The 71,050-nt window shown below is 49.4% G+C and overlaps 1 protein-coding gene and 3 long non-coding RNA genes across 5 annotated transcripts in view; 2 read left to right on the top strand and 2 right to left on the bottom strand.

Moving 5' to 3' along the window:
• Slc2a10 (solute carrier family 2 (facilitated glucose transporter), member 10) overlaps positions 1-4,021 on the top strand; it is a 13,963-nt gene extending 9,942 nt beyond the window's left edge. The window contains exon 5 of the mRNA XM_005392370.2: positions 2,409-4,021. Within this exon, the coding sequence (XP_005392427.1) occupies positions 2,409-2,487 (79 nt within the window). The 3' untranslated portion in view covers positions 2,488-4,021. The remainder of the gene's footprint in view (positions 1-2,408) is intronic.
• A 3,796-nt stretch (positions 4,022-7,817) lies between these two features.
• Positions 7,818-13,421, bottom strand: LOC106149438. The gene is made up of 3 exons (XR_001235633.1): positions 11,348-13,421; positions 10,804-10,990; positions 7,818-8,376 (listed from the first exon to the last, which is right to left on the bottom strand). It is a non-coding gene; the product is annotated as an uncharacterized LOC106149438 (long non-coding RNA).
• Positions 13,422-15,192: 1,771 nt separating this feature from the next.
• LOC106149437 lies at positions 15,193-21,683 on the top strand. Its single transcript, XR_001235632.1, has 4 exons — positions 15,193-15,278; positions 18,335-18,466; positions 19,746-19,840; positions 21,603-21,683. It is a non-coding gene; the product is annotated as an uncharacterized LOC106149437 (long non-coding RNA).
• A 25,716-nt stretch (positions 21,684-47,399) lies between these two features.
• Positions 47,400-50,921, bottom strand: LOC102016113. Of its 2 annotated transcripts, none has more exons than XR_001235558.1 (5): positions 50,590-50,921; positions 49,489-50,135; positions 48,664-48,790; positions 48,194-48,590; positions 47,400-47,589 (listed from the first exon to the last, which is right to left on the bottom strand). It is a non-coding gene; the product is annotated as an uncharacterized LOC102016113 (long non-coding RNA). The 2 variants fall into 2 exon arrangements; XR_001235557.1 differs by having other exon boundaries at positions 48,194-48,291.
• Positions 50,922-71,050: the final 20,129 nt, after the last annotated feature.

Genomic DNA, 71,050 nt, shown 5'->3' with positions numbered 1-71,050 from the left:
GGAGCAAGGGAGCCATTGTGGCTGCAACAGAGAGACGGAGGAAGGACCCATAGAAAACCAGATCAGCCAGGTAGGTAGGAGCTAGGAAGTTCTTTAGGTCGAAGAGGAGAATTCAGAATCACAGCATCACAGGACCTTACACCATCGAGTAAGAGAAGAGCAGAATGGGGTTTTTTGAAGGGACCTCAGTATGCTACAGTCCCTTTGTATAGTAAGACTCCCCATTCTATTACTGGGAGGCCCTGAGAGAGTCTTAAATGTCATGCTGATACTGAGCTCCCCAGCCTCACCCACTTCTGGCTCCTGAAGCCAGGCAGGCCTGGCATGGTGTAACACCTCTACCCTGGTCCGCCCTGGCCCAGAGTGTCTCTGCCAGCTGGACATCCCAGGTTGTGGGGTGACACACGCCTGTAGCTGCATTAGTTAGGAAACAGCTTTGGTGACTTAGAGCAGCCCCAGTGAGGCATCCAGGGCCGGGGTGACAGCTGTGCTCACTGAGGCCACCCAGGGCCCGGAGTCCTCCTGTCTGGCTCCACCGTCCCCTCAGCACTGCCGTTTCCACAGGGTCCGAGATGTCCCGCCGCCACATTCCTGCAGGAGGAAGGGGCGGGAAGAGGAGGGGGCCATCAAGGTCACAGCCAGCCAGGTCCCTTTGGACAAAACTTGACTACAGCTACATGCAGAGGAGGCAGAGAAACGTGGTCTTTAACCTGGGCGGCCAAGTGCGCAGCTAAAAATTGAGGGTTCCGTTCCTAGACAGCTGCCCGGAATCTCCGCTATGCTGGTTTTCTTGTGAGAAGATTCCAGACCCAGCCTCTCGCACAAAGAGTAAAAGAGGCAGAAAGGCACAGAGCCCACAGCCTGCGGAAGCAAGCTCCGGGGTAAGGCAGGGTGGAGGGAAGTGTCGGACTGAATCTGGGGCACTCAGGTGTGAGGACAGCAAGTCTGGGGTGTTGGAAGAGTTCCCAGGCAGGCCTGTGCCCCGCCACTCAGTCTGGATGGTTGAGGGATCTCCTGATATCAGAGCCACAAAGGGAGAGTGAAAGAAACTTGATCTTGTCCACCAAGCTGCCAGGATTTTGACACAGGAAGTAATGGGAAGGTCTTTTCAGCACCAACTGTTCAGTCCTGTATTGCTCCACACCAGAGTCTCAATCCAGGAGAAAGCCTGACTGGCCAAGCCTGGTTTATGCACCCGACCCTGTATCCCCGTCTCAGCCAGGATAGGGCAGGGCTTCTTGACAGACAACCTACAAGACGATGCTGCGCAGGGGACAGCTCTCCAGGCTGAGGAGCCAATGCTGGCGGAGCCAACACACACAGCCAGGGGGCCACTTCTGTTCCCTGTGCCACAGGCGGAGACCTACAGCGGAGCCCATCCTCTGGAGTGATACAGGCTGAAAAATATTCCCCCCATCCTTGTTGTATGCCGGTTTCTCTGAAGTCCATTCACTTAGCTTTCACCAAATATTTTTAAGGGCCAGTTAGGAGCTGGGCAATGGAGTAGCCTCTGGGCATAGATCATGATCAGGCGAGACCCTGTCTCTGGTCTTAGAGAGAAGTTACATTTCCAGGGAGGGAGGGGGAGGGGCAGGGCAGGGGGAGGGAGAGAGGACAAAACGTGTGAATGCATGCACAAGGTCGTTTCAGAGCAGCGTTGCACCATGAAGAAAACAAGCTGGGTTAGTGCACCGGAGAGAGAACAGTGGGTTGGGGGCAGTGCCACCCCCATAGCTAGGGTGCGAGTGGACTGTGCGGGGCACTCACAGACGCTCCACAAGCACATGGTATCCACTGCTGGATTCCCAGGGCCTAGGGCAGCACCAGGCCCATCTCAGGCACATACTAAATGCAGCTCCATTGAAAGAAGGGAAGGAGGCCTCTGAGGGGAGAGATAGCCATCCATTTCGAGGACTGGAGGCGAATGTTCTAGGCGGAGTGAAGAGCAAGAGCAAAGGCCCTGAGGTCAGGTGTTCTGAGAGACAGACTGGAGGCCAATGTGGCGAGGGTGTGATGGGTACCTGGGACAGGAGGGCGATGATGTTGGAGAGGGCACTGGTGAGGGGCTGGGGTACTAAGTGAGTCTCCTAAGCAGGTGGCTAGATTTGGCTTTTGTGTTTAGAAAATTGGTTCTCCTGTGATGGGAAGGGGTGGGCACAGGTAGGAGCTGCCGGTGGTCCTGGCGAGGGGAGAGGGCAGTGCGTGTAAGGAAGGCAACAGAAGGGAAGGGAAGGGAGGGGAAGGGAAGGGGAGGGGAGGGGAGGGGAAGGGAGGGGAGGGGAGGGGAGGGGAAGGAAGGGAAGGCTGAAGGGGCCAGGTAGGAGTGCGAATGGGCATGGTTCCTGCTGGCCCCAGGGAAGGCGCCCAGTCCTGGCACCCTCTGATCCCTGTCCCTCTCCCCCTGACAGGTTCACCCTAAGCTTTGGCCACAGGCAGAGCTCAGCCGGCATCCAGTACAGCCGCATCAAGGTCTCCTCGGCCTCCTGAGGAGTCCCTGCACCCAGAAGATGCCGACTGTCGGTGTCTGCAGACCATCTCCAGCTTCCTGCTTGCTGGGCCCTGCAGCACAAGGTCCAGGAGGCCCTTTGGGAGTGACTCTTGCCCCACAGGAGGTTTTTGTGGTTTTCTGGGGTTTTTTTTTTTTTTTTTTTTTTTTTGCTGGGGTCAGAGATGAAAGTCTGAGTAGCCCAAACTCACTTTGAGTGTGACACCCTGAGGATCTGTCTTCATGCCTCAGTTTCCCCACTGACTTTGCATATATCTGCAGCATTTTTAGTGAGAACATCTATGGAGTTCTCCTCACACCAGGGACTTTCTCAAGCAATCTTTGGGGTACCAGTCCTGGCAGGAAGTGTCTCCTAGAATTGCCCCTAAATCCACCAAGGGTACCATAGTCTCTGCTGTCTTTTTCCATCCGGCAGGGAGTCTTTAGGGAGAATCCTGCCTTTGGAATCTTACCTCGCAGTCTTGATCATCCCCTTGAATTCTCTTGCCAAAGACATTTATCATTTACTTGAAACTCTGCTTGGCCGGGCCTGAATTCTAGTCCTGGTTCTGCCGGTGTTATTCCTCTATGAGCCTGGGCCTCAGTTTTCCCCCTACGTGCAATGGGAGTCTTGGGCTGGGCTGTCCTTGAGACCTCTTCTGACCCCATTGGGCTGGAATTCTAAAGGCGGGTGACTCAACAGATACTCAGCACAGTGCTGCCACCCTCCTGTTGCTGGCGTCACTTTGGCGGATTCAAGTTTTAGTTTGGTGGGAAGGAGAGTGGGATTTGGGGGCTGCGCACACATAGATCCAAAAACTGTCATGTGCGTGTGACAGATGCGAAGGTCCACTTCCCGGACAGGGCAGAATGCTCGGCCGGATGGGGGCAGTTCGAGGACCACACACCCGATGTCATTGTGGCCGCCGCTAACAGCTCCCTCAGTGTCTGTGTCCTCATCTGCACAGTAGGGACAGTTGTGGCCCTGCTGCTGTGTCTAACCCCCTGCGTCCCTTGGCCCATAACGGTCCCTCCGTTTCTAGATACTTCCTCATCCAGGGATGGGCTACAGCCGGCTTGTGAGAGCTGATTATTAAATTAAACCAGTTGTTAAACACGACCGTTATCAAAAATGTAACTTATTTTACATTATTGAACTTACAATTAAATGCATTGTATAAAAGACAAAGGTGGGTTGGGGATTTAGCTCAGTAGCACAGTGCCTGCCTGGCAAGCACAAGGTTGTGAGTTCGATTCCCGGTACTGGAAAAAAAAAAAAAGACAAAGGTAATTAATACCCAACACTCATTGATGCCTAATTATCTTAACGCACTTTACTGTTATCTGTGTTCCGCTGGCCCCAGAACTGTGTCTGCTTCACACAGGTTACGGAGCACCAATCGGGACTGGATCATTGTGTTGCTGACTTCCCAGAGTTACCATCTGCTGGGTCACATGTTACTAATGCAAACTGAACTCAAAAGTGTGCCATGTTTTAGCTGATACATTGTAAGTAAATAAAAATACCTAAAAGAATATTTTTCCACTATTCCTAAACTATTGTCCAATTTGACAGATGCAGTGCTTATGTCATCAGTGAAGGAATCCTGAAATACTGTATATGCTAATCGCTTTTTTAAATGTTCAAATCTCTTTTCAGTGCTTGGGGCTGAGCCTAGTGAGTGCTGAACTACATCCCCAGCCCTTTTTTAATTTTTATTTTCAGTCAGGGTCTCACCAAGTGACCCAGGGCAGCCTTGAACTTGAGATCCTCCTGCTTCATCCTCCTACACAGCTGTGATTACAGGTGTGTGCGACCATCCAGCTGAACAACTTTACTTTTCTTGTCTCATTCATTAATGTAAACAAAGATTTCAACCAGCTTTCATGACGTGTAATTGTCAGGCATTTTCATTTGTCGTTTAATTTCATCAAATCATGACTGAATTGCAGGGAGAGTTGGCTTGGGATATAAGCGATTAGTTAAAAAGAAAAGTCAGCAAAAAGATTCTGTAAGAATTAGCTGTATGAAATTTGCATACGAGGAGTTACAGTAAAGAGTATTTACAGTGTAGAGATTATTATTATTTGTCAGTTGTGTGCCGCGAGCTCATCCTTTATCTCAGTAAAGGTCACACCCCTGCGCATGCGTGCTTTTCTTTGGCGTGCACGTAAGCAACGCCCAGCACCGCTCCTGTCTGTGCTAACGGCCCCCTCCGCCCTCACCCGTGGAACCAAACTTCTCTCCATTCGCCCTTCCCCTCTGTCGGCTGGGAGGCCCACCCTTCTCTTCTTAGGGCGGCTCCTTCCCTTTCTCAATCAGCACCTTCCTCCCCGAAATGGGAGAGGCACGCAGGAAGCCAGGCATGGCAGACAGTGAGGCGCAGGGGTCTGCAGATGCTGGTGAGCCCGGCTGTCTCGAGAAGGGTCGGTGACACTCAGTTCCAGCCGGTGGCTGCCATGTGAGAACATCGGCCCGATGCGGCCTGACCAGCTGAATTCTCAAGGAAAGCAGGCATTCACATTTTCCTAATTATGAGCACTTAATCCCAATCTTGAAGCTAAGTTACAAGCTGTGCTCAATACATTGTGGCTAGATCGTGGCCTTTAGTCTGCGCCTCCAGGCCTGATGGTTCTCCCTTTGAGACATTTCTCTCTGCCGCATTTCTAAGAAAGAGCCACGGCCTTGGGGATCAAAGCCACGCCAACTGCATCGCTGGGTGTTTGGGTAATGTGGGTGGGAGCGGTGCTATTGAACCCGGAGGAATCCAGAGGAGAAGTCATCGAAGAGAACGTCCCGTAACCCAAACTTATTACAGTCAGGCGTGTGGCTTGAGTGACTGCTCCTCCGTATCATCGGGACAATACTACTGATTCTTCAGAGGTGACACCTGTCAACCACTTGGTCCAGGAGGAGCTCAAAGTGGGCGCTGTGTCCCAACAGCATCCTGGACAGCTAGCCCTGGGGGAGGAGGACGGTGAGGACAAGGATCACGTGGGAGATGGCAGTGGGGGCAGGCAGCAGAGGAAACTAAGAGGCTGAGACGCCAGTCTGGCACTCAGGGATCTGGAGAACCAATCCGAAGAGAGAAGTGCTCTGTTCGCTGATGCTCAGGGTGCATGCTGGGAGCCTCCGCAGTCTCGGTTCCCAGGCCCTGTCTCGTGCATGACACTGCTGTCGTGCGTGGCCACCACTTAGCATCTTCTGGCTCTTTGCCAAATTACGCTGTATCGACTACTCACAGATTGCCTTCCTTCTGATGGGTTTGCTTTTCCACTTCAACAAATAAATGTGTTTTGAAAGGAAACTCTATTAATTCACGTTCCCCCTCAAACAGGCATTTATTATTATGTGCTGGACACTGCTCCACATCCTGGGTGCTTAGCAGTGAACAAGATGAGCGCCCTGTCCTCCAGGAGCTGACATTCTCGGGGGAGAGATACATTAGAGCCAAGGAGAGACGGGGAGGAGAAGTGGGAGAGAAAAAGAAGGACGGGGGAAGGGAAGGAGGAAAGAAAGATAAAAAGGAGGGAGGGAGGGAAAGAAAGGGAGGGAGGATGAGGAGGGGGAGGGAGACAGAGAGACAGAGAGAGAGAGAGAGAGAGAGCGGCAGTTAGTGAAGAGCGATAGGAAAAAGGCCAAAGGGAGCTGGGGTGGTTGAGGCAGCTGTTGGCAGATGTGGCGTGCACGGTGCCCACAGTGGCCAGGGAGAGCTCCTTCGAGGCGTTGGTGTCTGAGCAGGGACCTGCATGAGGGCTGGAAGGAGCCAAGGCAAAATGCGGGCAAGAGCATCCCAGGCAGGGGCCACAGCAAGTGCACAGCCCGACGTAACAGCTTGGCAGGTTGGAGGCCCACCCGGGAGGCTGGGGGAGCGCTGTCCTGATGGAGGAAGAGGAGAGAGAGGTCAGCAGGGTCTGACTGAAAGGTTCTTGCAGACCTCAGGACAGGTTTAGGCTCTATTCTAAACGCTCTGAGAAGCCGCGGGAGGAGGCAAACAGTGGCTGACATGATTGCCCCAAGATGTCAGGTACTCACTGGATGCTGGTGAATGCAGAGCGACAGGCAGTTATACAAATGGGAAGAAACCAGCACAATGCTGTGAAAGCAACACCTTGTCACTCCCTCCTCTCTGAGCACCGCTGTCCACGGGGGCTTCTGAGCCTGCAGAGATGCCACACCCTGGCCTGAAGCTGCAGAGAACAGGATGGGACTTGACATGTTTATACAGTGCTTGTGGCCCCTACCACATTCCCCACGCTTCTGACATGCACCCCCTACTTCAGGCAAATACAGATCATGGGGCACTCACAAACACCAGTGAGGACCGAGGTGTCCTTTGTCACTCTCACATGTCAGACCCCCCTAGGGACAAGACATGAAGCTACTTCCCACCCTGAGATCGGCCAACCTGGGGCAGGCGGCGCTTCCCTGCCTGCGCTGCAGATGGGGCTGACTTCCCGCCCTCTCCTCTCCATCCTGGCAGCCTCTGCCCCATCTCTCCTCCGCCGCCCTGAACACGTTCAAACCCAAACACTACTGCTTTCCAGGTTTATCTCCAACACCCACCTCCTGGTCACCACTGTCTAATGTTCCTCCTGCTGTGCTAATGCTCGCGGATGGACGTTGTCTGACTTCACCGAGACATTTGACCTCTGAGCTCCACCCCTTGACTGCACCTTCCCAGGTGAACCTCTTCTGGCCTTCAGCCTCCTCCTGGTCCATCTGAGCGCCCATGTCCCAACCGTATCATCTGCTCCTTGTAGACAGCTCACGTACCCCTGGCAATATTGACCCTGGATTAATTCACACACCCGTCTTCTCTTGGCTTGCATGCGGGATGGCAGTGTCATAGAAGTGGCATAGGAAGAAAGTTGTACAACCTCGTAAACAGGTTTCACTTAAAATCGGTGAAAAAACCTCAGACCCACCACCCAGATCCTCCCAGGGCACTGGTCCCTGTACTCCAACCCTGTAATTTAACATCATGTCTTTGGCTGCACTTTTTCTCTCTCCTACTCTCGGCAGCTGACCTTGCCTCATATTTCCCTGGATGAGAAGAAGTCCTTGGGACAGAGACAGGACAGAGACAGAGACAGAGGCTCCCATAATTATGTTAATCTCTTTTGTGCATAGCAATGGCCCCTGTATTTAGCTGCTAACATGCCTGCCCAGAAAAGGTACTACATTTCCCAGACTCCCTTGCAGCACGTGAGCAAGTTAAGGTCAGTATGAGTGAGGAGAAGACAACAGCTAGGCAAGGCTTGTGGCAGAGAAGCCTATGCCCCAAATCTCCTTCCCCTTGCTTCCTTTAGGAGCTAAAATCCCTTTGTTTTAGCTGTCTTCCAGCTAACGATGACAGTTCCCAGCTTCCCTTGCAGCACAGGTGCCGTGTGACTAAGTTATGTTCGTTGGCACGGAAGTGATAGCCATGTGTGCATTTCTGCGTCATTTCCAAAGGGAAGTTGTTTGCATTAAATAAACTTGCTCTTTGCCTTACTGCAGGCCAGAATGAGTGTGGGGTGATCACCTTCCACCCGCAGACAAGGGGATAGTGAAGTGATAAGATGGGGGGTGTCCACACCCATGGAAAACTTTGTGGACTAAGGCACCTGTTGACCCTGTTTCAATACCCGCTGCTGGACTATTACGTGAGAAACGTAGCCTTGTTCCAGCTACCTTTTGTTACAGCCCAATGAATACACACCTGCAGAAGGGACAGATATGGCCGAAGACTTTCCTCCTCTATTCTTGTTGACTGAACTTAGGGTTAGGGAACACCCTGGACCACGTCGACAGGAGCAACATCCTGAGCATAGTGAGGCACCAAGCTAGTAGCATCCTGGAGCTCTGCTGATGCCCAGGAGAGCTGCCCCACCAGCCTGCGTGTTACCTGAAAGAGAAACAACTTCTGTCTTGGTTAAGCTATGGTTATGGTTAATTCACATGTCTGTTACTTGAAACCAAATTAATCTGACCAGTTCAGAGGGCTGTTACCCAAATTCCCCCTTATCCCTTATCTCTCCCCAGTCCTCCACCCCCTCTTTACTTGCTGTTGCAGCCCTGTTGGGAGGTGGGTATTTGTGAGGTCTTTAAGAGGGACTAAGACTGCTCTCTCAAGACTGGGTTGATTCTCATGGGAGTGAGTGAGCTCTTACTTCCATGGGCCTAGACTAGTTACTCCAAGACTGGGCTGTAATAAACCGAGGTCAGTCTTTGAGCTTTATCTTTTCCCTTACACTCCCACCTGCCCTTCTGCTTTCCCATCATGTTCAGATGTGACTTGAGATCCTCCGAGGATGGGGCCACCCGACCTTGGACTTCCAGTCCCCAGAACCATGAGCTAAGTAACCTTATTTGCTTTATAAATTATTCAATCTGTGGTATTTTGTTATAGCAACAGAAAATGAGACATACCCTCAACAGAAGAGGGACTAGGTGCCAGTTCACCCAGCACAGTCACCCTGCAGCATCCCAGCCACATGTGTGTCTGGCTCTGCTTGCCCATGCTCAGGATGCTGTTGATTATAGCTCAGTCACCCTGCTGTGTGCTCCGCAGTGGGCCACCTGCCTGTTATTCACACAGATTTTAGTTGCTGTCTTGGTCGTGATGTGGTAGAGGGTCACAGGATTCCTGGCACATGGGAGAGCTGTAGGGGTGGGGTACAGATGGGGTACACAGAGAGGAGGTGACCTGCCCGGAAGTACACCGTGCAGTCAAGAGACCCCGTCTGAGTTTTGTCTCAGCTGCTTTGCAAGCTTTGTGAATGTGGGCAAGTGGCTGCACCTCTCTGCACCTCAATTTCTCACCTGTAAAGCTCCCATCTGAGAGGGAAGACCCACTAAGATGCTAGATAAAAAACCACATTCTGGCAGTAAAGGGCAGGGCACCGACACACAGTGGGGATCCAGCTAAACTGCCCCCGGGACTGGGCAGGGCATCCCATCCCACCCGAGTGCTGTCCCAGCAATGACTCTGAGCCAGGGCCAGACTCAGTTTCCACATTTGTCCATTTTCCTTTCCAGCTCAAATATTTTCTCATCTGTGGCAGAAGAGGAGATGGAATTTTGATGTGAGATGCAGAATTTGCACAGAGCTACCCTCTGAAAGTATTTCCAGACCCTCACATGTTGGGTCCTGTCCAGAATAGAGAATAATTTATTGTGGATGGTTTGGCACATGGCTTTGGAGTTTTTTCTCCTCATGAAATTTTGAAGTGGAAAAGCTGACAGTCTGCTTTTAATTGATCCTTGCAAGATGAGAAAAATTCCCAAGTAGGCTGTCGAAAGTCTAAATGAAATTAAAGTCTAAAATTATAGTTGTCTGTTTTGCTTTGTACTAAAATCGTATTAAAAATAAAACATTCATTGATAAATTTACACCTTCTGAAATTATATAATTAACGTGCTCTCAATCGTTATCTGGATTCTTTTTTCTTGTTAAAATATTTGAGTGTTTCCGATCGTTTTTTACACATTACATCAATAGTTCTCACAATCTGTGGGGAGAGGGGGTGGATGGAGGTGTCTTTCCACTGGTTTTGGCACTGTGACATTGCTAAACCCTTCCAGATTTGGGGTCTGATGCCATTCCACTCTCCTGGTTTGACAGGCTACTTCAGTGGTGACTATGAGATGATTTCCAAAACTCCCCCTATAGCATGCTATTCCAGCAATAATAAATGTGTTTTTATTGAATCTGATCAATACCATTTCAACATCTAAGGCAAGAAAGTGCTTTTTTTAAACCTCAAACTTACAACTAGAAGGTGAATGATGTGCTTATCTGTTCTGTAAATTAGATTGATGGACACCGACCTGGTTATTAAATCCCCCAGACACAGTTTTAGGGATGCCAGAAACAACCTAAGTGGGCATTTGTCTCTTTGACTTGCCGAAACCCACAACTAGACCTAATACGAAACTGCCATCATTGCCTGAGTACTACGGCCAACTCCAGTCTTCGATACACATGGATTTTCTATTTTGAATGAAGTCATCAAAATGTGAACAGGGTTTATCTTGAGGTAGTGGAATGAACACTAATTGGGCTGATTGTGCTTTTCTGCATTGCCAAAGACAATGGAGTTTAAATATATTACATGTCATACAGGACACCTCCAGGAAAACAAACAGTAACATAACTAATAATGAGGAAGTGAAACATGTATGCTGACAAGTCCTCATCTTTCTTATCTTAGACATTACTACTCTCTGTTTATTCGTTGAAGTAGAGGCTTTGACACGTTGGGCACCGATCCTTCAACGTATTTAATTTGCCTGAGAAGTTTCCTTTAAACTTGTGGAGTTAGTTGCCCACCTTTGAAATTTGTGACGTTTCACATAGAACCTTGTATTTCTGGCCTCTCTTGGAAGAGCTCTGGCTGTCAGTGGCCGGTATTCTGCAACTCAGCCAGCAGATGGCGCAGAGTCGCAGCTCCTCCCTCTGGCTGGGCTGGAAGCTCCGTCTTGGTAGAGCCCCACTCAAATGTTTTAATGGTTACAACCTTAAAAATAGAAACGAAAACTTCTAACAGTAGTAATCTTAGGCAGTGGGTTGGTCATGTTGGAGGTTAGCTCCCCATTTAGAACCTTCTCTTTGTATCTTGTTTCCATAATTAAGGGACTAGCTAAGTAAAATGCCATTTAAATGTTTTTTGTTGTTTTGTTTACTTTTGAAAATTCTAAAGATTAGAGATGACAGCTGCCCACATCCTACTTACTACCGACAACATTTTAGAGTGTATACATGTACTTTTTGTCTATGGTGATAAGCCAAGCTGGTTAGACATGAAGATGTGTATCAGGATGGATACTACACGTCATTGAGAAAATACAGTACATAAGAATGTTGTGGCACTAACCTCTTTAGATTCACAGATATAGCGTCCTTTTTCACAAATACATTGTCCTTGCCAAGGTTAAGAACAGTATCAGCAATTTCTCCCAGCCTCTGGCTTTTTCTTTACTTCTGGGTGTGCAGAAAATTGAATTATGTGCGTACCAAGTCAACATTCCAGTCTTCCTGGCAGAGCCCGATTCTGCCAGTGGAAACAGAATGTTTTCATTTGCTTTATTTTTTTCTCCCCGTCATTCTATGCTTTTCTGGTTTCTCTGTGTGCGTATTTTCCCCCTGCATTTGGCACCATGAAATTGCTAAGTTCTTCCAGATTTGGGCTTCCATGCCACCCTAAATCTCCGGGTTTGACAGGCTGGGTTGGTGGTTACTGAGATACAATCCAAAAAGCTTTCTCCGGGACCATCTGTCAGTCAGATGTCAACTCTTGAGGAGGGGGAGTTTGGCAGGCACACCTGCCTTGGACACCAGAGTCCGTTGCCTGCTGTTGAGATTGTATCTGGACAGTGCTGGACACAAAATAAGTTCTGGCTACGCCCCGGATGGCTAAGGCTCAGTCAGGTAGCTCTTGGCGGGAGATGTAAAGTTTCTGCCTTCTACCAACTCTCAGTGGCTATTTATCTTCGCCATCATCTTCAGATCAGGACGGGATGTAATGCTTCCTCACGCTGTGGCACCACTGGCCACACTAACTTTTCGGACGCCTTGGTAAGTTCATTTTTGAAGACACTTACAGTCTGACCATCTGTTAGACCCTGGGATTTCCAGCCTCCCCAGGTCACCCCTTCGATACCCTCATGGGAGACCTCATCCCATGTACCGTGGAAAAAAGCAACCGGCATGCACCGCCGCTGTGGTTTTGGAAGTCGGGGTTCGTGTTCTGTACAGTGGAAGAGCTGAAGTCAGAAGGACCCAGTGGTCAGGGCTATCTTCCCTCCCACCACCCGCTCAGACCCACTGGGTGAGGTAGTTCTTTACTGGGTGATCTGCGGGGAGATGGAAGAAATATCAACATGGTGAGGAGAATAGTACAACACCTTTTAGGTCACTCCCAAATGTAACAACAGCCTAGCCCAGGTCATTAAAATGCGGAGGCACGTCAAAACTCCAGACTTCGCTCCTGTCCTGCCTCTCTGTCCGCTGCCCTTCCTGCTGCAAGGCGTCCCCGGCTGCCATTGTCACGCTGTGGCACCATACTCTCTGGGCTCCGGGGGCCGGTTCCTTCTCAGGTTGTGTGTTGTGAAGCAGGGAAAGGGGGTCCTGGCAGTCCCCCGGGGGACCCCTGAGTGTCCTTCCGGAGTGTGGATGGTGCGTGTCCTCTGGCTGGCCACTCTTGGGTTTGCTAGCAAGTCCTGGGCAGCCAGGGTCCGGCGCTCAATTCGGGTCCCTCTTTCCAGAATCCCAGAGGGCCACAGCCAACTGCTTCTGGAGGTTCTGCCCAGTCTCCACAGAGACCCTGTCTGGAGCCACCCTCACTGAGCTGGTGATTCAGCCTCAGTCCCTAACTTCGAGGCTCTTCCAGGCATAGGTCTGGCACCCGTCAGCCCAGTGGACCCAGGACAAGCGCTCCAGTGGCTTCAGGGCAGAGCTGGTGTCTTTCACTCTACGATCATCCAGGAAGTGCACCGCACCCCAAGCAGCTTCTCCGAAGAAGCATCTCCCCCAAACCAGCCCTCTCAGCCTCTCAACCTCCCAGGGAGGCACTGACCTCAACTCCCAAAACCAACTTTTCAGCAGGGCCTTGGCAGTGCCTGAGTAGGTGGGGAGGGCACTTGCTACCCATCCGATGGCCCTGGCCTCTGCAGCTTCAGCCAAGCAGGCGGCAGAGAGCACCTTGCTCTCCTCCCTCCAAGCACGCGGGCAGCAGGGGAGCAGGGCATGAGCCATCTCTCCGCCCTGCCTTGTGGCCTCATCTCCAGCCTGTGGCCACTCAAATACGGGAAGCAGCTCTATTTCCCCTTCATCCTCCTGCTCCTTAACAGCTTCACTCATGCAGTACGTGTCTGGTCGATCTTTTTGTGAAGTGGAGTAAGCGAAGCTGTTTCTGTCTTTGGACGTGACCACCTCTGTCCGCCTCAGGGGGAGCCGTTGAGGGGAACGCCCCTGGGGCCCCACCCACTTCCTATTGGCCAATGAGACCCTTCCAGTCTGCCTTTCCGGCTACAGCGATTGGTTCAGGCATGGGGGCGTGGTGAAAGCTAAGCCAAATGGAGTTAACGACGCTGAATCTTGGGAATGGTTTTCAAATCCCCTATGAGAAACCTATTCTTTTTCCTCAGAATTGCTGAGAGAATAGGATGTAAGCCTAGCGCTCGTCTGCATCATCCCACTACCAGCAAAGTCAGCCTGGCTGAGGATGAAACCAAGTACTCTGCACCTCATAGACGCTCGATAGTTGTTTTTTGAGTGAAGGAAATAAGGCAACTAGTGCCAGTGGTTGATTCAGGTACCACCTGCCCCCTGGGGAAGGGCTGCATACGAATGCAATTCCACAGGTGCAATACGAATGCATTCCACGAATGCAATACGAATTTATCCCACAGGTGCATTTACACGTGGGCAGGTTTATATCACGGGGGCCGGAAGGGGGGTAGATAACTTTTTGACACATACTTTATGTGCTGTTGATTTTTTGCTAGTGGTTATATATAACTTCCTACAAAGAAAATTTTTACTTCAAAATAGACTATTTGCTTTAATTCCTTTACACATTGTTTGGCGCTTCAGGGCTCGGTATATTCGCAGCCATTGCTGTCCTTGTTATTTTGCAGGTTCTGTTTTGAAAACCCCGGCTGTGTAATTACAGCGTATAGACACACGGGGGCGCACCAGGCACCTGTTGAAGAAGGGTCTGGTTCTGCAAACCCGACATTGGAGCCGTTTGTGGGGGTCAAGGAGAGCCCACAGCTGCCTTTTTATAATAAAGTGAAGAGTTTTGCAAAGCGGAAGATGAGGCAGTGTCCTCAATGGAGACGCACTCCGCTCCCAGTGCAGGGGCTCAGCTGTGATTGGTCTGAGACACTCTTTTTGTGCCAGCCAGGAGTTTATAGATGGGCCTGTGCCAGGATTCTGGTCAATAAACATAAAAGCATGTCTCCTGGGAACTTCTGAAAAAGGTTTCCCTGTATGATGAAAAAGAGAGACACTTGAGAAACTTCTTTTCTGTCTGTCCTGTCTTTAGACATTGTGAGAATGTCTGGAGCTGCAGCAGCCGCTTTGTGACCACCAGGAAAGAACAAGAGCACAGCAGAGCCCACCATCCTCATGTTGGAACTACCTGAGCGGCTCAGCTTGCATTAGATGGTTCCCAGCCCTGTGACAAACACAGCCCTGTTGAATTTTACCCCTGGTGTCACATCTGTCAGCCCTGTCTTTCTTTTTATGGCTGATTTTCCAGCTTGTTTACTCCTTCTCCAGGTCAGGGATGCCTGGGTGGCTTCCAGTTTGGGTGATTATGACCCTTCATGTCTGGGTTTCTGCATGGATGGAGGCTGTCTGTCATTTCTTGGGGTCACACACCCAGGGCTGGGATCAGGAGGTCACGAGATGACTTTCTGTTGAACTCCATCAGAAACCGCCCCGCTGTTCCGAGTGCAGCGCCATGTGCCACACCCACCGACCATGCAGGGCCACAATCACTCTCCGTCTCCACCCGTTTCTCACCAGCCAATCCCCACTGCCAAGTGCAGAACCTGGCACATGGCTGGTGCTCAAAATTATTTGCCAAATGAGAGGACAATGGGAGGCCGTCGCCCAGGGGGGCTTGTGAGGGCGTCGTAGGGTTCCCACGCCCAGTGCTGGCCAGAGCTTTGCCGCAGAGGCCCCTCCCTGGGAAGGGGGCAGGATCCTGTCCTTCGAGCACCCCTTTCTCCTCATCCCGCCTCCAGAGCCCTAGGCTCTGGGACTAGAAAGATCTTTTCCCCGCAGGAAGCAAGAAGGTAGGAAGCCCCCTACTCTAGCAGGCCTGCAGCCCCGCCAGCGCCCCGGAGTATTCCTGGGGGCCCGCTCTGCTCCCTGGGAGATGTGGCCTCTGCAGTATTCTCCCGACCCCACCAGCAGAGGAACGGAGGCGTCTTTGTTTCGCTCCTGGCCCTGCCCCTTGGGGCGACACCCGTGCCGCGTGCCGCTGACCTCTCTCCCTTGCCCCCGCCCACGAGGGTCTGTTTGCACGGTCCTTCCACCGCCTTGCTTTTCCACAAGTGCTCTGACCCCAGCTGCTAGTTTTTCTAGGTTAATTGAATTTCCCCCCTGCTGGCCGGGGAAGCTGCAGCCAGCGCCAAGCACAGCTGGCCTGCGGGAAGGGCCAGGCGCGCCCACCGCTGCGGCTGCAGCAGGCACGGCGCTGGAAAGGTGCTGGGCGCTGGGCAGGTCCGGGGAGGGCCTTGGGCTCCTTCCCCTTTTGGTGCGGAGCGGGTCACCGGCCGACGTCTCAGCATCTCCTTAGGCGCAAGGTGGATGTCATGGAACTCAGGAGTACGAGGTTCCCAGCCAGGGGTGGGCTTGTCCCCAGGGAGCTGGAGAGCCAGCTCTGATCTCCCTCGTCACCTACGTCGGGTCCTGGGAAGACCCGCTGCCCTGTCTTGCCTGGTCACCTCCCCGCACTCCCAGACCCCGCAAGGCCCGGCGGGGGACAGAGCCTGACAACTGCGCTGCAGTACCAGGGCTCGAGCAGCAGAGGGCGGAAGTGTTCCTTCGCCGTCTTTTCATTTACAGCTTCTTGATAGAAAGGGAATAGGTAGGTGTGCCCGAAAGAAAAGGCGAGACCACGAAAAAGCAGAACAAAGAAATACGCACCCTCCATAGTCCCAACTCCAGGGAGTATTAACCATCGAAACAGCGCTTTCCCCCTGCCGTGTTTCGCAGGGGCAGTTGTGCACGTTGTTTTGGTCCGTGTTCCATCACAGGTGTGACCACTCCTTGCTCTTGCGTTTGGAGCCTAGATTTGCGCACCTCCTGCGTCCGATGCTTTTCGAGGCATCGGACAAGCTGTCTATATCGTCCTTGCTCGCCGGTGACGGCCGGGCGGGGTGTGCAGCAGGGGTGCGGGGGGCCCCCACAGTTGTTTGCAATCCACAGAGGGGACGGGGTGCAAGGGAAGGGAAAAGTGAGGGGTGGTAGCAGGAGGGCTTCTCGGAGGGGACCCGGAGCCTGGAGGGACGACACAGGAGTGTCCTGGTGACACAGCAGCCACGCGAGCGCCTGTCGTGCGTGAAGGTACAGTAGCAGGGGAAAGGCCTCTGCGGTGTGACAAACATATGGTGAATGCTGAGTCGTTAAAAAAAATTTCAGCGTAAAAGCCACGTTGCCATTAGTCATCCTCAGAACACTCCCCTCGGCTTCAAACCCGCCTAGCCCACCGTCCTTGCCGCTTTCTGAAGCTGTTCTGAAGGTCCTCTCTCGTGAGTGTCTTTACGGGTGTGAGTAAAAATCCGCTCTTTGCGACGGCTGAGTGACACGCAGTGGAAGGGCAGGCTTGGGAAGAAACCAGGGTGGTCCTCAGCCACCCTATTCCCTTGGCCTGGCACCGTGTGACTTCTGGCTCTTCCTCAAAGTACAAATGACCGTGAAAGGTAAATGTTTTGAATTGACCCAGGACATCGAGGCAGCCATGACAGTAATTTAAGGACGCTCACAAAGAAGACTTCTGGAGCTGCCTCCGAAAGCAGCAAGAACCATGGGATGAGGTGGTTTGTTTTTAAATGTGTGGGGGGGTATTTCCAGGGGGATCCATGGCAATGTGTCTTTTACTATGATCATTCACTATATGTGTCTCACTCACCCCATGCGTGGACCACCCCTTGTACCGCGGAGAAAGCTCCCTCGGACCGTGTGGAGGTTGAAGGAAGGGCCTTGGGAAGCAGGGTCTCAGAGGCCTCAGGGTCATTGAATACATCACTACAGTAACTCGGTGTGGGGCATTCTAAGCCAGAAGGCAGCGAGGTCCACTCAAAGCTATCAGGGAGCCAAGGGAAGGCACAGGGGTCATTGCAGGGCCCTTGCTGGTCCTCTTCCTGTGGCACTCTTGCTCTAGTCACTCAGGTCTCCTTAAAGAGGTGTTCTTTGGTCAGCCTGTCTCTGCCAGGTCTGCTGCCCGGTCATCCTTTCCCCGCCATCTCTTTTCTGTCCCCCTCCCCCCTCCTCTTCCCCTCCCCTCCCCCTCCCTCCCTCCCTACTGGGAATTGAACCCAGAACCCCACACATGCTAGACAGGTGCTCTACCGCTGAGCCCCACCCACAGCCCTTGTTTACTTCTTCCACACCTGCCATCACCCCTGGAACATTGTCATCAACTCACTCTCTTGCACACGGCCCGCCCCCTCACACCTCCTTGGTTCCACTATGATGGGTCTCCCGGCTTCATTCACCACCCAAATCCCTCGTGCCAAAAAATGGTGCTTGACCCTTAGAGGGACACAAAGAACAAGCATTCAGTGCATGACTGAATGACGGAACCAGGGAATGAGTGCATTAATACAATAAGAACCTACGGAGTGAAGCGGGGCTGAGAAATTGCACTCCCGAGGTGGGATTTCCGAGGTTCAGCCTGTGGCAGACGCAAGTTCAGGAGCAGATCCCCAGGAAATACCAAGCCTCCAGCAAACAGCTCAGGTTTTGAAACGTAGCCTTAATGTGACTTTTGCATACTGGGAATAATAAAACTGTAGGCAGTGTCTGCTTAGAACACACTCCCCGATTCAATTTCCACTCTGCTCATGAGTGTGCTGTTAAATTGTCAGGTCCCGTGGGTTAGGGATGATAGGTTCATAGTGCGCTCAAACTGGAAGGCCCAGAGGGGTGACGGAGCGCAGACCTTCCAAGTCTGTTGACAGCAGCCCACAATAGAAATGCAGTGTGCATTGTGTGCCAGTATGTGCACACGCGTGTGTGCGCACGCACACACACACACCCCTTACAGGAACCTGTGCTTACCTCTTTTGTGCAGTGAGTACACTTTGCTATTTTCTATTTGTTCTATTTCCTTTCGTCAACGCAGATCACAACCCACCAACCTGATGCTGTGATTCACTTGACCGTCACAGCTTCGACTGAAAACCAGCAGGTCTAAAGCCTCGGGTACACGCAGGAAAACTGAGGAAAACTCAGAGGGGTCAGTGACTTCGCTAAGGTCAGTACCAAGTTAGCAGCAGAGCCAGGGAACAGGGACTTCCCCTTCCTTCCCAGTGTAGACATCTGGAAGCGTGGGAGTCCGGGGCCCTGCCAGAGCCTGCAGGTGCGGGAGTTCCAGCCCGAGGACAGAGCGGCGCAGAAGATGCTCTGGCTGCTCTGTGTACGCTCACTCCCCCCACCACGCTGCACCCTTTTCCTCCGGCTGTCGGACTTTCATACCGTTCATGGCCACCCGGCAAGATGGAACCTGGGTGTCCCACGCCATCAGTACCAAGCCTGGGCATCCGAGTGAGAGGGAGGGCTTATCTGCACTGTGATCTGCTGTGTCCTCAATACCCAGAAAGGTGGCACAGAGTAGGAGTTCCATAAATCCTTGTTGTGGACTCCCGAATGTTATGGCTTGTGTCTAGATGGCCCCTCGAGGCCTCATGCTGTCACAGGGGGGGCTTTTCAGAGGTGGCTGGATTGAGAGTGTGTGATGCTAGGATTAAGGCTGTGTGATTACTAAATGATTCCACTGATTCTGGCACTGTCTTAATCCCAGTAGCCTAGATAGAAGATAAAAGGGGCAGAAAGAAGTTGCTGAGGTATTTTCCTTGCTTTGCTGCCTTCTGCCTGCCATAAACTGTTTCTCCTCTGCTATGCCTGTCTGCCAAGACACTCTGTCTTGGAGGCCGCTGACTATGGACTGAAACCTCTACAAACTGAGTTAAATAAGCCTTTCCTCCTTTACCTTTGGGTGTTGGGTATCTTGTCTCAGCAACATGAAAAGTAATTAAGACAATGAATAAATGGAGCGGCTGGCAGCTGGCATTGAGTCTGGATGAAAACAATCTCAGACCACATCCAGCTATGCCTAGGAACTAGCAAACAGCAGGAAATAGCCCAAGAGCAGGTCTGGAAGCTTAGGGGTCTTCCAGGTCTTTGTCTTTATGGAGGCTCAGAAAATGTTTTGTATGGAAGGATCATGGGGACAAGGCCATGGGATTTGTGTAACATCCATGGAGTCAGGACCACAGTCACTTGGGGACCAGGCCTCACGTGCAGCCCCTCGGAGTCAAGGGTGCCAATCTTAGACTCGGCTTGAACTTTGGATCCTCACACCTCAGCCTCCCAGAGTGCTGGGGTTACAGCTGTGCACTGCCACACCCAGCCAACCCTAGATTCTTAAACCAGGGTAGGGAGCATCCCCAAAGTATTTTCCCTGGTCCTCTGATCTTGAATAGCACCGATGTCATTGAAGAGAACATGCTTCTAACGTCTACTTTGCTCATTAGCGGCCGTTATTTCTCCAACGACACTTACATTTGAAGCTCACAGAACCAATGCATGAAGCCTCCAGTGTGGACCTGACAAAAACTGGTGGAGCCAGGTAAGTTGCTGCCTCTAGAGTGTAGCTTTTCTGATGATCCCTCCCAGAGAGTAAATTCCTGATCAGAGCAGCTGGCCGCTGCTACAGGGAAGATCGAGGTTGGTATGCTGCTGTCCCCTGCGCATGCAGAGAGCGCACAAACGGGTGCTTTGCTACATAATTATGTGAGTTGTTAAGGCTGCTGAGGGAGTGAGCAAAAGGAGAAAGCTGTGGCTATGCCTGGCTTCCCTGAAGCTTTATATACCTTGCTTGGGATGGAACCCAGGACCTCCTGCATGCAAGCAAAATGCTCTATCATGAGCTACATCCCCAGCCCTGGAGCAAGTGATTTAACAATAACTGGAGAGTCATAGCCTGAGGAGGGGAATGGTAGGAGGAATTCCAGGCAGAAGTAACTGAGTGCAAAGGAACAAAGGCAGTGGTGGCAAACCTATGGCACGCGTGCCGCAGGGGGCTGTTTTCATCATTGAAAGCCCTGAAAGGTTCGCCATCACTGTGCTAGGCTGAGTGGCAGCACAGCCTATCTGAGGGGCAGAATGAAGACTCATGAGCAGAGCCAGGAAAAGTGGTGAGGGCCAGAACTTTCTGGCTGTACCAGCCACAGCAAGGATTTGGGCTTCTGCATCTCTCTAGGTTTTCCCATCCTTTGCTAGAGATACTGGCAGATACTGGGTTAAACAAAGCTCAGAAGGACCCAGAGAAGTCAGTGGAAATAAAATCCTTTGTATATGCCTTCATGCTGTAAAATCCAATTTAATATTGATATTCTCATTTTTTAAAATAATAATTTCCATTAGATTGAGACCAGAATGCCTCATGAAGCCCAGTGTGGCTTGCCAATTGATTCACGGAATGAAATCTTATCTAAAATCTTTTTATTTTATGCTATTAAAGACACAGGAGAGAGCAGGCAAGAAAAAAGTTTCACTGCTCAGTTAATGCACAAGGTCAGCGGGAAGCGGCCCCAGGGCTGTCTTAAAAAGATTGTCATTTCTGATTTCCCACTCCTGTTTCACGTTACCAGTAATTGACAATTCTCCCCCCGCTCCAGATGAAGTTAATGGATGGATGCGTCCTTGTTTGCACCTTGAATTTTATTGGGAACTCAGTCCCAGGGCTGGCATCGCCCCCAGGTGACTTCGGAGGCCTGGGTGGTCAGTGTGGTTTGCTCCTATGTTCCCCTGTATCCAAGGGCCTCAAGGCAGGACAGAGCTAAGGGTGTTCACTCCCCTTCGGCCCTGAGACCACATGCCACATGGCTCTGAACCCCTGGGGAGCACATCGCTCAGAGAAAGGAAAGACAGGTTTGAGGGGGGTGCTTCAGGTGTGCCAGGAACCCAGCCACGGGCAGAGGTGGCCCCTCATGAGGAGAGGAAAACCCAGCATGCTAAGTGCACCCCCAAAAGAGGGAACATCCCCCTTCATTTTCTTTTCCTTTATAGATAATAAAGAGCTTCTGTGTCCAATATGCAAGGGCTGATCGAAAACTACAGTTGACATTTGGATTAAAATTTATCACAGTAAATGTTATGTTGTCAATAATCCCCTTAAAAATATGCCCTCTTGGTTCAAACACACTTATCACATCTTTCTTGCCACTTTCTGAGGAGTTCTGGCAGCCCACTTTCCTGAGTGGCTTTACATGGTATGATAAAATAAATAAATAAATAAATACAGCGAATGACGTTGCCAAGGGCCATTCAACAGAAAGACAGGGGCATAAAAATATTAACATATCTTCATCCCCCACTTTATTCACCAGGGCTGGCACCCTGCAACTTCTGGCTGTTCCTTGAAGTTAAAATGACCATGGAAGTTCCACATTTTGAACGGATTCAGGACATCGAGGCAACCCATGACAGAACAGTTTAAGACACTCACGGAAGAGGACTTCCAGAGCTGCTTCTGAAAGTAGCAAGAATGGAGGGATACATGTGTTTGAGTTGAGGGAGGGTATTCTTTTTTTGGTTTTTCTCCGGTACCGGGAACCGAACTCACGACCTTGCGCTTGCCAGGCAGGCGCTTTGCCGCTGAGCTAAATCCCCAGCCCGAGGGAGGGTATTCTGAGGGGAATTAATCACACTGTGTCTTTTACTGTAGTAACTTTTTATTGAAACACACATCATATTTTTCAATATATGTTATATACTCTTATTACAGAAAATATAGCCAACCACAGCCCCTGTACACTGCTCAGCCACACAGCCCCTGGCTGTCCTCTGCACACTCCACGTGGGCTGTTCCTCTGCCTGGAACTGTCCTCCCCCAAACATCCTCACTGCCTCCTCCAGTTCCACACTTTCCTCCATTGCCCTTTCCTCAGTGAGGCCATCCCTACCTCCTATAGGTATCCGCACTCGCCACCTCTAACCCGGCACCACCCCACCTGGCTTTATTTTGTTCTCTCAAATGCACATCCACCCCAACCCCTCTCTATATCTATCTTATTTAACTGTTTAGCATCTGTCTCCACCCACCAGGGAGTTTTGCATTTTGTAATTCACTACTTTATCTTCATGCATAGAATAGTGCCTGGCACATAACAAATGCTCAGTAAAAATTTATACATGAAAATAAGAGAATGGGGCTGAGGATTTAGCTCAGCGGCAAAAAGTGCCTGCCTGGCAAGCGCAAGGTCGTGAGTTCGGTTCCTGGTACCGGAGAAAAACCAAAAAAAAAAAAAAAGAAAATAAGAGAATGATGGAAAAATCACCCCGGTTTCTCCTTCCTATCAACCACCGGTGATATTCTGGTGCATTAGCTTTTATCTTTTTTTCTATATATAGGCTTTGGTTTTTATCTGCACAATGGCGTCACTGCCTATGGATAAAACAGCAGAGAAGCTCACAGAAGCCTCTTCTTTGCCCTTCAGTGGCTGTGTCTGTCCGCAGAGTGGTTGACTTGCATTAGGAGGCTGCTCCTCAGAAGCTGTGGATCTTGTGACACCAAGGAGCTTCTCACAGAAGAACTGGGGTCCCCAGATTCTCACCTCCTACACCATATGCAACACGCAGCTGATGTCACTGAGCCAGAGGGACTGCTTGTGCTGGTTAGAAGTTTGTTTTGTTTCGTTTTTGTTTGTTTGTTTGCTGTGCTAGGACAGGAAGCCAGTGCCTCACTCATACTGGGCAAGTGCTCTTGCCACTGAACTATATTCTAATACCAGATGTGTGTGTGTGTGTGTATGTGTATGCATTATAGGGGACTGAACCCAGGACCTTCACACTGAGCTATATCCACAGTTATTTTTATTTTTTTTATTTTGAGACAAGGTCTTACTAAGTTGATAAGTTGCCCAGGCTGCACTTGTACTTGAATCCTCCTGCCTCAGCCTCTCCCAGAGAGTGCTAAGATTACCGGTGTGTGCTGCCACACCCAGCTCAGATGCCAGATTTTTAGATCCTACTTTGTCATTTATATTGTATTTGTTTCTTACCTTATTGCAACCTCCCTATAAAAACCATCTCTAAAGGCTGCACTGACTGCCATCAGATGAACCCTCACCTGCTCACACTGTCCCCTGTTCTTGTACACTGAGGGTGTTTGTGGCTCTCCCAATCACGTGTCACACAGAATGAACAACTTCATACTTCTTACTGGATTTCTGATTCCTTCCTTGGGTCAACATCAGGATGATTTCTGCCCAGGAAATCAGTGTCAGATTAGCAAAGTGAATAACTGCAAGAAAGACCATCTTGTCTTGGAAACCAGGTCGTGGAAGGGTTAGGGACAGCCAGGAACTGTGCCCCATAGTGTGGAAGGCTTTCCAAGGACAGAAGACGCCATGATCAGTTAGAAGGAGAAGCTACCTGACCACTAGGGGGAGCCAGGTGAGAGTAGGGGTTAAAAAGTGTGATTGTGTTAACCAAGCCATGAGTCAGAGCAGGTAGGAGAGTGAATAATAACACTGATATTTAAAATACTACCAGCCACATTTACTGAGTACCTGTGAAGTGCCAGGCCCTGTACCAGTCCCATATGACCTTCATCTCTGAGCCTTTAATAACTCCGTGAGGGGCAGATCATTATCCTTTCTTATAGTCACAGAATTGGAAACCATCTCAGAGAGGGGCAAAGTGATTCACCGAGCATCACACAGCCAGTGAGCGGCAGAGCCACAATCCACACTCACCCTGTCAGACGTGAAGGCTGGCTTCTCATCACCTTAAAAATCAGAATCCAGGCCAAAAGCATCCAAGAAGGCTGGAGCCAGGAAGAAGCAGCATGTTCCAAGACTAGAGGTCAAGACCAAGCTGGCAGTGTGTGTGTAAGTGACACAGCAATGCTGAGAGGTGACGGTGACAGGCTGACCCTCCCCAGTCTGGTCCCAGGTGGTGACAGTGGTGGCTATAGTCACTGCCAGGTGTGGCACAGCGTGGGGGCTTGTGCCAACATCCCCCATCGCCCTCCTGTCCTTCCTCCCCCTGCTCTGTTCTGCAGGCACCTGTGCAGACCCCTCCTATGAGCTCCCCGGGTTCACGATGGCCAGGTGTAACAGGATGGCTGGGAGCTGTGGTGTGAGTGGGACCTTTGTCCCCTGGCAGCCCCGAAGTTCCCTTTGCTGGCTGCCTCACTATCTCTACAAGGCTCTACCCAGACTCCAGGCCTTGGGGTGGCGACCGCACCTCTAGCCCAGGGGCGCCACCCACTCTGTCTGTCCTCCACATACCTCTTCCAGGTCAAGGGAAAACGCCCTTCCAGTGACTCCTCTCACTGTGTCCCCACTCCTCCCCTGGAGAGGTCCTGGCCCAGCCCCTGCTTACTCCCATTTCTTCCGTCCCAGCTCTCTACGGTGACATTCTAAACTGGGGCCCTTGTGGTTTGACCGTGGCCATCACCCATGCTTAAGTGGTCCATGCATAGCCTGAAAATTCTTTCAGATCAGTTTGCCACTTTGAACCATTGGGGGAGTTCCTGTAAAATTCCAGATATTCTGGCTTCCCTGGATAACCAAACCAAACCAAACCAAGCCAGGAGACTTCTGGCCCCATAGGACCCGCCCCCTCCCCTGGCAGCTCTCAGCCAGCACTGTGGCCCTCCTCCCCGCCCCGTACTCAGGTGCCCCACCTCACCGCTGTGCTTGCTCAGGTGAGCAGCCTGCCCCTGCCCGCCCGCCCGGAGTTTCTGAGCAGCTCTCATTAGCCACAGGCTCGGCCTGAACCAGGGGCTGTTTGTGAGACAGACCAGAACCAGGCAGCTGCTCTGGGGCTGGGGAGTAGCTCGTGACAGTCAACGCTGGAGGAAATGGAGAAGCCCTGATGGCCCCGAGCTTGGCCGTGGGGTGGGCTGGGGCCGCAGGGCTGCTGCCGTATGGATCTGCCCGAGTGGATAAAACAGCTTCGACCGGGCGTGATGTTAGTTAGATTTGGGAATCACAGCCTCAGTAATTAGCCACAGGAAGAGCTGAGAGGGATCAGGAGAGCTCTTCAGAGAACCTACCTCCATGGGACTGAGTTCAGACAGAACCAGGGGATTAGAAGGCTCTGGATAAAATAGCCACATCTGCTCTCCCCGCTGGGCTTCGTGATAGAGCTCTTCGGGCCAAGTAGGAGCTAGAAGTTGAGGTCCTTGACCTGATCCAGTGATACTGCAAATATCCTCCCCATTTGCTCATCGAGTTTACCAGCTCGCCCTGGCCAAGTGCAAGATTTGGACTAGACCGAACCCCTGCCATTGTCAAGGAGCCAGGAAAGCTCTCTGGAAGGTCTCTGCCCCACACACAGCCCGGCGCTGGAGAGAACTGGGGAGGGCAGGGGGCAGCAGAGGGCTGCAGTCAGGCACCACACGACAAGCCTCACAGAGCTGGTCACAGGCCCCCAGGATGGTTTCACTTGGAAAGTTAGGGGAAAGTTCTGTTTGGAAGCAGCCTTGGCTTCTATCCTATGGGAGGGGGTGATCAGTAGCAACATCAGCCCTGAGGGCTCAGGACAAGTCCTGTCCCTTAGAGCTGGCGGCCTTTTAGCATTTAGTGAACCTTTTCAGTTGGCCTCGCTTCTCTGCAGTAATAGGCGACCCAACAGTAGCTAAGTCTTGGCGACCCAGGGCGTGGCCAGGGACCTGAAGCTGCGGGATCTCCCAGGAGCTTGTGGAACTATAGAATCTCGGAGCCAGGGTCCTCCTGGTTGAGGAGAGATCCTTTGGAGGAATGTACACATAGAGAGATGGGGTGTGGGAGGGTGAAGGCAGAGCACCCGGGGAGGGTGGGAAGTGGCTGGAAAAGTGGCAGCAGCATTGCTAGAGGCAAATACCTGAGCCGTATCTGGTCAAGGCGTCCTTTGGAATCCTTCACCCAGGCAGAGCAGGGTGAGGGCCCTGGCCACGCGACTGGGTAAGGTGAACCAGAGGCCACCAGGCTCTGCTGAGAAATGCTGACCCTTGGTCTTGGACTTGGTAGGGCTCTTGGCCTCCTCTGTAGGTCACAGGCTGCTACATGCTTCTCTACACCTTGTCCCTGGCAGGGAGCGCCAGGCATTGCTGGCAGGAGGTGACCACAGGACACAAAAAGGAAGAGACTGGGTAAAAGTTCCACCCTCAGGGGTGGAACCCAGAGCAGGGGCTCTCAACCAGGGGACCCTCCAACCAGGGCACACTTCACAGTGTCTAGGGACAGTTTTGACCATCACGGCTGGCAGGCAGGTAGTGCTACCAGCATCTACTGGATAGAGGCCAGGGGTGCTGCCGAACACCCTCCCATCAAAGGACAGGCCTCAGTGGTGACATTTCTGGTCCAAGATGTCAACAGTCTCAGCTGTCCTCCAAGAAGCCCTTTTACTCCTTTTGCTGTCCTCCAAATCACCTCCCGCCCCCCCCCCCTGTGAAACTAACACCAAGAATACTACACATAGTAGGCATCTGCTTATAGGTGTGTCTGTGCTTTACACATAAAAGAGCAAGATCCTATTCAAGTGTCCATTAATGGGTGGATGGATAACAAAAGGTGCTGTCCACATATAATGGGATATTGCCCAGCCTTAAAGCAAAGGAGATTCTGATACATGCTGTGGTTCTATTGAGGGTATTGCAGTGAGGGAGATAAAGCAGGCCAAAAGAATGGATGCTACAGGACTCCACAGAGATGAGGCCCCTGGAGGAGGCAAGTTCACAGAGAGAAAATAGAACGGTGGTGGGGGAGGGGAGAGGGGTGAGTGTTTAAAGGGACAGAGCTTCAGTTTTACAGGATGACAAGACTGCTGTGGAAAGTTAGTGGTGACGAGTGCAGAATAATGGGAATGCACTTAACGCCCATGAACTGTACATTTAAAGATAGGATAACAAATTGTATGTTATGTGCATTTTACTGCAATTTGAAGCGAAGAGTAAGTTTTTGTTTTGTTTTGTTTTGTTTTGTGGTAGTAGGGCTTGAACTCAGGAGACCTTTGCACTGAGCTACATCCCCAGCCCTTTTTATTCTTTGAGATAGGATCCACTAAGTTGCCCAGGTTGCCCTTGAACTTGTGGTCCTTCTGCCTCAGCCTCCTGAGTGGCTGGGATAACAGGAATGGACCACCACACCAGGGTTAGAGTAAGATTTTTTTTCCAGCCCCTAAGCCCAGGTTTTGCCCCCTTGGGGGCAGTATCACCCCATGGAGAATGCCTGGCCGAGAGATACCTGCTTGAGCATCCCCTTGTGCAGCTTTGCAGCAGCCTAGTTGAGGGGCTGGAACCTCAGGAGACCCAGGTGTTCTGCCACACGGCGCACCTGCTAAGGTGGGTGCAGGTCTTGACAGCAAGCCGCCCTCGGCCATGGGAGGAAACCAGCCTCACGCTGAGTTTTTCCAGCTGACCTCTTCACTATATGCCAGGTACTCTGAGCATTGCACCCCCTTCCAAAGTGCAAACCAGGCTCACTGTCTCCTGCCTGCCGTCTGTCCTCTTTCCCTTCATTTACACATTATGGTTGTCTTTGCTCTTTGGAACAGTCCAAGAACACAAGTCTTCCTCATGTGAGGACTGAACAGCATGCAGAGAATTAAACAGCCTGCATGAATTAGTCCTTGACACGAGTAGCAGATGCCTGCTCCCCACACCCACCACCACCCGCCACATACACATCAAAGGAGGAGAAGTCCCAAGCACCACCCGGATGTGCACACTGCCACACAGAGAGGTCTTGAAGACCCAGGGCAAGGCCATTTGACAGAAGATGCCCGTAGATGCAAGCAAGGTGATTCTACATGTTCGGCAAAAACAGTCACCAATAGAAAGACACACTCGAGTGCATCAGGGGGAAGAATGTGACCGGGGAACACAAGTGAGAGGAGCTGAATACATTTAAAAACAAGAACAGGGCCTATGAGCTAAGGGTGACACGGTGACATTCACCAAGGTGACACTCACTGGCTCAGCCTCTGCTTCCTCAGTGGAAAGCAAAATGAACTGCATGAATATACATGGCAAGTACCCCATCACATCACGCCAGGCATCTAATTTTAAGAACACAAACACAGGAAGCGGTGCTTGCATATTTTATGCAGAATCATAGCCAGTAACAGGCACATAGGAGACACATCTGAGCAGCTTGGGTGGTGGGAGGTGGAGGTGGAGGACGCGGTGGAGGAGGATAACACACAGATGAGGAAATCCATCAAAGATAAGAACTTGTCTGGATCCATTAAGAGAACATGTGAAGGGAAGAGTTTGGCTAACCTCATGTCACTTCATTGCCCAATGCCCCCAAAAGCTCCAAACAGCTATGAAATGTCATGTCTGATTCTCCCATATTAGTTAAGACCTGCTAGTAATGGCCAATTGGTACCAAATGAGTTGGCGGAAGCCCAAACAGGGCCACTTTCGGATAAAGAGTGGGCTAGCCCCCAAAGACTGAGAGCTCGTGTGCTTTCTGGCAGCCCAGGCTCCATGAGTCCCTGCTCCGTGACTACTGTTAGTTTCCCTGTGGATCTGTCTCTTTCTCCTCCATCCTCAGACCCACTTTCTCTGCTTCTACACAGAGAACAATGATGGTAAGTGAGCGGGTCACTAAGTTTATGGGACAGATCAGACAGGTTCTTACAAGCCGTCCTAAAGACTTGGCCTGCTGTGGAGTGAGCTAAAAGCTGCTGGAGGGTCCCAAGCAGAGATGGGACGCAGTCTGACTTAGGCTCTAACAGGAGTCTCTGCCTACCGTATAGGAAAGAGACCATCAGGAACAAGGACAGAAACCAAGACACCCATGAGGGGGTAACCACTGCTATCCAGGTGGGGTGATGGTGGCTGATGTCCTGTGATGGAACTGCAGGAGGCCAAGTTTGAGATGCTAATCTGGATACTTTTTAAGATTCCCACCCATCTGATTTGTCCGTGAACCATCTCAGAAGCTCTGGGAAAAGTGTTGTAGACATCAGACCCCAAAACTCAACCAGGCCACAAAAGAGTCTGAAGTTTGCCCCTCTTCTCTGCAAGATGAGGATGTCCGCCTGTCACCCAGAATACAATGAGGCCATTAGCTTCGCACTGCAATCCGATCTCTCCCATCCTATTAAGCAATTTGGGGTCCTTTCTGGAGAAGATTTTGTTATTTCCCCAAATCTCTGGCTGCTTCATTTAGACCTGGTGCTTAGGCGGAATGCAATTAACACATTCCAAACCTGGTTTCCCCTGAAATCCAATCAATTGTAACTCGTTTTCAAATCACGCTGCTTTCTCTAATTGTGAGCCGCGGCCTCCACAGAATAGCGATTTAAGTCAATTATTGCATCACTCGTATGAAAATCGTGCTATTTATGTTGGCGGCTCCCCATATTACTGATGAGCTTCCTCCAGCTAATGGAATAATGAAAACACAAAACAGATTTACCATTCTTAATAAGAGAAAGAGATAATGAAGGCAAATTAAAATAGCAGCTCAGAACTGCGCAGAGAACGAGTAATGCAGTTTCTCCTTTTAAATTAACACTCAAATTCTCAAATGCTGATGGTGGGAGGGGATAGAAACTTGAAATCCTGTTAGGCACAAGTGTGCTTCTTCGGGTTGGTTTTGAAGACTCACCGGAGTTGCCCGGCGGACGCTGCCGGGAGCCGACCCCCGGCACCTCGGCCCTAGCACACCCCCTCCCCTGTTTATTAGAGCTGGTTCACGTTCTCCGGGCACTAGGTTCAGTTCATTGCACACATTAGGTCCCCAAATTCTATGCTCTGGGAAAAGTGTAACACCAGGAAGTGCTATTGTCATTATTTTACGGAAGAGGAAATAGTGAAATAATTTATGAGGTTCCCTGCAGCATCAAGCTCCGGATTGCTCAGCTGGATGGTTCTTGGTAGTATGGGGGTTACCTTGGACACTGCAGGGTGGTCAGTAGCACCCCTTGTCTCTATCCCTTTGGCGCCAGTAGCACCCTACCCCTCCAGTGCAGACCACCCAAGATGCTTCCGGACATTGTCCAGTCACTGGACAGTTACTCCCAGCCAGGAGCCTTGGGAGAAAAGACCTTTGACATCAGAGAGAAAAAGAGAGCAGGGCAAGTTGCCACTTGTTAAATGGACAATCTGCGCCTGGCCTTATTCTAAGCGCCTTACAGGCTTCACTCATTGAGTTGTCACCATAACCTTTATAATCTCCGTTTCATAGATGAAAAGGCACAGCGAGAGCCAGCCGCAAGTTTGCACAGCCACTAAGTGTTAGAGCTGTGATTTAAACCCCCACGGTCTGGCTCCGCAGTGCGTGTCCCGACAGCTGTCCTCAGAGCTGATGGCTGCTCGGTGCACCTGGAGCGTTCGGGCCCTCGCCTGATCTCACCCTGATCAGGGCTTCCTGTCCTGAAGGGGCCACATGGGGAGCCTTAGGTAGGGGCTATGCGCTGGTGAGAGGCCCCCCTCAGGCTACCCCAGATTCCAGGGCATTTGCACGGCCTTGCATGGGAGCCCCAGGGTGGACTGGGTTTGGCTTTGCCAGCAAGTTTACCATCTTGGCATGTGGCTTGGAGACCAAATAAAGTGCTTAATTCAAACCCAACGAAGCCCCAAACACCCACGTGTGTGAACCAGAAATAATTCTAGAGCAATACTTGGTCAGTAAAAAAAAAAATTCCCAGCATGGAGGTTGGTACATAATAGATGCTTAGTAAAGATGGGATCTTTCCCTGTTCCTTACCCCACCATCCCCCCTTGTTGGCCGCGGCTCTGTTTGGAGCACCTTGTTCAGTCTTCTAACTGCTCCTGTCCCTCACTGCAGACCTCCACGCTGAGTAGCTTATCTCTCTCCTCGGGCCAGCACCTAACTGTGTGACCTTTGGCAGGTTGCTCAACTTCCCTGAGTCTCCATTCCTGGGGGCATTGTGCAGGGTCTGTGAATTCCCTTCCAACTCTAAAATGCTAGGCACCTCCACTCTGCTCCTCTTTTCCTTCCTCCTCCTGTCTTCTCATCATCCAGATCTGCACACAGCCCAAGGCCCTGTTCAGATTGGTTTTTCCCACAACTGGAGAAGAGGGGAGAGAAAGGCTCCTTCTTCTTCACTGGGGAGCCGAGTGATAATACATGAGGGGCTGCAGGGCCCTCCAGTGCAGGTAGATCTCAGCTGACGTCTTGGCCGACAAGCTCAATATTTGCAGAGCTCTTAAGCTTTCCTGCCCACTCAGCCCTCTGCACACTGCCCTTCTCCGTTCACCCTGGGTCAGACATTTCCCAGGATCCTCTGGGCTCCAGGCACCGTCTCTTAGGAGGGTGATGAAACCATGTCTGCCACTAATCATTTCCAGTAATAATAATAATTCCTGGCTGTTGTATAGGATTTCTCAAAGCACATTTGCACACGTTATCTCACTTGCTTCCCACATTAACCCTGCAACTTAGATTTTATTTTGAGTCCCATTTTAGAGAGCACTTCTAAGGCACCTGCTCTGGGGCTCACAGCCAGGCATGTGGTAGGGCCCTCATGTCCTTGCTTCAGCTTTTTGGGGGCCCCAGGACAAGGGTAAAACTGGAGCCTCATATAAGAACTTCCTAATATTTAAGTGATAAAATTAAACATAGGTTTTTTTCTCCTGCCTTCACAAATATACCTGGAATGCCAGGTTTAAATTTAAAGATCTTGGGTTTCCTGGATTTCCCACTGGAGTATGCTAGAAGCTCCATTATGTGTGGTCTTTTTCGTTTCACAAGTCAATAAATTTTCTCTATGCCTCGGTCAGTTTAATGTTGCTGTCACTTACAACTGAAAGAGTCCCCATAATACAGTCACAGCGGAAGCAGCCCAGGGACAGGAAGGAAGGTAGGTCAGAGTCCCTGGTGAGCTGGGGAAGCTGCAGTAATTTTTAAGCAAAGGAAAAGCAAGATGAGGGGCTGGGGATTTAGCTCAGCGGCAAAAGCGCCTGCCTGGCAAGCGCAAGGTCGTGAGTTCGGTTCCCGGTACCAGAGAAAAACCAAAAAAAAAAAAAAAGAAAGAAAAGCAAGATGAAGTTGAATCAAAGAAAATAACCAAGGAAAATTCAATCCTTGTGCAACATGCTTACACACCTTTTTAAAACAAGAAAATAATACCAAAATAATGTAGGCACCTTCAAATTCTTACCCTGTCACATACTCTCATAAGCTGCTGTATTAATCAGCTGTCCCGTCACTGGGACAAAATACCAGGAAGAGGAGAGGTTTATTTCGGCTTACTGTTTCCAAGGCTTCAGTCCATGGTCTCCTGGCTCCAAGGCAGAAAGTTCATGGTAAAACAGTGTAGTGGAGCAAAGCTGTTCAACTCACAGCATCTGGGAAGCAGAGAGCTGGGGAGCAGCACCAGGGAAGAAGGGGCAAGGGACCAGGTACAGACCCCCAAGTCATCCCCCCATGATCCACCCAGACACACCCAAAGTGTGCTTTATTCATCTTTTAGGCATCAAGCCAATCAAGTTGACAGTCAAGATTAACCATCACAGATGCTAAAGCCCATCTGGCTGAACTCTTTATGAATGTAAAAGTGGAGGCTCAGGGAGCCATGACTTTCTTGAGGTTTCCTAGCTAGTGATTGGTAAGCATTAGTCATCAAATCAGCAAATGTTTACTGATCCCACATCACATCCAAGATCATACGGTAAGTCCTGGGGATACTGTATGGCAGGCATTGGCAAAACCTGGCCCACTGCCTCTTTGTATAAATAAAGTTTTACTGAAACACAGCCCTGTCCTTTTGTCCATGGATTTTCTGGTTGGCATTTGGCCACAGCAGCAGTGTTGAATGAACTGCCGCGGTGACCAAGTGACCCACATAGCCTAAAATATCTACTCTGTCCTTTTGCTGAAAATGGGCCAAGATACCTGCCAACCCCCACAATGGGGAATAAAGAAGCCATAGAGCTTCTGTCTAGAGACAAAACAGTTCCCAGGTGACAGGCCACAGATATCAGCTCACAGGACCTGCAACTCTGGATTTCTCTGGGGCGGTTTGATTTGCATCTCCATTTTTGGGAGATGATACGATCTTATTTTCACTCCCCTTCCACAAGCAGATTCGAAGTTTGGGAGTTCGTGTAGGGCTTGCGCTTTGAAGGAATTAGGTGGTGGTCTCAGGGGTCTCCTGGCTGGGTGCTGGGCTTTGGTTCTTAATCCCTGTTCATGTGGCAGCTGTGGTGTGAGGTCATCCCCCTTCCTGTCCCCAGGGCACCCGCAGACCCAAGGACTATGCTGAGTCCTTGGCACTGTCATTCACAGGTGGCCTCTGACTGCTCCCCTCCCCAGCCCTGGGGTCAGGGCTGCTCCGGCGTGGGCCACAGCCCAGGGCTTAGAGCCACCTGTCCTCTGGCATCTTCCTGCCTCTTCACACTTCCCCTGTCCCAACCAGCTCCAGGCCCTGCTCAGGCTGCTGCTATATCCCTTCACCCACCGCTTCCACCGCTCTCCAAGCCGCCATTGCCTCCTTTCTGGAGCATGACAGTGACCTCCAAACTGTTCATTCTAATCCCAGCTTCTCTTCCACTGCTCCCAAAGCCGCGTAGCACCATAATTTTTTCTTTTTTTTCCCTGGTACCGGGAATCAAACTCATGACCTCACGCTTGCCAGGCAAGCGCTGTGCTGCTGAGCTAAAACCCCAGCCCCAGAATAATCTTTGAAAAGTGTAAGTCAGCAGTGTTGCTCCTCAGCTCTCTAACCATCTCCCTAGCTTCCCACCTACAAGTGGCAATGAGCCCAGGCTCTGTCACGACTGTGGGGCTGTGCATGAACTAGAGGTGTTCTGCCTACTGCCCCTCCTGAGCTATGCCACCCTGTCTGCCCCAGCCCGCTGACCCACCAGACAAGGGAGTGGTTAGCTCATTTCCCACCGCTGTGCACCTGGGCTGCTGTTACATCATTCCTATAGAACAATCCGGGGAACTGTGTTTTCCCCTAGGTGGAGCATGGTCTGAGATTTTGACCTAGCTACATGTGTGGTGAGAGGGTTGAGTCAGACTTCAGATTCTGGGCATCTACAGGGTAAGATGGCAACTCTGGGCACTTCCACTGCCTCCCTTGGGAGACCCAAAGGCCCCTAGGTCAGAGGGAGAAGCTTTGTGGCTCAACTCTGCCCTCAGAAGCAGCCAGGGCAGCCATCTTGACTTAAGAGTCTTTATTAGAAAATAAACACTATTAAGGTACAAGAAATCTCATCCAAGGTTCAGTCAAAACATCTCTGTGTGGGACTGATGCCCTCCTAATGTTTTGTTTTGTTTTTTTTTTTTTTTGATTTTTCTCCGATACCGGGAACCGAACTCACGACCTTGCGCTTGCCAGGCAGGCGCTTTGCCGCTGAGCTAAATCCCCAGCCCCCGATGCCCTCCTAATGGGCTCCAGATGCCCCTTGGTCTCAATGTCCGGAGGGAGGTAGGCACTGGGGGAGACACGTGGCAGGTTTGGAACCCAAAGAGACACCTTTGCCATCCCCTTTCTCTCTGGGTGGGAAGGCTTGGGGCCGCCCTGGCTCGGCCTCACCAGATCCCCTTCTATTGAGCACCCTTCTCTTGGGTGAGCCATAGCCCCAGTCCTTTGTAAATTTTATATGGAGAGTCTTGCTAAGTTGTCCAGGCTGGTCTTGAACAGTGATCCTCCTGTCTCAGCCTCCCTAGTAGCTGTAATCCATAGGCATGTGCCATCATGCCCTGCCTCTACTGGTAATTTTTGCAAGGTCACCATTCACAGCTACACCTTCACACTCAGCACCGGAGCAGCCCGGCTCAGTCCCAGGAGGGCGGGAACAGTCTCACCTCTGGGCCTCTACCTCACCGCTCCCGATGCCGGTGCAGGAGCGTCGGGTCCTCAGCGTTCCACAAACTTGTCACTTTGTCCAGGGTCGCTCCCTGGGACGCTGTCCCTCATAGCAGCCTGGAACGCCTGCCTCTTCCCACTCTGCTTCGGCTTTTCTTTGCTTTCCGTCTCAGTGCTTCTCTCTGCCTGCCACGTGCTGAGGCATTTCCTTGTCTGTCTCCCTCGCTGGACTCTGTGAGCGCCGAGGAGACTTAATCTTGTTCCCTGCTGTGTCCGCAGCTCCCAGACCAGGCCTGGCGCTTAGTAGGTGCCGCAGACACCTGCACAGTCATGCATGGTCATCAAACCACCAAACCGCTGCTGTAGGAATACATTCTCAGGGCAAAACGCTTAAACAACCCGGCTGAGCCCATCCGCTCAGGCTCGTGCCCTGGGAAGTTGAGGCTTCACCCCAACCCTGACTGTCCCAGCTCACCCCACCCCAGCATCCCTGGAGTCAGAGCAGACGGCTGCAGCTCTAGTGAGAAGCCTGTGTCCCTCTGTCCAGTGCACTACAAGGGGCCTGAGCACGGGAACAAACATCTCACGTGCATTTGTGTCCTTCCTCGCCACACCGCTGCAGGTGCAGAGGAACAGCTCCAGTGGGGCCCGGCAACGACAAAGTCACAAACAGTGACCTTGGCCCACGGCTGCTGAACCCTACTGGAGCCTCACAACTCTGGACAGGAGACCGCGTGGCACACCTCCCTACTGACAGAGGAGACCACAGCCCAAGAGCTGACACCCGGCCCCGGTCACATGGCCGGCAAGGGGAGGCCCAGAACAGGACCCCAGCCTCGCCTGGGGAATGTGATACCACGTCCAGCTGAGGCCAGGTTCGTCATCCTTGGATTATCCAAAGCATCCTCAGCGTGCTCTGGAATCCAGGAGAAGTGAAGAGGTGTAACTGAGCGCAGAGCGTGGCTTGAGGAGCAGGAACCCAGAGACACCGGTCCCTCTGGAGACGGGGGAGGAACTGAGGCCCGCGGCCGAGGGCACATGTGGTCTCAGGTTTGCTCCCACCACCAGTCAGAGTCCATGCTTCCGGTCCCTCTCCTCCCCCGGAACTGCCCAAAGGCTGGAATCTCTCTTTAGGAGTCTCAAGGGGCCCTGTGCATTCCCACCTATCCTCCCTCTCTGAGTGAAGCCAACCTTAGAAATCTGTGCTTTGTGTGACTATCCCATGATGTGCATACTCCAAGTTTGGTTCTATCAACCGGATGGACACAGAGACTTTAGAAATCCAGCTCTGGAGGAGGACTTAGCAACCCCGCACCTGCTTGCTCTCCACTTCACTCACTCTGTTCCACCCACACTGCTGTTCCTTGCACACGCCAGGCAGCCAACACCCCAGGGCCCTGCGCAGCTGACGCTCTGCCTGGGACGCAACTGACTCCTCGTGTTTTGGCTCCAATATCACCCTCGCAGTTAGACCTTGCTTTACCTGGCGGGTCCTCAATACCGGGTGTTAAATTTGCTTTCATTTCATCATCTGCTTCACAGGGACCTTTGGCTTCCTATAGAGCTGGAACCCAGCTCACATGTTCATTGAATAAGTTAATGTTCAAGATCACCCCCCACCCCCCCCACCCCCTCCACACACACTTTTTGTGGTTCTGGAGACCCAGCACCTTCACACTGAGCTACATCCCCAGCGTTTTCCTTGTGTTTTGAAACGGGGTCTCAGTAAACGCTGAACTGCTCAGGCTGAGCTCAAACTTGGGATTCTCCTACTTCAGCCTCCCAGTGCGCCAGGATTGCAGGTGTGTGCAAGGTCCATGCCTGGCTGAGGGGTGACTGCAGGTGATTACAGGCCCATGCCTGGCTGAGAGCGCCCAATTAACAGGGGAGCAAATCGAGGCTCAGCATCACGAGGGACTTGCCATGTCCCCAGGGCCAGTTGCAGTTTGCGCCTTTGGTGTTGCTGTAACAAAGTATCTCAAGCTGCGGGGCACAAAATAGCAGGACTTCGTGGCTCGAGGAAACCTGAAATTCGGAGGGAGGTCAGCGGGGTGGTGGCACTCTGCAGGCTCTGGAGGACAGTCTGTTCTTTGCTCCTTCCAGCTTTGGGTAGCAAAGGTGTGTGGATGCCTCTCTATCTGCACCCCAGCTCCTGTCTGCGCCCCCTCCCTCTTCTGAGAAGGGTGTCAGCTGTTGGTTTAGGGCCACCCTCACCCCAGCATGACCTCTTCTCAACACCCTTAAGTAATTAGGTCTGCAAAGATCCTGTTTCCAAGTTAGGTCACATTCTGAGGTTCCAGGCGGACATGAATTTGGGGGGACACTAGTCACCCCCCTTCGGAGGCAGAGCTGGCGTGAATCCAGATCTCCCTCATCCCCCGACCCTGCGAGCTGCTCCAGGCACTCTGCATGCCCGCGGCTGTGGCTGTCAGTCTCCGCGAACTTGTCAGGAAGGAGAGAGAAAAATAAACTGTGGGGTTAATGAAAGCAGCGAGATTATCCGGGCTGATCCCCTAATCCCCTGCTCTGAGCCATCTTCCCAGCGCCAGGCAGGGGCTGTTCTTTTCTTCTTCTTCAGGAAGTTTCCCCAGAGAAGCAGCTCTCCCAAATTTAATAAGCTCCCCGCCCCCAGCTTTCCCGGAAATCACGCTGCAGCGGGCTGATTGTCAGGTGCCTGTCTCTACTCCATCACAGAGGACTGCCACGGAGAGACGGGGGGGGGGGTGAGGTGACCACACGGTTGATGGTGTCGGAGCACGTGTACGGATGTGTGCACATCCGGCCCCTGGGAGGGACACCTGACTGGGACTGCCTGTGAGGGAAAGTGTGCATGCATTAGCTGATGTGAATGAGTGTGCAAACATGTCTGCAACCAGGTGTGTGTTTATGTGCATGAGTATGTGTCAGACAGAAGGCAGGTGAGTAGGCTGGAGTGAAGCCAGGCAAAGTCTGATTTAAGTGAGCAAGTATGAACAGACATGCGGATGTTTAAATGTGCACACACAGTGCCCATGGGAGTGTAGAGTATGAGTGTATGATCCAGAGTACGTGTAACTCTGAGCATCATGGTGACATTGCTGATGTCTCCCCATGACTCTCCGCTGGTCTGTAAGTCACTGCACAGCCTGGCCCTCCCGTGTTTCCTCTGTCTTCACTGTGTCTCTCCCTCATTTTCATTCTCTCTCCCCTGGCCATACAGGGCTCTAGGGTGCTTCTTGAACACAACAGGCTTGTGCTGCCTCAGGGCCTTTGCACGTGCTGTTCTCTCAGCCTCTAGCTGTGCACTCAGCTCAAATGTCACCTTCGCAGAGTTTCCTGCTGCAGTCACCCCTGCTGTCCTCCAGAGCTCCAGTCCTCCTTCCCTGGGGTGGTGGAAGGACAGGACAACTGGCCTTGAGTGGGATGACCCAAGGTGAACAGTGAAAATGGTAGAAAAATGCTACTAGCCTTATGAAATACCCTCAAATCACATGGAAATTTTTCTTGTCAAGTTTTGGAAAGCAACTTTTCTAGAACGTCCAGTTGAAGAATTTAGAAGGCATCTAGTTCCATGCTTCTTCTTTAGTTTGTGGTCAGGAGCTAGCATCACTCCTCTTCGGGTAACAAGTGACAAACAGGGCCTTCAACTGTCTCCAGCCAAGAGGCATCACCCTGGCTGGGCCGGGAGCTGTGACCCAGCTGACGTAGCCGCAAGCCTGGCTGCATCCGGGGCCGTGAGCTGATCCAGGACGAAGGCTGCTCCCTCGCCGTCTTTTGTCTCTGTTATCTTCCATGTTGGCTCAGACCCGCAGCGACCTCTCTGAGCGACAGCCTGGCTTGGGGCGTCTGCACACGCTGGGAAGCTGGCTCAAACCACGAGGAGTCAGCCGACTTCAGCCACGCCCCACCAGCTGATCCCGGCAAACCTGTGTCCTTGCTGGAACAACCGCCCAGGGCCTTCACTTCTCTGCTCCTGTGACTTGGGGCTGTGAGAACCTTATCCAGCCTGATGCCCCACAGGGAACTCTAAGGGAGCAGCACAGAGAGGCGAAGTCCTCAGAGCCCCTGCAACAAGCTGTGCCTGAAGCCAGTACTTCCTCCTGGCTCTTAAACTGGAAAACCCAGTGCATTCCTGGGAGCGGAGTATTGTTGGGAGGGAGCAGTGTGTCTGTGCAGGATGGTGAAAATGTTCTGGAAATGGGTAATACTGATGGTTGTGGAACAGTGTGAGCATACTTCAGGCTGCTGAAATTGCATACTTTAAAAATGGTTACAATTTTAATTTTTATGTTGTGTATATTTTACCACTGTTTGTAAAAATATCCAAAATGGCAATAAATCTTTCCTGTGCTCATGTCCATTCAAACTGCATTCTTACTGTAACCTCCGCCAGGCCATAATAAAGCAAGCTGAATACCTGCAGCATCTCCAAGTGCATCTGTCCTTTGTCCCATCTCCTCACGGGCTACTCGGGCAAGGACAGATATCCGGACAAAGGCTTTGACAGGTGCCCATGTGCTTCTCTCTTCCAGGTGACATGTCTGTGTATTTCCAGAGGCTTCTGGGAAAAGGGCTCAAAATCCTAAAGTGTGGCTCCAAAGCTGGACACCACGGCCCAGGCATGTGGGAGTCACAGGACATTCCAACAAGCTTGCAAACAGATTCATGCAACAAACAAGTCCTCCAAGAGCCTGGCTGCACCTGGTGAGCTGGTCAGCAGCCTCTGAGGACTCTCCACCCCATAGCGGAGGACCCTGCTCGCCCTGAAGGAGCCAAGGGTGACAATCGCACCCACCCGTCCAACTCTGCCTGGCTCTCAATCACTTCTCCGACTGGACTGTTGTTTCTTGGGTCCATTCTGTGTGATTTCCTGGTAACAGCTGGGGGCTGCCCTCCCTGCTCACCTTGTCTGGCTCCCTTCCTCCCTCTTCGGCCTCTGAAGGATGGTTACAGCAATAAGCAGCACTTCTGGTCCTGCTGCAGCCTCTCCAGTGTTTTGACACCTGCTGCTGTAGAGAGCAGGTTCCTCGATTCCTTTAGGGGCTGGAACAGCTCTGTCCTAGGTTCCTGGCCTCTAAAGCTCTAGGTCAGTAGTGGCGAACCTATGTCATGCACGCATGCTGTAGCGGGCACGCACACTCTTTCTGTCGGCACGCGAACCAAGTCACCCCAGCAGCCGAGCATCAAGTAACAGTTGTTTTTTCCAAACTAAAACCTCGGTATTCAGGTTTAATTGCCGTGTTGTCGCTGTGTGATAAATAAATGGATTTGGGGTTGCAGTCTGGGCGCTCGGTCTCTAAAGTTTCACCGCCAGTGCTCTAGGTCACCTGTCATACGCTTTCTTTGACTTGTTTATTCATTTGCTGATCGTGGCCCCTGCATCCTCTCTGACCTCGTTTCTACCTTTCTGGCTCAGGAGTTTGGTTTCTCCTGCCTGGATGTTGCTTTTGGGTTGTGAAGTTGAAACATTGTAACCGGAACCATCAAGTAGGGAAGTGTCTGAAAGTACCTATTTGCTTCCTCGGTGTCCCGCACCACAGAACCGTCTTGGGGGCTGGGAAAATGGAGTGACGACCCAGGGGACATGGTGGGGAGCAGGGCTGACAGTGTCTGCAGGGTGAAATGAATGAATGAGTGAACACTGCAATCACTCACTAATTCCATAGTCACGCATACCTACAACGTGGACAGTGCTGGCGATAAAGTGATGACTTAGACAAAGGCGTTGGTCTTGTGGTGCTGGGATCTGAGAAGGAGGAGGGTGGGAGGGCCAAGCAAGAGCTAGATAATTCCAAAGTCACTTGTATAACACAAGCACCACTGGACAGGTGTCTGGGCTCTGTTTATTGTCTCCCATTCCTGACTGCAAGATCTTTTTTGTTTGTTTGTTTTTTGTTTTTTGGGGTTTTTTTTCTGGTACCAGGAATCGAACTCACGACCTTGCGCTTGCCAGGTAGGTGCTGTGCTGCTGAGCGAAGATCTTTGAGGGGACGAAAGTGGCTATGATCCCTGTGATGCCCTCAAGCCCTAGAACAGCTGGCGGGATACAGTTAGGGCTCGATTGTTATGGTTTGAATCTCAGCTGTTTCCCCATAGGCTCATGTGTTCAGAGGTGGGCGTTTGGAAGAGGATTATCACGAGGGCTCTAATTTCACCAGGGGAGTAATAGATTGATGGGTTAATAATTCGATGCCATTGGTGGGAGGTGATGGAAACTTAAGAGGTGAGGCCTCATTTGATAAAGCAGATCCCTGGGGGGATGGCTTTGAATCTTATCTTGTCCCTAGCCCCTTCCTCTTTGATTCACTCCCCTCAACCACCTCGCCTTCCCAGCTGCCACAAGCTTTGCTCCACCATGCCCTTCCACCATGATGCTCTGTCTCACCCCACGCCTACAAACTATGAAACCAGCTGACCATGGACTGGAACCTCTGAAACGGTGAGCCAACGTAAACCTTTCCTCTAGACTGGGTTTTTCATATATTTGTCACAGCAATGAAGAGCTGACTAACATACCAACAAATACCAGTTTGAATAAATAAACACATAAACAAAAATGTGGATGAATGGATGAATTGTCTCCATTATCAAACTGAGTGAGCCAAAGGCTAGGAATGTTCATGATCCTAGAGCCTGGGCTACTTGGGAAATAGGTGCAAGTGGCACTTGCAATGGACAAGTAGTTAGGGCAGCGCCTTGATCTCCTATGGTGGCTTTCCTGCATGGTACCAGTCTCTAAAGTGGGACCTGGACCCAAGACTCCTTTTTACCCCTTTGAACGTGGCCAAAGTAGCATGACATATGGGATTGTGAGTCTGTATGTGTTTATGGGATGACATTACATAGGATGCAGGAGCTGTTTTCTAGGGTCTCCCCCTCTCTTGCTGGCTTTCAAGAAACAAGCTGCCGTAAGTAGACCCACATACTGGGGAGGGAAGCTTACCTAGGGAGAAGCTGTGCCCAGCTTCCCAAGATCATAAATGTATCTTGTTTTAAACTGCTAAATTTGTGGCAATTCGTAGGCAGTAATTGATCACTTGTACAATACTCATTCTTCAAAGTTGTCAAGATGGGAACCATATACATATATATCGTATATAATTATATATATCATGATGCCCGGCAGAGTGCTTCGGATAGAACAAATATATGCTGCCTTCCCTTCTCTTGCCTTGTTATTGTGTTTTGGCTGTAACAATTACTGGTGGCCATAACTGCAGTTTAATGGGCACCAACCAGGAGTGGCAGAGGTCCTGCAACACACCAGCCAGTCAGCACATGGAAGAATTGTCTCATGCAAAATGCCAATGGCACCCTGACGGAAAAACCCATTGGTGGTTATAACAAGGTGACATCAACTGCAAGTCCCCCATTGGCCATTGATCCCCTCCTCCAGGTCAGAGGGGTCTGAAAATAAAGGCATGCCAGTGGACCCCACTGCAGCTCTCCCACGGCATGTGATGTCCCATCTAGCTTCAGGTTTCTGCAGTGAGGTTTGTCTCACACACAGTCAGGCAAACTCAGTGAGGGTACCCGTGACATCTGCCTGTTAAATATTAATTAGGCTTAGTTTCTTACTTATTAGATAAAATAGGTATATGTAGAATTTCTGATGTCTTCTTCCTGTGCCCCAGTGGACTGTCTCGTGCACCCCGCTTGCACACCGCAGCTCAGTACAGAAGTTATTAATCACAGCAGTTAACAGTAAACCCTCAGAGTCAGACTGGCCTGAACTAGAATTCGAGCTCTGTTGTTATTTGACGAGTGACCTTGGGCAAATCATCTCTCTGCAGGATCCCTACCTCATAAGGTTGGCGAATGGGCAGGTAAGTGAAGGAATCCACGGAGACCACTCAGAAAAGGGGGCCTGAGTGAAAGCTACACCTCAGAAGAGCAGTGAAGATGCCTTGGGCAGCAAGTACCAGAATCCCAATCAGCAGAGGATTCAGTCAAGCACTCGAGATCTATAATTACATCACTTAGCAAGCGTGATGGGGCAATTGTCCCCAACCAGGGTACAGATGCCATTTGACAGTGTCTGGAGACACTTTCGTTATTGTCATGACTGGGCTGCGGGTGCTACTGGCATCTAGTGGCTGGAGACCAGGCATGCTGCTAAGCAACCTACAAGGCACCAAAGAGCTCCTCACAACAAAGAACTGTCTGGTCCAAAATGTCAGTGGTTGAGAACCTCTGGTCTAGTGGGAGCAGATTCAGGATTGGCTTAGTGGTGTTAGGACTGAGTCAGGGCCGCTGGGATTATTTCAGAGCTCACATGCTGATCACAATATAGTTGCCATGGCTCCAAACATCACATTGATCATTCCAAAGAGAAACAAATCTACCTATCCTCTCCATCTCACTCTTTCTCTTTTAGAGAATAAGCTTTTGTTATAGGGCCAGTGACCGACGCTGGATCACATATTCAGCCCTAGTCCAATCACTGCCCAAGGAATACAAAGTCACTGTGAGTAGCTTGGATTAACTGACTCATTCCATGGGGCTGTACCATTTAATACCATGGAACAAAGTCAGAGATGTATGGGAAAGAAGTGGGAATGGCTATTAGCCAATCACCATCAATATCTGCCTTTGAAAATTATTTCATTTCTTCTTTTTATTGCCACAACTAATTAAATAAGTAAACTCCAACACTAAGTAAGCAAAAATGTGCCTTCTTGTTTCTTCCAATCACTTCCCACCCAGAATCCTGCCACTGCTGACCCGATTCCGCTTCTTCCCCTTGCTGGAGGGAGGAAGGGACACCTCGCCACTGCTCCTGTCACCTGCCTGGGCTCCCACGTGTGCCTCTGAGCCCACCTCAACAGGGCTCCCTCCCACCACCCTTCCAACAACCAGCCCCTCTCTTCCCGCCAGATTTAAAGCTGCTCACAGCCGCAGAGACGTCCAAGTTCACTCAAGGGCCTGACCCCAAGATGGCAGTCAGGAGATCTGCAGCCGGCGCTGGCCTGCAAAAGCCAGACAGCTGCGCACATCTTTGGGGGCGTAGACAAAAAACAGATACTGAATGTATCTGGTTAGAAATGAGAATTTTCTGGTTCGGTTATGCCTGTCGTTTTGAATGTCTCTTCTAATATTTACAGCATTTATGCAGCTGACGTTGTCAGTTTCACCCTCAAGAAGCAACTTGGTAAACTATCTTTGGAGTGTGACCCAGAGGCCTGGGGGTTCTCTCAACAGCCTCAATCCCTCTTAAACCTTTGTTGGGGGACAAGTGTGGGAGAAGACGCTTGCGCAGAGGAAGGTTTACGGAGCTGCAGAGGAGCCATCCAAGTTGAGAAACAACCAACCTGCACAGCTTCCTTCACCCAGCTCTGCTCTCTCTACTCCCCGACCTGGGCAGCCCTGATCTCACCAGACCCCGTTCCCTTCTGTTCCCGCATGCGCAGTCATTCTTCTTTCTGAACAGAAAACACACCCCAAACCTACCTCCTTCTCAGACATCCATCTGCATCGCTCTAGTCCCGGCCACCGTCACCTGACTGGGTCTCTAGCGGTTCTAGTGCCCCCGGTCTTCCTTCTTCTCCTCTGCCTCCCTTTCCTAGCCAACCCCCATCTAGCAGACAGGGGATCCATTAAAAGAGTAACTGGTCCAGGTCCCCTCTCTGCTTAAACATCCACAAATGACTAGTGATTGCATTTAGAGTAAAATCCAAGTTCCAGACGATGGTCTCTGAGCCCCACATGATCTGGTTCCCCAGAGACCTTCTTCCCTACCTTCCCCTACCAGGGCCCTCTCTCTGGGTCCTCTCCAGGCCCTGGGTCCCCTCAGCTCCCTAATGGCTGCGAACTTAATCCACCGTGCAGCCACGGAAGCCGCCACTTCCTCCTTCCCCCAGGAGGGCTCAGACTTGCCATGGCTCACTCTCGAATGTCACCTCCCAAAAGGCCTCCAGAGCATCCCAGGCTAGGGTCCAGCCTGCCCATCAGCCACCAGGATATCACCCCGTGGTTCCCTCTTTGCTTTTCCTCTGCTGTTTCTTTCTCTCCTCGGTTACCTCTTCTCTCCCCTTACCAGGGTATTCTGTGTGTGAGGACAGGAAAACCTTGCTAATTCATTTGGTATTATTTTCCAGCAGCAAGAATGGCACCCAACACACTGTAGGTGCTTAATCAATTGTTGTTGAATTAATGAATGAAGCTCATGAAGGGCCCCTTCCCTAGGAGCCATCGTGACTTCTCTGGCTGGAGACTCCTGCCCTCGCTGAGTACCGCCCGAGCCTCGGCTCTCTCGTGGAGTGCTGGGATCACTGTGGTTTCTCAGAGTCCAAGCTCATCAAGGGCAGACCCTGGTCTAGACTCAGCTCCGTCCTCGCAGAGTAAGTGCGGGATGGTGGGGGAGCCTCAGCATCCAAACTCACCCTGCACAAAGGCCCGCTCAACTCTCCGTGTTGTGTGAGCCCCAAACTGCAGAGCATCTGACAGAAGTGCAGCACCTCTGATGCTGTGCTTCCACTTCTAGAACTTTCCTTGCAGCAAAAGCCACACGAGAGTGAGGAAGATGTGCACGTGGAGAGAGGTTTCCTGCTGCACGTCTGTCTGGGTGGCGGGGGTGGGGCGGGACTTACCTAAAATCTCGTGTGGTGTGAATGGGCACATGCACCATAGATCTGCTTGTCTAATGAAATATTATGGGGTAATATAAAAGAACTGGGAGCTGTGTGCTCTGACGTGGAAGTGCTTGGAGGCTTTGCTGTTAATTGAGCACCTGCTATGTGCCAGGCACTCTTTTCAGTATTTGAGATATAACAGGAACAGAGGACAAAAGTATCTGCTCAAGTCAAGGAAGACAAACATAAAAACTAAGTCAAGGGACTAACATGCCCAATGGTTGATGAGTGCTATGAAGGAAAAGGAAACAGGGGAGAGGAAAGGGAGGTTGGTTTGCTGTCTGCAAAGCCATATGGAGCCAAGGGTGCTGGGCAGAGGAGGGATCCAGTCTGGGCTTTCGGTGTGACTGATGTGAGAGGTCAGAGAGCCAAAGTCAGTCCTGGTGGTCTCCAGACAGGTCCAGGTGGGCAGTGTGCGTGCAGGGGGAGGCAGGAGAACCTGAGAGTGGAGAACCCAAGGCCTCCCCAAACCTGCAGACACAGTGAAGGGTCCTGGGGAGGCTCCCAATGCTGTGGGGGTACAGCCAAGGCTCCCCTCCCCCTGGCTTCCCTGGCTCCCACCAAGGGGTGGACTCAGAGAGAGAGAGAGAGCTGGGGTATGGTCCCCTCCCAGGCTGCCTGCCCTATGCCACAGACTCACCGGGTGCTTCTTGGCAGGCGGCTCTGTCTCTGCCTGTATGGCTCTAATTGCTCCCCGCTTGCCGTCTTCAGACCTGGTGGCAATGGCTCCTCAGTGATGCCATCCCAGGCCGCCCCTCCATTCTATACGGCTTTAGCCGCCGGCCCACATTCTACAAGTATATCGTTCACTCGACTCTGTTACCCAGGCGGACTGCGCCGCCTGTGTCCTGATGGAACCCGGAGTGTGACGGCGTCGGCTGCACAAAGCCAAGTTCTGCGTGGATCCGCAGGCACAGAGACTTGTTTAGCTGCAAACACCAAACTGTCCACATCGGTACCCCAGGGAAGTGAGATAAGGGATGGAAGGTGGGCGGCTGTTTGGTTTTCATCATGAATATGCATTTTTTTGTTATCTAGAAAACTAGACCCACAGCAGCCAGGACAGAGTCACACAACCCAGAAGGGTAAAAGAGGACCCGTGTCCTTCTTGGGTATGTGTGTTGAGCTCAGGGATTCCTGGGTCGTGGGAGGGAACCAGAAGATATAGAAGAAATGAAGGAAAGAAGGAAGAAAGGAAGGAAGGAGGGAGGAAGGGAGGAAGGAAAAGGAGGAAAGGAGGGATGACCAGAGGGAGGCAGGGAATGGAGGGTGGGTTCACGCAAACGCTCTAGGTTGCAGAGTCATTTCCTTTTAGTTCACACCCTCACATTTGCTTCAGAAACAGGAGCCTTTTAAATCCCATCTCAAATGTCCCTCTGGCCCGCCACTTAATTAAATGACCCCATAATGAAATTTCTCCCGTTGAATCTGTGTTTAATAATTAATTGACCTTGTCAGCCCAGCCAGGCTTGGAGTCTCATCAATTATGCATCTTTCCCTTCTGCGCTTAGTGCGCACCTCCCAGGAAAGCCCGGAGAGGGTGAGAGAGACTGGAGGCCAGGAAGGGCAGGGGGCACCCAAAATGGTGCCACGGTGGGGCTCAGGGGGAGGGATGAGGAGCGATCCCCGTCTTGGGCCTGAAGCTTGCACTATCAGGTGCACCCCCTCTTTAAGAAGGCCAAACCCTAACACCAAATTAGGCATGAAAGTAAAACACTTGTTCAAAAAAGGGAACTGACAAGCAATTATTTTTTTAACAACTGGTACACATCATGAAAGGCATAAAAAGATAACACATTTTTATTTGCCAAATGCTTGGCATACACTAAGAGTTATCAATTCACAGGGCAGATTTAAGATCACAAGAAAATCTGAAATGTCTTGAGATGGCTCAGCTCAGGTAGGAAAGAAACTGGAAAGCTGTTATCCCCCCCTCAGACCATAGACTTCTTGATCATTTCTTCTTGCAGATATCATTTTTCTACAGAGGAAAGGAAGATCATTCATTCTTTTCTTTAGAAAGGTTTATCAGAGAGAAAGAACATCTGACAGTCTGGGAGTTTCTTTTGGCTTTGTACCTAGTATTGGTAATGTCACATAAGGTACTAACTTGATAAGGCTTCCATAAGAGAGTATCTCAGACTGGAGGACTTAAATGACAAAAATGTATTGTCTCGCAGTTTTGAAAGCTATAAGTCTCAGATCAAGGTGTGGGCAGGGTTGGTCTCATCCTAGGCCTCTTTTTGGCTTGTGCATGGCCGTCTTTTCCGTGTCTTCATACGTGTGTGTGTTTGTGTCCTAATCGCTTCTTATAAAGACAGCAGTCATATTGGGATTGGGGCCCACCCTAAGGAGTGTACTCACACTTAATTATCTCTTTCAAGACTATCTTAAACATTACATTCTAAGGCACTGGGGGTTAGGGTTTCACTATATAATTGGAGGGGACCACAATTCAACCCATAATGTCCTATATACACATTTGTAGGACAAATGTCAAATTCGGGGAAGCCACTATTGAGTTTGTGTTCTACAAAGCTAAAACATTTCAAGGCCTTTCGAGGGTCCTAAGCACAGCAACGGACCTTAAATACTTGTCCCTGCGGTGACTCTTCATCAGCCGGTCTGACAACGTCATCCTGGAGCTGCGATGCTGGCTTTGAGGTCATGGTGGCAGCAAGAGCTTTGAGGAAAGCCGTTCATGACTTAGCCATGCAGAGAACCGTGAGCCCTTAAAAGATCTCACTGTCGCCGCACCGAAGGGGATTCCAGCCAGCGCTCTTAGCCAGGCCCCTGAAGTGCTCCTAGCCACCCCAACAGGTGTCAGCAGGCCGGTGCTCCCTCCAAATCTGCCAGGGGATCCTTCCCTTCCTCCTTCAGCTCCTGGTGGTGTCTGGTGCTGCAGGGCTTATGGCAAAGCCACCCAGATGCCTGCTTGTCTCCACGCAGCCTTCTCCCTGTCTCTGTGTGTCTGCTGTCTGTCTGTCATGAGAGGGCCCATCACTGGATTTAGGGGCCACCTTGGTTCCAGAGGAGCTCAACTTGAGACCCTTACCTTAATCACATTTGCCAATGTCCCCAGTAACATCACAGGCTCCAGGGCTGGACTTGGACTGGTCATCTCTGGGAGACACTATTGGACTCCCTACAGAGGGGTCAGCAGTGTCTTCATCCACTGTGGCCTGAAAGAGAGCAGGCCAGGCCACAGTGGCTCAACTGTCCATGACCTGGACTCCTATGTCACCCTCCAAACCTCCGCTCGATTCTAGTGCTTTGATCTGCCACCCCGGCTCTGAGCCCAAATACTCAGAGGCGGGTCCCCCGCTCCCTGCAGAGTTGCCCCAATTTCTGTCATCCCCTCTGTCCTCACGATGCTTCCCACAGGCACAAACCACTTAATGTCTTCCCAGCCACTTGATGCTTCTTCAAACAGATTCATTTTTAAAATGCAGCCTCATTTGAAGCAATAACATCCATGAAATCAGGGGTATGATTTCCACTTGCATCTTTCTCAGTTCAAACGGAATGGCTGGAGACTGCATGTGTGGGTCTCCACCTGCCCTCAGGTACGGTGAAAGCTAAGCCCTGGCATTTAACCCTCACCTCAACCCTGCAAGGAAAAAGCTGTTACCATCATCCGCATTTCACAGTTGAGACCGTAGGTACAGAGGGCGGTGATGAGCCAGGTAACGTGGGAGGAAGCAGGGAGCCAAAGGGGAGAGGGACGGAGGGGCAGACAGACCTACAGATGGGCTCTTGGTGTTTAAGGGGTGAGTAGGGAACGGGAGCCGGAGGGAAGGAGCAGAGAGGGAAGCAGGGTTTCCAGGAATGAAACAAGCCCTGAGCCCAGGCATGGAGAGCAAGGGTGTCCGGCGCTCACCTTGCAGAAGTCCTGTCTCAGCCAGGCGTGGTTTTCCCTTCCACGCCACAGTGCAGGGGTCTGCAGCCTGCCACAGAAACTCGAGAAGATGAAGGGAATTTAAGGACAGAGCTGGGGCGAAGCCCAGAGCCCACTGCCTGAGCCCTGTCCCGGGAATGACTGCTTTAGGGGCTGGTCTTCCAATGCCCACTCTGGTCAAGGCCATGGCTCCCTCCAGGTCCCCTGCCAGCAGCCCACAGCCTGCCCACACCCTGCAGGACCTCACTCTCCACCCAGAAACTGCCTCAGTCGGAGAGCTCAGCTCTTTCCCAAGCCTTGCTGGGAACTGGCATTAGGCACCACCCTGGAGAGCCCAAGTCCTGCCCTCATCAGGCAATGATCCTTAGGGAGAGACTTAGATCAGGCCAGCTGCTATGACAAACAGTCCTGAGTCTTGGTTCTTAAATAAAAGAAAAAAGAAAAGCTTTATTTTCCTCATTGCAGCTGACTACAGATTGGCAGAGCAGGGCCACCTCACAGGTCCTTCCGTCTGTGGCTCCTGAGCCTGGCATTCTTCACCCCTTCGGTGACACAGATTGCTTTACAAGTGTGCTGAAGCTTAGGGACATCTTCCTGGAACGATGCTTTAAACGTAAAAAATCAAACACCTAGGATTATAAAGGACACCATTTATATTGAAACATGGTTAACAAAACATGTTTTTCTCCCAATCGGTCACAGAGTAATGTGTTTGCTTCTCTATTAATACATCGAATAGCCACATATAGTAGTAAGTCAGTACTATGTAATTTTAAAGCAGTGATCAGTATAAAACTAGGATTGGCGAACTAGAGTCAGTGGGCCAAACTAGTTTTATGAATAAAGTTTTATTAGCACATGGTGGCACTCATTTATGTAATGTCTATGGCTGTCTCTGGACTATAACATATCGAGTTGAATAGCTGAGACAGAGACAGTATCACAGGGCCTAAAATATTTACTACCTGTATCTTCGCAGGAAGTTTGATATAAACAATATTTTGGAGATATTTTGCAGTAATTATCAGGTAATGTGAAAACATTTGCAATCAACCCTCCCCCCCCCCAGAAAAAGGTACATACCTTGTTACTACTCCTGTGGTTTGTAACTAAAGGAAATGGCAATTTTCAATTAGAGGTGAGTAAAAGTAAAAATGCAGGTTTTTAAGAATAGATCCCTGGGGTGTCTTTGTATGGACTCCAGGTTAGAAATCCTAGTCCAGGGCCTCTAAGGGTTTCCATCCCTGCACCCGCTGTACTCATACAGGGAAGAGAGCCATCTGAGCGCAGGATCCTACAGGAGGTTTTCTACCCCAGGTCTGTAGTGGCGCCGGTCATCCTCACCATATACTACTGGCCCCAACCGAATCACAGGGCCACATTAAGTTTCAAGGCATGCTGGGAAGTGTAGTCAAACAGAGTGCTTAACGCAGAGATTGGAGAGAATGCAAGGCATGCTGGGAAATGTAGTCAAACGGTGCTTAACGCAGACACTGGAGAGAAAGGAAAAAAAACTCATACATAGTATGTCAGATGGCCGTGAGTACTGCGGGGTCAAATAAAACTGAATAAAAAGAACAGAGAATTCCAGACTAAATCATGACTTTGAGTAGTATGTTCAGGGAAAGCCCTGAGGAGGTAACACACTAAAGCAAGCTCTGGAGGTTCCAGCACGCGAACTTCCGGGGAACAGGATTATACCAACAGGAATCGCACAGGGCCGGAGGAAAGAGCAACTGGGTGATTTTGAAGGCCTGGGGGGCGTTTTAAATGTGGTCAGTTTCTTATCTGCCTTCCCCATTAGAATGCCCGCCCTTTTCATTTGTTTTGTTCGTTGCTGTTTTGCAGAGCCTGCAGCAGGGCCGGGCACACAGTACACATTGTACTATGGGTTGTGTCCCGGATGTACCCAGATCGCATGTAGCAGAGACACGGGTATAAAACCGAGGATAGGGGAGTCCTGGACACTGGCCACGGTAGGGAGTCAACATTTTTATTTTTATTTTGTGGACTAGTAAAGTATCACAGATTTTCAGCACTGAGGGATGAGCCTGGATTTTTCATTTTCAAAAGGCTCCTCTGGCTGCTCCGGGCAGAAAATTGTCCGATACTGACAACGTGGGTCTTACCCAGCTGGCCTGCAGGCTGCCCTGGTGAGTGGCTGAAAAAGACCTCAGTGAGCTCTTTCCTCAGCCCTGGGGCCCAAACAAAGAGGAGGCTCAGCACCTACAGAGAGGAAGCTGCCTCTGATTGGACCCTGTGCGGCCCGCCTCATCTGCCCCAGCAGGGTCCTGGGCAAACTGGAATTGTACAGATCGGTCCTGTAAACACCTTAGGTAAAAGTGGTAATTTGATTGCACCTCGATTAATGGGTCGGTGCAGTCGGTGTAAACATGCAAAATGGGACACTTCAGAGCGCTGCTCCATTTCCATAGATATACACCTGGAGCTGCAAGACCCAGAGACAGAGGCGACAGCTGCTGAGGGCCTCTGGGGACAGCCCCGACTGGAGTCCCCAGAGGAGCTATCACTAGCTGGTGTCTTAGGGGCCGGGCTGGTCCTACCTGCTGCAGCCTCCTGGAGAGGGAGGTTGCAGGACCTGAAGGGGCACCGTGGAGCTCTAAGGTCCTGACCACCACGCTCTGGAGTGCGGCAAAGGGGACAGGGTCCCCCTCCCCGCCCTGCCCGCCCCCTCTCCTCTCCACGCCCATCCCAGCCGCAGCCCCAGCCGCAGCCCCAGCCCCAGCCCCAGGCTGGAAAGCTCCGGGGACGCCGCCGCGGTAATGACCCCTCGACAGCTGCGCTCCCCGCCCGCCCTCCGAGCCGCCGCCTCGGGAGACAGGTTCGCACCTGCTCGGGGCCATTTCTCATCAATTAGGCCTTGGCAGCGCTTGAATGGGGCCCGGCGAGGGCGCGTCCGCCGCCCTTCCCGCGCCGCCCCGTGCTCACAGATGGCAGCTCGGGCGCAGCTGCCCGCCCGGCTCGCGGGGGCCACAATCGGCCCAGTGTTCGCAGCCCCCAGGTTGGGCAGGGGCCCGGGCACACCTGCGCGGCGCAGATGGCGTCGCCGGCGGCAGCAGGCACCGGAGGGTTCTCTGGGGACTGGGAGGCAGATTGAGAACGCCATCCCCTCACCCTGTGTGTGTGTGTGGGAGGGGACACTCCCCTCATCCTGTGTGGCTCCTTTCTGAGTCTGGAATCTGAAGAGAAAGGGCCACCGACGAGACAGCCTGAGGTAGCTGGACCAAGCCGTGCCTGCAGCCCTTCAACTAGCACCAGTAGTATGCCCCAGGGGCAAGGAGCCTCCTCCTAGCAGACTCCATATTAGTAGCTCAGAACCGTAAATGCCCAACAATAGGGGCTTAACTATAAATGTGTGATTTCTTTGCAGGGCACCAACATGCAGGCATTAAACATACTGAAGAAAAGCAAGTCACAGCCTGTGTTCAGCACACTGCTATTTTGGAGATCTGAATTTGAAATCAGGCTCCATCGCTTTCAAGTTTTGTGAGCTTAGTCCAGCCTCTTCGCCTTTGCCAATGTCAGTTTTCCCACCTGTAGAATGGTGTACTAACAGGGCTCTTCCAAGGGCGAAAAGAGGTAACACTTTGAAAGTGCCCAGAATAGGATCTGTTACACTGTGACCTTAATATGGCTTTTTCTGGTTTCTATATTTCCTGTTGAGAAGTCATATTGCTCAAATCAAATTGTATTGAAAGCTAAAGCATCCTGTAAGGTCACCTCCACCTGAGATAACCATCAGTAACAGTTTGTGACCTGCCTCCTGATTCTCCCATGTCACATGCACATGTATAAATACAGATTCTGAAATCCCAGGAGAAGCACTCTAACTTTAGTGACTAAACGTTTTGAACTCTGAGGCTGGATTGCTGCTTCCCTGCTGTACTCCGGCTGTACCCCTGGGACAGTTAGCTTGTCTGGCCCCCAATTTCCTCGTTGATGACCTTACAGGACAGTTGTGAGAACAGGGCTAATGCACAAGAGCCATTTCCAACAGTGCAAATAGAAATGTTTGCTTTATTATAGACATTATTTTGCAAGTCTTTTCATCATATTTCAGAGGTGTTTTCCTGTGCTTGAAAAGTCAAAGCATCATATGCCAACTATGTAAGCAGTCTTCTGAGGGGCTCTGGAACGGGCTCCCCATACCATAATCAATGCCCTTAAGCATGCACCTTGCCACCCTGGTGTGGGAGGCAGTGTCAGGCCCCGGGTGGCATTGCTGGGGTTAGTGCCAAGTGGTTTAACTCACTGAGGGCCAGAAGTGGGGAGAGGTGAGTGGTCCTTGTGCATAAAATCTAGGACACTGCCAACAAACTCAGTAATCCAGATAGCTCGTACTTAAATGCAATAATTTTAAAAACCAGAATCGTGCTAACATTTATCCACGATGAGCAGGACATCAGTGACAAGATCTGACAGCGCCGTAGCGGGACCTGACTTCGGTGTGTGGCCAAAGGAGGAAGGTGCCTCTTTCTCTATATTTTCATAGTCTTTTAAAGGTAATTTTCCCCCAAAAACATTAGTTGAAAAAAATGTATCGAAAGTTAAAAAAAATTAGCTGTATCAAAACTCACGGCATCATTTTATTCTTAGAATATGTGTCAGTTTTTCCTTTGCCAGCTTTAATGGAAGCACACTGATAGCTAACATTTTCAAAACTTAATTCTGAAAGTAACTGAAAAAATTATATATATAATTTTACATACATATTAAGGGGGCATATTTTTCCTTTAGTCTTGCACTCAGTGTGACTCACCGAGGTGCCAGGTATTTCCACCTTGCCCGATGACACTCCCTCTGACAGTCAACTTCGTTTCTTCAGGCCACTTTTGGGATTAAGCTGCTTTTAGCTGAGGGTCATTATCTCCACAGGCAGCCCTTCTCTGAGAGGAAGCAGGAGCTGGCTGCCTACCTGGGCTGGCTTTTCTGTCCACACTCCCGGCCGGCCGTGAGAACAACCGAGCCAGCTCTGCAAAGCCAGGGCGGCTCAGGTTACTCCAGGCTCCAAGCGCCGTCTTATCATTTCAGATCTGCAAAGCCCAAGCGCTTCATTCTCGGGAAACCTTTTAACTCTGGGGTTGACAAACCCTAAAATCCCCAGAGCTGCCTTGGAGGTAATAAGCACAGCTCCCAGGTGGACTAGCTGTAGGACCCCTACTGAGATGATCTCATTAATGGTTCCTTACCTGTGGCCAGTAGCACTGTCCTTTCTTCCTTTCTTTGTCTCTTTAGTGGCTTCCCTGAGCTGCTGCTCTCAGCAACCAGAAGTCAAACCTTGGGACCAAGGGGAATTAGTCATGGTCTCTGGAGCTCAGAGGGACAGGCAGAGAGGGGTAAACAAAGACTTTCCCAGATCCTTTCATATCCTTCATTATCTCACTACTGTTTCCCCAAAGACCTAGGAGTCCTTGGGCCAGCTATAATTAGATGTCAGCAGGGCATCTTGATCTTACATGTGTGAAGTGATAATACTGACACTGAAAGTCATCACCATATAATAGTGGTATAGTAGTAGTAATAATAATAATAATAGTGTTTCCTGCACCAGACACTGATCTTGGGGCTTTATATCTATTCAGTCCTCATCAGATCCCCACTAGGTACTGTTTTTGGTGCCATTTTACAGATGAAGAAACTGAGGTATAGGTGTATTTAGTCACTTGCCTAAATTCCTGCAGAGAAGTGGCAGCACTGGGATAGGAACCCCGGGGTCCTCTGGCAGTCTCTGCTCTCAACTATGAGCCTGTGATCTTCAATTCCTTGCCATTCTCCCTCAGTCTTCTTCTACATCTCAGAAAAATGGCCCCAGCAAAAAATAAACACTTAAAAATCCAGGCACAATTTTTATTCCACTCTTCCTTGGTTCATTTCATTCCTAGCTTCCCATGACTCACATATCAAAGACCCCTGAAGTGAGTTTCCCCGAAGTAGTCTCTGATATGAGGGCTGGGGGCGGGGAGCCTGTGGGAGAGATGGGAGGTGATGAGCTAAGGAGCAGAGGGGGATAGGATGCGGAGAAAGGGCAGCCTTTCCAACAGCCACCACGAAGGGTGGCCGCAGGCAGGATTTGCCCCTCAGGTAAACTGTGGACACGAGCTGTGGGCAGGGCACAGACTCAGGTTGATTCTGTCCAACGAGGGAGGGAGCCACGCATTTACACCCTAGTGCTGAGCATCGCTGGGGATTTTTTAGAATTTTATTTTATTTTATTTTGTTATTTTAAAGAGAAAAGAACAAAAGCAAAATAACAGAAAACAAAGACATAAAACAACATAAAAACAATACAAAATTTCAAAACAAGGTGATAGGAAATTAACCATGGTTGTTGCATTACATATTAGCTTCAAAGCGGTTACTCAAATAACCAGATCTAGGCATGTAAGATTGATCAAACAAACATTTACTATTCCTTTTAATAAACCAATAGAATTTAGTAGTATAATTACCTTAACTATCTTGTGTATATGTACACTTATTTTTTCCCTTCTTTCTTTTCTCTTTTCGGTCATCCCAGTTGTTTTTTCCTCTTGAGTAGTTTCTTTCCCTTTCACAATATCTATTGTACTTTTCTGATTTTATTTACTCAGCTATAAAGAAAGATAAACTCGAGGCTTTTATAGGTAAATGGGTGGAACTAGAGACCATACTCATAAGTGAAATAAATCGGACTCACATGTGTAAACATCGCATTGCCTCCCTAGTGTAAGAAGCCGAAGGAAAATCACTGGTTGGAACCGCTGGGAAACGTGGTGTTACGTTGTGGGCATTTCCACCAGCAGCAGCAAGTCCTCACAGTCCCCGGACAGGAAGCCCAGATAAAGAAGCCAGTACTGGGAACAGGAAGTTACAGAAGCACCTAAGAACAATTTCCTTGTCCTTCCCAGCTTTTCTCCCCTAAGAGAAAAGGAAACCAAAACAGAGCGTGTTACCAGCAGTTGTCCACTGTGGGTAAATTGAGCTTCACCCCATAGGGGTGCTCTGGGAGGCAGCAAAGTAAGCACTAGGAAAGGGAATGTGGGTATTTGACCCCCATCTGAAGTTGGTTGAGGGCTGGGGGCAGGACATCAGCACTCTGACTGGTCCTGAATGTGGAGTCAGGACGGGAGCCTCTGGTAGAGAATTGCTGAGGTTTGCAGGGAGTGTTTTTGGTGACATAGGGCAGTGCAAGAGGAGAGAGAGGGCAGCTTGGAACAGCTGCCTTCTCAGATGTGGTGGTCAGCATTCAGAAAGCACCGACCATCTGCTGGCACCACCTTAAGTGATTTCCTTTTACAGTGTCACTGTAAAATTCGCTGTCGGTCCCATTCACCCCCAAATTTAAATAAGGGAGACAATGCTTAGGGAGATATTAGGACTTTACCAAATGCCACATACCCAGTTACACATGGGGAATTCAGGATTAAAAACCAGGTCTGTTCCATTTGCCAGACCTAATATTTTTTTGGCCTCATGCTCTTTCTCTGGATTTCTTGGCATCTCTGAGATTCGAGATTTCTACCAATCTACCACGTCAGGTAATATGTACCAAAGCTATCAGGAGTACTGAAGTAAATAAAATACTAATCCTCTCCAATAGATTAAACTGAGAAATGCTTAAACCAGAGATCTGCCTGCCATAAAAGCAATTGGGTTACTTCTTTGTAATTTGACTGCTCACATGAGCCCAAGAACCTGCGTTACAGCTTTACAAATCTGTGATAATTTCCTTCAACTTTCCCATTTTATTGCTGCCATTAAAATCCTGTTGTGTTCTTAAAACAGGAAAAAAATGATTAAAACAGATGTGGCTCTTAAAGTTACAATATGAATTTTACAACCCTAGATTTTATGATGCTGAGAGAGACTTCAGCCACCAGGTCAGAGGCAAGAGAAATGGAACCGGATTTCTGAAATGGGTTTGGGGAGGAGGAAGGAGCAGGGTGAGGGGGTTTGGAATGACAAAGACAGCCAACAGAGCTCATTTCCTGACGTTCACTTTTCTCCCCAAACTCTGGCGACCCACTGCAGAATGTCACATTTGCAGCCCTCTCGGCACCAGGAAGCTGGGTCCCTGCAGCTACTGAGATTTGAGTTAAAGCACTTTCCCTCTTTCCAACCTGGCTTTCAACCCCCACCCCGACACACACGTCATAATTTTCCAGTTAAACAGTCTGCTGTGATCTGTATTTTGTTTCTCGACATAGCATTTTATAGTAAAAAGAACAATGATTCCAAGTCCTAGACTCAGGTCTTCATCTAATTCGCATGGGCAAATCATTCCATTGCATGTCTTAATTTCTTCATCCATAGAACTAAGGGGTCTACCAGATGTCTCCGTCCTCTTAATGCTGCTGTCTTTGGAGCAATCTGCAGTAATATAGTGCCTGGCACACTGGAAACTATATTTGTTTCTTGAAGAAATCAAGGAATTCCTAAATTTGTCTTTACTTTTTTAAAAATGAAGGCTTTATTAACTTTACTAAAATTTTCTTTAAAAAAGAAGAGAAAGCGAGGAGATAGCACCTGCACCAGGCTGGCAAGGCAAGGTCCTGAGTTCAATTCCCAGTAACAAAAAAGAAAAGAGCCAAGAGATTTATTTCTCTTTAAAAAAGAAAAAAAGAAAAAGAAAAACAGCAATCTGAGCAGCAAAGATTTAAAAGAGCCACACACAGTGCTGACAAAAATGTAGAGAAATGGGGTTTCTTCTATACCCTGGTGGGAATGTAAAATGTCTAATGTTTCGAGAGGGTGTCTAATTTTTAATGTCAGTACATTAAACAGGTATATTCTTTGATTCAGCAATTCCACTCAGGAATTTAGCCTAAGGAAATAACCAGAAAAACATATTTAGAAAATTAGGAAATGCTCCCTATCTAAAGTCTACAAGCAAGAAAAAACACTGCTATGTAAAAATGTATATATACTATGTCATTCCAAATTGTTTTTATTTTTTAAAAATAGCTGCCTAGAAGATAACAGAAAGGAAACCCTCAAAATGATATACAGTGACATCGCTGATTGTTTTTCTTATGTCTGAATGCTGGCCTCGCTCCCTGTCTTCCTTCAGGTCCCTACTCAGGTGTTCTTTGATCTCCATGGCCTGCTTATCTAAAAGAGCAACCACCTGCTCTGTAGCTCTCATCACTCTCTTTCTCTCCTATAGTTTTATTTTTCTTCACTGTCACACTGTATTAGTCTGCTTCCTGTTACTATAATGAAATACTAGAGGTTGGGTACCTTTACAAGGAAAAGAGGTTTATTTGGCTCACAGTTCTGGAGGTTCAAAGTCATGTGGCTGGCATGGGCTCAGCTCCTGTGACAGCCTCACAACAAACGGCATCACAAAGGTAAGATTGCATGCAAGGAGGGAGAGCACAGAGTGAGATAGAAAGCCAGAGCAGCCACACCATGGCTAGGCTTATGTTTTTATAATAACTTTCCTGTGAGAACTAACAAAGGGTCGCACAAAGACTGCTTTGAATGCTCCTGGACACTGGAGTATTGGCATGTGTCAATAATGTCAGCACTCAGGAAGCTTAGGCAGGCAGATCGCAAGTTTGAGGCCAGCCTGGACTACATAGTGAAACCTTGTCCCAAAACAAACAAATGAAACCTTCCCAGAGCAAGGCCCCCAAGATTTATACCCTAAATCTTCACCACCTACTGGTACTACCACACTGAGGACCAAGTTTCCAATGCATAAGCCCTTGGAGGACGTACTTAAAACCAATCAAACCACAGCGCAGACCCCGGATCATGCAGTTAATTACACATTAATTACATGGATTTAATTACACATCTACTGAGCCTCCAATATAAATGCCAATTTCATGGGGACTGTCATCTGAGCACTGACACAGTGTCTGGTGTCTAGGAGGGACAGAAATGTGAATGATTTGAATGGCTGGATGCTGTGTGCTTAGGTATACGTATAAAGACAAACTACTGGAGCATTGTGTATATGTAACAGTTAAAATCTTAAACTAAATGTGTAGCAGTAAGGAATTGATTAAAAGTAATAGAGTATATCTATACACTAGAAGTCTACACAGCACTTATTTTCAAGTTCTTAAACACATGTGTATCTGTGTGAGTGTATTTGTTTGTTTTTCTTCTTAATAACAAAAAATACCTCCTATTTGAACCAAATCAAGCAACAGATATTAGTTACATATGTAATTCAAACTTGTCTTAGGTCCTTTTCTCCTTGCTGAGACAAAATACCTGACATCCAAAGTTAAGGAAGGAAGGGTTTATTTAGCTCACAGTTTGTAGACGTTTCAGTCCATAATGGGCTGGCTCCAAGGCAGGGTGGCACATGGCAGAGGACAACTGTTCATGGCAACAGAAGACAGAAAAAATAACAAGGAAGAGCAAGACAAGCCTCTCTCTGTCCCTTATATTGTGTCCAGTCTACCAGGAGTAGGGCAGTGCCAGTCCAGTCCGTGGACTGATCCAGCAGTCATCTACCCTTAATCCCAGCATTGTACCATGAATCACACATCTAGATTCAGCTGCCTCTGGAAAAACTCTATGACTGCATGAAGCTTTAGGGTGACATCTAGACACAAACCATAACAAAGCTATAACAAAGAAGACAAAGTATGGATGTAATATAATTCATTTATTATTACATTATGTCCATCAATACAATCATAGTTGTCTCAGTGTATTGTCTATATGACCACTGTGGATAATGAGCACTGTGGGTGATATATCCCATATTTGTCATTTTATTTATATAAGACTTCCAAATGTAAGATCTCTGGATTAAAGGCTCTAAGCATTTTTTACTTAATGACACCTTCATGCTACTCTTAACTTAATAACACTTCAGAGACTATTGCTGTAGTTCACATTCCATCAAGAACACACGACTGTTTTCTACTGTTGTCAGTCTTCTCAATTTTTATCAATAAAGAAATGTAAAATAACATATCACAATTTAGATTTTTCTTGGCCTTGAGAGTCAGTTATGAATACTTTCCTTTATATTGGTCATTCGGTGAGTATCCTTAGTCTGTTTTGCTGTTTAAATACTTATCTTTCTCTTGTTAATGTGTAGAAGCTCTTTGTAGACTAGGAACATTAAACTTTGCTTGTTGTTTTTGTCACAAATTTCTCCCACAGTAATCCTGAATATTGCCTCTTTTATTTAGCACTCGCTATATACTCCTTTGGGAGACTGCAGAGCTGATCAGTCTGCAATAACTAAAGGATATATTAACGCGATACCTGTCTCTCTTCCCTTTACAGTGCCTCCCACTACCCGAATCTGACCTGTGTCAGAGGACGGGGAACCTGGAGACACACTCACAGAGAAAAGGGAAGAGCAGCTGGAAATACCCCTGCCAAGGACGACAGTCCAGGAGGACGCTACTCTGGCCCCACCTGCCCTGGTCTTCACTTTCAAAACTTTCTTGCCAATTTTTATTCACATTTATACAAACACACATAGGACAACAGCAACAACAACAACAAAAATAGTCGAAATAAAGTTTGGAATTTTATACAATTTAAAGATTAATTTGTAAAGGACTGAAATTTTGTGAAATTCAGAATTTCACAGTTTTAAAATTGTATGAAATTTGAGCACCTGCCTGGCAAGCGCAAGGTCATGAGTTTGATTCCTGGTACCAGAAAAAAGCCAAAAAATAAAAAAAAAAGATAAAAAAAATTATGTGAAATTTGAAAGTTCTCATGTCTTTTTCAAATTTAAAATTTGGAAGCACATGTCTTTTCATGTAGTTCATTTATTTAGCCCTTTTTCTTCATCTTTAAATAAATCTGTTTTGTTTTTTTTTTTTTTCCTTCTGGTGTTAGGAATCGAACTCATGACCTCGTGCTTGCCAGGCAGGCACCGTACCACTGAGCTAAATTCCCAGCCCCATTTAATTAAATCTTGATAGTTTCCACCTGAGTTCTGTACTTTTCTTCTGTATTTTTATTATTATCATCACTGATATGAATAAAATATCTATGTTCACTTTTGACTGGGTTCTGCTAATAAAAGGAAATACTATTGATTTCTTCTTATTTAGTACATATTTGAGTGATTTTTTGGTTTTTTTTTCCTCTAGTTTATATGTTTTTATGAGAACATGTTTGCAGTATATAATGATCATATTCCTTGTAGGGAGTTGGTACCTGTACATAACACATCTCAATTCTTTTTTTTATCCCCTTTCTCTTCCAACCCCCATCTCTTGATGAAAAAGATCAACCTCCCTAATTCCTATTATCTTTTATTTTGCTCTTTATTTATATTTTGGGTTTTTCACATAAGAGAAAAGATGTGATGTTTAGCTTGTGTATCTGATTAATTTCACTTAACATTATAGTCTAAAGATGCATACATTTTCCTATAAATGACTCAAATTTATCCTTTTTGGTGGCAGAGTAGTACTCCACTGGGTATAAATACCATATTATCTTTATCCATTCATCTAAATTTACAATTATATCATCCACAAAAAGCATTCAACTTTGATCTTTATTTTGAATATTTATATCACTTATTCCATTTCCTTTTTCATGTAACTGCATTATCCACAAACTCTAAAATAACAGAGTAGGCAGTAGCCACCCTGTTATATTTCTTATTTTACCGGATCTAACTCATGTTTCATGGCAAAATGTAATATCTAATACTAATTTTTAGAAATATTTTTGCATTATATTATTAGTATTAGTCACCTTCCCATCACTGGGACAAAATACCCAATAGCCTCCATAATAGGATAGGAGGTTTATCTGGGCTTATGGTTTTGGTAGGTTCAATCTATACTCAACTGACTCCACAATAGAAATCACACGGAGAGTAGCCATGGCAGAAGACAGCCACTCAACCTATAACAGCCAGGCAGTAGACGGAAAAGGAGGAGCATGGGACAAGGATGCACCCTCCTAGCTCATGCTCCTGGTGACCCACCTGCAACCAACACCACCTCCAAACAGTCCCTTTAGCTACTAACCTCACTGATGTGTATGTGCCATTATGATGCAGTCACCTTACAGACACATGAGATTTAGAAGAAACATTTTGGTCCAAACCATAACACTATTCATGTAGTTTCTATTTTTGGTTTTATTTATAATTTTCTCTACATATAGTTGTGAAATTTTATCAAATGTCATTTCAGCATTTTTATATGAACTCTGGTTTATATCATTTGATTTGCTGATGTAATGATGTGATGAATTTTATTGTCAGATCTTTTACTGATGAGTCACTCTTGCTTCCCTGAAAGAGATGCTCTTTGCCCACCAAATATTCTTTTAACTTGCACTTGCTGTACTTCAGTGAGAATTTCAGCATCTTTAGTCATAACTGAAGATGATCTAGAGTTTTCCTAATAGTATTAAGAATGAGGGGCTGGGGATTTAGCTCAGCGGCAAAGCGCCTGCCTGGCAAGCGCAAGGTCACGAGTTTGGTTCCTGGTACCGGAAAAAAAAAAAAAAAAAAAAAAAAAGAAAAAAAGAATGACAAAAGTTGGAATTAAGGTGCTCTTTGCTTTGACAAATGATTTGGGGACCTTTGCATCTATTTCTCTAAAATAAAGACTAAAACAACTTGAATAACATTTTGGTACTTTTTCAACAACATTTCACCTTTTCTTATGGTCATTTGTTGTTTTACACTTCTGACCTCTCCTGGTGTCAATTTTTGCATCTGTAGTTTGCTAAAAAATCACTTACATCCTCTAGATAGTCCATGTTTTTACCATGGAATTCTAAAATTCTATTCCTATCATTATTTTACTTTTCTCTATATTTGTAATTATATTTCCTCTCTCATACCTGATGCATATTATTCTCTGAAAATTTCCTAAGGAGGCTCACAAGGGATTTACCTAGTTCACTTTGCCCTTGCAAAATACCAGCATTTGGCTTTGTGCTACCGGCAGCACCGTCTGGGGAGGTGGGCAGCGAGGGACCTTGGGTGCAGAAACCCATCTACCACTTGCTCGAGGAGACCTTGGCAAATAATTGATCTTAGTGAGGCTCTGGCTGTTGCCTGCAACAGGAATATAGCTGCTCCCTGGGCAGCATTGTGGGTGAGGCAGGAAAGAGCCTGTAAAGGCCGAGGCACAACTGCTGACACGCAACGAGAGCCAGCAGGAACAGCTCTGGACCTGAGGGCTTTCTAGGATGTCTAGGTCTTTGTCTGTTCATCTAAACTCATGCATGTACTGAAGCTGACAAGTCTCAAGCTCTGCAGAGCGAGTCACAAGCCAGAGGCCCCATAAAACTGATGGTACAGCTCCAGCTGAAAAACCAGCAGACTCAAGACCCCGGGAAGCTGATGTTTCAGTTCCAGCCAAAAGGCAGGAAAAAGTTGAAGTCTAAATTCAAAGACAAAAGTCTGGAGGAATTTACTCTTTCTTACCTGGGTAGCAGTCAGCCTTTTTTTTCCATTAAGGCCACCAATTGATCAGATGCCACCAGCCCCAGCCTCAGCCCCAGCTAGGAGGGCAATCACTTTATTCAGACTATCAATTTAGGTACTAATCTCATCTAAAAACTCCCTCAAGAAATCCTAGAATAATTTTTGATCAGATATCTGGGTGCCCCTGGCTCAGTCCAATGGACACATATGGCTAAGTATCACAGTGATCACCATGGGCTTTCACCCAGCCCAGACGTAAGCGCCTGCAGCGCTGTGCTCTCTCTCTCTGCCTGAGCTCTGAACAAGCTTTCTTCATTTTATTTTATTTCATTACCTTTCGTTATTTGTTTGTTGTTAATCTCCCTTTTAAATGTCCCCAGTGGCAACAATTTACTGGTCATCAGCACACAGCTTGGGATAAGAAACCAAGGGAAGAGTTCAAATCTATGTGCATCTCATATACTGTATGTCCACCAAGCCCTCTAGCTAAGAGCCAATGTCCCTTTTAAAGAAATAGTCTTTAAATCAATCTCCCCTCATGACTCTAAAACATATTGGGGTTGGGATGGCAGCACAGTATTTCCCAGTGATAACACTTACCATCCACCGTTTGTGTTCTGCTGTATGCCAGCACCCTGGATCTCCACCTCTCAGGTACTTCTTGGCGACAGCTTACTTGTGAATGAAACTGAGAGAACAGAGTCCTGGGGGGGTGGGGGGGGTCTGGTCTTGTGGGTGTGGCCTCTGCTCAAGCCCCGCCCACCTCAGCCCTAAGGCTGAGCATGTGACTCTGGCAGAGCCAATCAGCAGAGTTTATTTTCGAGCCCCAGGGACTGGCTCAGGGGAAGATGTAGTACCCCATACATATGACATGAGACTCAAATTTCAAAATTCAGTTGGATTTATTGAAAGAGAAAAACTCTTTGAACCAAATATAAATCAATTTTAATTGAGTTTCTGTCACTGCAATTAATGGATCCCGGAGAACTCTGAGGGGTTACTAAACTATCCCCTCTGATTCAGAAGGTAGCAGTTACCTTTTAACCCAGCAATCCCCTCCCCTTCCCCAGCCCTCAGTACCTCCGCCGTGTGTCCCTATCCCACGTGTGGAAATGGCCACTTCTCTAGTGTCACTCATGAAGCCTTTCAGGTACTTGACGGCAGAAAATTGCCTCGTCTGTGTCCTCTACATCCTCTCTAGAGTCCAGAGCAGGCAGATCCCAGGAGCCTACGATGTGCTGAGCCCATCCCCCACATTAATGCCTCCCATGCCTCGGGAAGTAGGTTTTGCCATCCCCATGTTACAGGCAGGGAAACTGAGGTGCACCATGGGCATTTGCTCAGGAATTTAGTAGGTGACGGACTCTAGATGTCAACGCAGGTCTCTCTGACTTCAAAACATCATTCCATCAATATTTGCTGAATAAGTGAATGATGGCGCTGGGCTGACCTTGACGTTGATCTTAGTGAAACTCTCACTTGTAAGCTCTCACCCACAGATCCCAGCACTCAGGAGCCTTTAGCACTCAGCCAGGATGTGGACGAGGTTTGAAGCTTCCTGAAGAAAAGCTGGTCCCCTGCTGACCAGGCCTCCAGCCCATAACTGCCCTCCCTCAGCACCGCCGTGCCTTCTCTGACGTCGTGCTCCGCTGTGGTTTGGAGTTCCTTTAACGCTACTTCCTGCTGTTCCAGTGCCCAGCAATCCTTAGCCTCTCTTTTCTTCACTGCTCCCGACACTCCCCTGCCCAAGTCCAGCGTCCCTGGCTCCGGCGCGGTGTCTTACTTTTCAGGTTCCTCATGACACACTGAGGCCGCCCCAGTCCCCAGCCTGGGTTCCTCTCCTGCAGCCTACCTGGAGTTCTCCTCACCACCCCAAAACCCTTGACCTTGAAGCTTCTACTTGTGCTGCAGGCAATCTGGCCAAATACACCTCCAAAGGGCCCTGCGCCCTGGTACATCAGAGCCCCATCTTTCTGCCCATAATGCTCTGTACCGTTCTCTGACCTCATATGACACACCTGTAAATACCACCTGCTGAGCACCACCCACCTCCACGCCGTGCACACCACAAGGACGAAGCGTAGCCTCATCCCGCCACAGGGCCCAGCACACAGTAGGACACTCCATAAATACTGACTGACCAAATGAATGAATGAATGAATGGATCAGGTAAATTAATCTGTGCTCAGATTCAGAGAAGGATTCTGATGGATTAATGAGCCAGCCTCGCTCAGGTTGCAAACTCATTTGTGTGTCATCAGGCACCCCCAAAGCCTCCCCCTGGAGCTGGCACATTGAGTGCCACTGCTGTGGACCTCGTGTGAGACTCCTCACCCCCTCGTTAGCATAGGCACCCTTTCCACACCATGCTGCCCACTGTCTTCTTTCATCCTGAGCTGAGGTACCGACCGCTTCCACTCCGTACAGAAATCCTTGCATGTCCTGCTCTCTTTCTCCTCTAAAAATCACATCCCCATCCTGTCTTTAAAAGAATCATAAGGACAATAAAAACAAAGATAATAACACATGCTTATCACATGTCAAGCCCTGTACTAAATGCCTAGCACATTTCAGTTCATTTCATCTTCCCATAAACCCTATGCCCATTTTACAGACACAGAAACTGAGGCTCGGGGAGATCAAGTCAGTTATTCAAGGCCATAATGCTGGTAAGTGATGGAGCCAGACAGTCTAACCCCAGAAAAACCTCACATAACCACTGAACTGTATAATAATAACTTCCCAACATTTTTTACTGTGACTCATTGTAAAAAACATTTTTTCTATCATGAGGAAGTTCACATATATGCCCTCACCCACAAAAGACTGAAACAAAGTTTCATAAAGCAATACTTAATTTGCATTTGCTGTATGCTCTCTTTCCTTATAAGTAAGTCATGATCAGAGGCAATTAATAGGTTGTGCATTCCACTAAGTAAAGATTAGGTGTGTACCGCATTGGAGTGTCCAATGCTGCTGTTTATTAGGTTTTTAAATGAAAATAGTGTTTGCCTATACATACATAGACTATTTCTTAAGGATACTATGCTAGGCAAAATAAAGGCCTCCCGATGATATCTACTGTCTATCCCTGGAACTTGTAAAAACTGTATGCAACATGGCAAAGAGAAATGAAGGTAGCAGATAAGGTTAATAAAGCTGCTCCCTGGAGATGAGGAGATGACCCTGGGTTGCAGGGGTGGCCCAAAGTGACCACGAGGGTTTCTCTACCCTGAAGAAGGAGGGAGAAGAGAAAGCGTCAGGGGGTACTGTGTGACAGAAGATGAGGGTCTCACGCAGGAAGGGTACAGGCTGTCTCCTCCACAAAGGAACTCAGCCCGGGGCACATAGTGATATTAGTCAGTGAGACCTTTATCAGACTTCTACAGAACTAAAAGGTAATTAATTTAGATTATTTTCAGCTATTAAATTTGTGGCAGTGTGTTACAGTAGTCATGGGAAACAAGTGTAGATTCCCACGAAACTGGACACAGTGTTGGCTGTGGACAGGGAAATGGTGAGGCGAGCAGGAGGAGGGGAAGGAGAGTTAAAGCCCACCGTTGCAACTGTGAAGCCTGTGAAATAACCCGTGTGTGTGCTGTGCTTGGAGCTGAACTCAGAGATTTGCACACACTAGGCAAGCACTGTACCACTGAACTCCATCTCCAGTCCCCTTTTAAGATGTGCAGTTAGGGTCCCTATAAATCATTAAGTCACCAGGCTGGCCTTGACCTTGGATTTCTCCTGTCTCAGCTGAGAGATAAAAAAGGACAGACTTCTGGTGCTCTGAGAGGACACCGGGATCTCTCTGTGCCTGAAGCCACATAGAGTTCCACTTACCAGTAGTATCCCTTTTTCAGCATAAATTACTTTTATTTGCTTGATGGTTGCTAAGAACCAAAAAGTGACTGCTACACTCCTTAGTTTGCAAATGTAGAAACAGAGACTCAGAGAATGTGCACAACTGCTCCGCGTTCCCGTAGGGAGTCTGCACATGGCTGAGGACTGAGTTTGCTCCCGGTTCTCTTCTGATGCACAGTTGGCTGCTGGCCATGCCCTGTCCCCCTCTCCCAACCACACCACATGCATGAACACAGAGGCCTCTCTTTCCCTTGTCTTGGGCCAGATGTCTCTTCCACTGGGTAGTGAGAAAGACTCCGCCACGTAAATTAGAAGAGGTTTTATGGGGCACCCCAAGCCTCCATGTCCCAAGCAGCAGCATGGAGTCAATTTGCTAAAGGTCTACCTAGTCCATACTCAGCATGATGTGGGGTCCTGAGACTGGAGCGCTGGGGTACAATCACACATTACGGATGGCGGGAACATGTTTCACAGATATGCAACAGGGCCAGGCAACTCCCAAACCTGTAGGCACAGGGCCTAGGCTGGGAGATGATTTGCTGTGGGACTAGACTGCTGCCAGGGAGCTAGGGCCATGCTGCAAAACTAGGAGTGAGCCTCCCTCGCCTAGAGAAAGGAAGACCTATAAACAAGATGATAAATCCCTTCTTTAATAACAAATGAAGCTCAGGCATTGACCAATCAGATGAGACACAGACGACAAACAAACCAATCAGAACCATCACCAGGCAAAATCAGCTGATGGCCAAGCAAGAGCTGCAAATGGGATCTTGCCAATGCGCCTACACTCTGCAGACTGAATATGTCCCAGCTACGCCGATCACCTGCCTCCCCAGTGCCAAGGCAGGTCCTGTCCCTGCAGGCTCTGGCCCAAACACTCCTCACTGTCAACTCTCTGAGGTGAGCACCGTGTTTCACTCCTTTAACAGGTGAAGAAACTGACGCTTTGTGGGATTAACTTGCCCAAATCACATAGCTGGCAAGTAGCAAAGCTAGGCTTCGGTCCCAGACTACAAAGCCGTTGTTTTTGCTGAGCCCAGTGCAAAAGGAACTTCATGAAGAAGTGCAAGCTGGTGACAGCAGAGTTTGGACTCTAGTGCAGGACCATTCCAGGCTCAGGCCCTGAGTGACTGCACAGGCTTCACCTGGAGCTGAGCCTGCTGCCACTCCTTCACTATCACTGGGAACAAGTCCTTGATTGCCTGGGCTGCATGCCGCGGGAAGACTGAGACCCCGGGTACCAGAAGCGGGTAAGGGAGAGGCAACTCCCCTGGCCCACGAGCTGAGCAGAGTGTCAGCATGACAGAGTCTAGAGCAGACCTTTGCCTTACTCTCGCTGCCACCACCTAGGGGCCTCCCAACCACTTCCTCATTCCACCTCCCCTCCAGGAAACGCTGACACTCCTGATGTGTCAAACTTCACCATATGAAATGTGCATCTGCACTTTATACGCAAAACGACCAGAGAACCCATTTTCAACCCTTGGGGACAATACTGCCCTTACCCACTATCAAGAATGCCTGGCTGGGGTGAAACTATATCATCCTCTTTTATGTCTGAAGCTCAGTATACATCCAAGACCTAAAGAGATAAGCAAAATACCCATGGGTTAAAAGTTCATGGCGGAAATAATTAAGAAAAAAATGTAATCAGGTGTGATGGTGGCACAGTCCTGTAACCCCAGCACTCTGGGAGGCTGAGGTACAAGGATTACAAATTCAGGCCCAACCTGGGCAACTTAGAGACTTAGCAAGACTCTGGCTTTAAAAAAAAAAAGGCGCTGGGGAGAAAGAGGAGGGGTTCTGGGGATGTAGCTCAGAGTGATGGCTCTGGGTTCAATCCCCAGTACCTACACACACACACAGGAGGAGAGAGATTGTGGGGGGAGACAGAGACGCTCTTCAGGACAGCAGTAACTTTTAGAAGGTTGCGAAATTCTGTTCTAAGCAGATGGTTTGGCCGGTGAGGTTCCCATAGGATCAGAAGTGTTGCAATTGGCCTGCAGGGATGAGCGTCACCTCAGGGGACACCAGCAGGACAGGGAGAGCTTCTCTCCCTTTGGCCCCAATTAGCAGGTCATCCAGACTATGCTGTCATCGAAGCTGGTGCTTCAGAGTGGCTCATCAGAATGCTCAGCTGGCCCACTGAACAGGTTTCAAAAATTTGAACTCATTGCTAATAGTGAAGAATTGGACAATTTCACATCAAATATGTATTTACTTTCTTTTGCTGTTAGAAGACCTGACCACATTGGAACCACATTCCTGCTTATCAACACTTGGCTGGAGTTGGTTTGAGACGGCCCCATTCAGAAATGCATAACCGCTCCGGCTGGCCACAGACCCCACCCCTCCTTAGTGATGCCCAGTGCCCGACTCACACCTTAGCTTTGTTCATGAGTTTGTACATCTGTCACTTTTTCCGCGATCAGTATGTTTTGCTTATTTACATTCCTTGTCTGGCCCTGGCACAACAATTAATAGTAAAGACTTGCATTATGCACTTACAATGTACCGGGTGAGCTGTTTAATGTAATTCTCCCCATGTCTCTATGGAGTATATAGAATTATTTTTATTTTCCTGATTAGCAGCCCCAGACTCAGAAAAGTAAATCACCAATGTCAAAAAGTAGGTCAGTGTCACTTCAGGTCATTGTCCCTATATAAAAACCAGCCCAAACTAGTGACGTAGAACAACAAGCATTCTTTTGTGCTCGCATACACTATGGGTGGAGAATTCAAAAGAGACGTGGTAGAGATGGCTTCTCTGTGGCCCGCAATGCCTAGGGCCTCATCTGGAAAGACTCTCAGGCTGGAATCTGAAGCCACTCACTCGTATGTCTGTCACCTGGGTGAGGATGACTCAGAAACTACATTCAGTGGGACCTGAGACCCACCCTGGCACCTCCACTGGCCTCCTCACGTGGAGGCCTTGGGACATTTCCCATTGGATGGCCCAGGGCACCAGCAGGAATGTTGGGCAAACCAAGGGACACAGGCTGGCCTTTTCCAACCCAGCCTTGGAAGTGCCTTAGTTTTGCTTCTGCCATGTTCCATTGCTTACAAGCAAGCTGCCAGATTCGAAACAGGAGGACTGTTATGGTTTGAATGAGTTCCCCGCCACTTCTGTGCTGGAAACTTAATCCTCGGTGCAGCGGCGTTGGGGGTGGGACCTTTAACATGTGGCTGGGTCATGAGGGCTCAATCCTCGTGAGCAAATTCATGTTGTGACAAGAATGTTTTCATCATGAAAGTGGATTAGGTCCCCTCTTGTTCTCACACAGGCTCTGC

Source organism: Chinchilla lanigera, unplaced genomic scaffold (genome assembly GCF_000276665.1).
Source record: "Chinchilla lanigera isolate Chin_1 unplaced genomic scaffold, ChiLan1.0 scaffold00044, whole genome shotgun sequence".
Lineage (NCBI taxonomy): Eukaryota > Metazoa > Chordata > Mammalia > Rodentia > Chinchillidae > Chinchilla > Chinchilla lanigera.
This window is presented reverse-complemented; position numbering and strand designations above follow the sequence as displayed.